This window comes from Anomaloglossus baeobatrachus (genome assembly GCF_048569485.1).
Source record: "Anomaloglossus baeobatrachus isolate aAnoBae1 chromosome 6 unlocalized genomic scaffold, aAnoBae1.hap1 SUPER_6_unloc_1, whole genome shotgun sequence".
Classification (NCBI taxonomy): domain Eukaryota; kingdom Metazoa; phylum Chordata; class Amphibia; order Anura; family Aromobatidae; genus Anomaloglossus; species Anomaloglossus baeobatrachus.
Genome location: NW_027441814.1, coordinates 151,212 through 223,300, shown reverse-complemented (window position 1 = coordinate 223,300; position 72,089 = coordinate 151,212). Strand labels below are relative to the sequence as shown.

General features: G+C 49.3%; 1 protein-coding gene across 2 annotated transcripts; it reads right to left on the bottom strand.

Moving 5' to 3' along the window:
• Positions 1 to 26,582: 26,582 nt before the first annotated feature.
• LOC142259358 (5-beta-cholestane-3-alpha,7-alpha-diol 12-alpha-hydroxylase-like) lies at positions 26,583 to 32,749 on the bottom strand. 2 transcript variants are annotated; one of them, XM_075331819.1, is made up of 2 exons: positions 32,729 to 32,749; positions 26,583 to 28,651 (listed from the first exon to the last, which is right to left on the bottom strand). In XM_075331819.1, the coding sequence occupies exon 2, from the start codon at positions 28,641 to 28,643 to the stop codon at positions 27,108 to 27,110; it is 1,536 nt and encodes a 511-aa protein (XP_075187934.1). In that variant the 5' UTR covers positions 28,644 to 28,651; positions 32,729 to 32,749; the 3' UTR covers positions 26,583 to 27,107. The 2 variants fall into 2 exon arrangements, with proteins under 2 accessions (XP_075187934.1, XP_075187935.1); XM_075331820.1 differs by having other exon boundaries at positions 32,737 to 32,749.
• Between the last annotated feature and the right edge of the window lie 39,340 nt (positions 32,750 to 72,089).

The following is a 72,089-nucleotide window of genomic DNA, read 5'->3' as shown; positions in this document are numbered from 1 at the left end:
CAGTTTGAGTGTGCAATGCAGGCAGACGTGCTGCAAATATCTTTGCACTAGTGGGACAATACAGACGTCCAATAGCCACGTTTAGGATGCCGCTAAGTTCACTCAGTGTTTGCTAGTATAATGGCTTAGTAACAATGAGTTTGAGTGTGCAATGCAGGCAGACGTGCTGCAAATATCTTTGCACTAGTGGGACAATACAGAAGTCCAACAGCCACGTTTAGGATGCCACTAAGTTCACTCAGTGTTTGCTAGTATAATGGCTTAGTAACAATGAGTTTGAGTGTGCAATGCAGGCAGAGGTGCTGCAAATATCTTTGCACTAGTGGGACAATACAGAAGTCTAACAGCCACGTTTAGGATGCCACTAAGTTCACTCAGTGTTTGCTAGTATAATGGCTTAGTAACAATGAGTTGGAGTGTGCAATGCAGGCAGACGTGCTGCAAATATCTTTGCACTAGTGGGACGATACAGAAGTCCAATATTATTATTATTATTATTTATTATTATAGCGCCATTTATTCCATGGCGCTTTACAAGTGAGAGGGTATACGTACAACAATCATTAACAGTACAAAACAGACTGGTATAGGAGGAGAGAGGACCCTGCCCGCGAGGGCTCACAGTCTACAGGGAATGGGTGATGGTAGAATAGGTGAGGACAGAGCTGGTTGCGCAGTGGTCTACTGGACTGAGGGCTATTGTAGGTTGTAGGCTTGTTGGAAGAGGTGGGTCTTGAGGTTCCTCTTGAAGCTTTCCACGGTAGTGGAGAGTCTGATGTGCTGAGGTAGAGTGTTCCAGAGTATGGGGGATGCACGGGAAAAATCTTGTACACGATTGTGGGAAGAGGAGATAAGAGAGGAGCAGAGAAGGAGATCTTGTGAGGATCTGAGGTTGCGTGCAGGTAGGTACCGGGAGACTAGGTCACAGATGTAGGGAGGAGACAGGTTGTGGATGGCTTTGTATGTCATGGTTAATGTTTTGAACTGGAGTCGTTGGGCGATGGGAAGCCAGTGAAGGGATTGGCAGAGTGGCGAGGCTGGGGAGTAGCGGGGGGAGAGGTGGATTAAGCGGGCCGCAGACTTTAGGATAGATTGGAGGGGTGCAAGAGTGTTGGAAGGGAGGCCAGAGAGCAGGAGTTTGCAGTAGTCAAGGCGGGAGATGATGAGGGCATGCACTAATGTTTTTGCAGATTCTTCGTTAAGGAAAGCACGGATCCGGGAGATATTTTTGATTTGTAATCGGCAATAGCCACGTTTAGGATGCCACTAAGTTCACTCAGTGTTTGCTAGTATAATGGCTTAGTAACAATGAGTTGGAGTGTGCAAAGGGCAGGAGGGTACAGTGGCAGGGTTGTGGGTCTGGGTAGAGGAAAGGAAGCCTGCCTTTCTATCCCTCCTAATGGGGAAATGCAGCGAGGAAATCCCTGACCTTAGCTACACAGACGCTGTCATCTTGTGTAGCTGTTAAACTCTGTTTTCAGGACCTGTCACCTATGGCTCTGACCCTGCCGGTATTAGCCCTTAAAAGGACTGATAGAAAGTGCTCTCCCTAAGCTGTACAGCGCTGTGTATGGAGCGTACACAGCAGTATCGGCGATAGGAGCTGCGCCAGCGGTGACTGACACCAAGGACGCAGAAGGCAGATAATGGAGTGCTGGAGGAAAATGTCCGGTTTTATAATGCAGGGACATGTGACATGGACATCCTATCACACATGCCGTTGCTTCTCTGGCTAAAAGTCCACTTAGCTGTGTGTGTGTCTGGGATTGGCTGACATGCTGGCCCTCCCCACTACACGCGCGTGCTTAGGGAAGGAAGACAAGGAAAAAAAAAAAAAATGGCGATCGCCATTATCCATACAGCAGTGATCTGAATGCGCTGTTCCCGCACACTATACACTGAAATGTCATAATAGTGTGAGTCACAGAGTGACTTACACTATTACAGCGGAAAGCCAGCTAGTAATTAGCTGGTCTTTTTGCTGCTAGAACCGTTCTCGAACGTATCTAGAACTATCGAGCTTTAGCAAAAAAGCTCGAGTTCTAGTTCGATCTAGAACAGCCCCCAAAATCACTCGAGCCGCGAACTGGAGAACCTCGAACCGCGAACCGCGCTCAACTCTATCAAGGGGTAGCGAGAAATGGGGCCTACAATGCTGAAGTTGTTGAAGAAGATGGATGTGCCTAGAGATCTGTTGCTCTGGTCATCCAGGATTGCATATATCTTGATCTCTTTGTCCCTATGGCCTGCTGGGTAGACTCGGACAAGACAGATTTTTGAACAGGATCTTCCTCCTACTGGTCCTCCGCAGATCTCGGTACATTGAGAGGTGACCTCAGGGGAGTCCACGTCAGTATTCTTCTGCTTGGCATTGTGCTCCTCTGCTTGTGACAACACTCGTGGGGGTGGTCCAGGGTGTAAGGCTGTATTGTGATCCGTGCTGCTGCATTCTGCACATTTCACGCTTGCTTCAATTCCTGGCGAGGTGTGATGTTGTAGCACAGCATTTGAAGCAGATGTTGTTTTCCTTGAGGAAACCTTTGCGATCCTCTAAAGACTTCTCTTTGAAGGCTCTGCATTTTAGTAGCGGATGCGGTTTCTTGTGTAGCGGACACTGCTTACTGACATCTTGAGGTCTGTTCTCTTCTGGAGGTGACTTACTAGCATGTCGAGAGGGTCCTGTGGAAACAATGTTAGTTTTATGGACTGCCATGGGTGTCCTACCGAGTTTGACACCGGGGACAGTGGGACACGACAGGGTGAAGTCAAAACTGGGGTCATTTCTGACTGTAGCTTGTTGAACAACAAAATTTACAAATACAGTGAAAGGAGGAAAAGGCACATTATGAATTTGTTTGTACCGGGAACCACATGTGACCCACTTTTCTTGTAGGTTGTAAGGAAGTTTCTGCACTATCGGATTAACTCCCCTGACAGTGTCCAGGAAAGCCAATCCGGGCAAATTTCCTTCCTCCTGGGCAACCTGTAACTCTATCAACAAATCACTCAGTTCTCTAAGTTTCTGATAACCTTTAGGCCCTATCTTAGGAAAACCATCAATTCTTTGGTATAAAGCGTTTTCAATGGCTTCTATGGACCCATAGCATTCATCAAGTCTTTCCCACACCTTATGTAGGCCTGTGGCTGGATGCTTTATATTAATGTCTCTTAGTCGTTTGGCGTGCTCAGCCGACTCATTCCCAAGCCACTTTACTAGATCTAACTTCTCGCTACAAGAAAGGTCCAGACCCTGAATGGTGTTCTGGAACAAGGCTCGCCATGGCCTATAGTTCTCAGCTTTGTCAGTGAACTTTACAAGTCCCTTGGTAACCAGTTCTCGGCGAGCAAAGAACTTTGCAAAGTCCATGGTAGCTTGGTTGGTGCTGGTGCGAGCTGGTGTGTTATAGTCATGTCTAATGTGTGGTGTATAAAAAAAAAAACCAAAAAAAACAAAACACACACCTATTGCCAATCCACATCGTATATATAGCCTGGGTCTCAGCTTCCCATACACGGTAAGTTTTTTAACTGCATGAGAGGACACACACAAGCTAGGGACCCCAACGTAGAGAAATACTTTGGCGTAGTGTTGGGGCTCTATTGCATTGATCAATTCAGTAGCTAAATTTCTCTTGATTTATATGTTCATGGCAGTAATGCAGATTCCATTTCTCACATTTTCACTCTTACATATAGCTATTGAATTTTTCATGTCAGTATTCACACAGCAGTTTCTGCTATTACATGTATTCCCCTTGCATAGTCACTGGTGTGCATACCTTATCTCCCCATAGTGATGTGTGGTGTATAACCATAACTTTTAGGAGCTTCAGTCTCTGGGTAGTCTGTATAATACCGTTCTGAAGCAAAGGGTGTCCCTCTAATTCGGGATAGAGGTGATACCTTCTGTTCTGTAGAACTGTAGTTGTAGTCGACGTCGACCTGCTGCATACTTTCTTGCTTACAGTACTGCAGTTCGGGATGGAGTCTCTGGTAGTCAATATATAGGCTGATTGATGTCGTGGATCAGGGTTGTCGTCCGTTCCGGGATGCTGGTGGACATACTCTGAGACACGTTGGGTTGGATCTTGTTGCTCTATGTCTGGTCCAAGTACGTTGCTGCGTTCCTCAGATTCAGAATACTCCACGGCCTCCAGAAACTCTGCTTTGGCTATTGCCGCTGCTGCCTCCTTTTCTGCAATAAGTTTGTCCAGAGAGGCCTGCAGGCGTGCTTTTTCAGCTTCTTGTTCAGCTACCAAGCGTGTTCTGTCTGCTTGCAGGCGTGCACTTTCTGCATCTCGGTCTGCTTGTCTTAGCTTAAGGCTGGGGCCACACAGGGACTACTGCGATCCACTTCCATGACACTCGGCTCGTGCTGGCAGTACAGCAGAGGCGAGTGTCATGCGTGTGTCCTTGCAACTGACGTCCGTTCGTGCGAGCAGACCTCAGCTGCAGGGGGGCGGGCCGGTACTCAGGAGGGGAGGGAGGGATTTAGGGATTTCTCTCCCTCTCTCCTGCGTAGCCGGCTATTGCCATTCTCGCACTGCACTAGCGGTACACCGGTGTACCGCGAGTGCAGTGCGATTTTTCTCTCGCCCCATTCACTTGAATGGGTGCGAGAGAAAGAGTCTCGCAATACAATCGCAGCATGCTGCGATTGTTTTCTCAGTCCGATTAGGGCTGAGAAAATAATCGCTCATGTGCGCTGACACACAGGCTAGAATTGGTCCGAGAGGAATGCGGTTTTATCGCACTCCACTCGCACTGTTTTTCTCGCCGTGTGGCTTAGGCCTTAGTTGCAGCTCTTGTGCAGCGAAGGTGGATTTTACTTTTGCGGCCTCAGCTTCTGCACGAGCGAGAGCAGCGAACTCTTTCACTGAAGATTTGTTAGAGCAGCTTGCTCGGGACCTCGTCCTGACTGAGGGTGCTCGGGATGCAGACATTGTGCACTCAGCTGTAGATTGATGATAACTTGGGTAGAAAAGCTGAGTCTATACGTGAACGGGTTCCGCGTGGCGGGAAAGGTGTCGTGCTTGCTGGGGAGGACTGTGGTCTTGATCCCTGCGGCTGTATGGCGGCTGCTGTAGTACCCGTATGCGGTGCAGTGTGGGTGATAGCGGTCCCATGCCGTCTATTCAACTACCGCCTGCGGTCAGTGTCCGTTTTTACTGTTCTGCCTTCTTTCACGTAGCGCTGTGAATCTCTAGCATACAGCTAAACCCTCATTCACATTTCAAATAAACAGACTGTGGAGTTCAATACCCTTGATTTATTGGCTGGTAACGTGAACTTGATTGCAGTATACGTGGAATATAGAGTGAATATAGGAATATCCAAGATGCAGTTGAATACGGAATACGGTATATCCAAGATACTGTTCTATACGGTGGTAAAAACTATAACAAGAAAATGATTATGGTCAGTACAGTGTTAATACAGAGTTACATAGCATAACAGTATATGAGATGCAGTTCTTATGAGAATCTAGGTGAAAGGTCACTGCAGCTGCAACACATAGAAAATCTTATCTATACAAACAAGGCAGGGACTAAAATGTAGGATTACAATGTACAATGCATTTACTACAGTCTTCCATCTAAGATTCTATCACTAACACATGTAATTTTCTTTGCTCACCGGATTACACTAGGCAGGTGTGAATGTACAGAGAGGTAAGTCAGCAGGTCCTTTCCTAACAAATCCAAGGAGAAAATGGCTGCAGGCTTCTTCTCAGCTCAGGGAGGCGTTCCTTACCCAGAATACATTTAGCTTAAAGGGAAACTCAGCAATTCAAAAGATTAACAACGACCTCTAGGGGTTGTAACAGAAATTGCAATGAATGACTATTAGCAGGCTGCCATGAGGCAGAACAGTCTCTAATGATCTACTTACAGCTAAATCTAATGGTCACTGCTCCCGGCTGATACTCCTGGATCTCTGCTGCATTTGATACTGTGGATCACCAGCTCCTCCTCACTCTGCTCCGCTCACCAGCTCCTCCTCACTCTGCTCCGCTCACCAGCTCCTCCTCACTCTGTTCCGCTCCTGTAAAAACATTAAAATTAATACATCTAGTTATTAAACATTTTATAGTAGGACATATATGTTCACAGTTCTGTTTATGTTGGAGGGCATAGTTTATTAATAAAGTTCTTATAAGGAATAAATATTAAAATATCCATATTGAATATACATAAGTGCTGACATGGAAGGATATTTATATATTCTTCTGGAAGCTTCTAGAAGATTATGTCATATGGAACTATGTTCAACTGAAACACCCTATATGGACTGGACAGCTGTCATAGAACACACGATGGAGGGGGCTACTGGCTGCTCCTGCATGTCGCCTGCTGCCAGAATGATTAGAGGCTGCAAAATGAACACATGCTGACTTGCCATTCACAACCCAAGGAGAGATGGATGAAGATTTCCCATTGATCAGTATGGACTAAATGAACTCTTTTTTCGTAAGCTAACGAAGTATATTATTTTTCCTTTCTGTAACTGAACCCTGGCAACCATTTTTTTAAATAGATAAATACATTTATTTTTTACATTTTTGAAGTCCTTTCTTTCATGCGCTTTTACGTATTTGAAGAAAAATATATTTAAGAGTATATTTTTAACATTTTGGCGAGCTCAGTCATTCGTGTTTTTTTTTTAATTTTTGTGCTTCTTCCTTCACTTTGCATAAGGGGGGACAGAGACATATGCCTCCTGCAAAGTGATAGGGAATCGACAATTTATAAAAATCACGCAGAACCTAGGAAATACGTATAAGTCAAGTTGCATGAATGTTTTTTTAAATGAACTTTAAAGACTTTATAAAGCCACAGAAGATAACTTTTGATGTATTTTTGAGCAAGAAAGATAAAGTCAGTCCATAAGAAGTATTGGACGTGTTGAACAAGGTGAATCAAGTCTTAGAGGATCATCCATCAGATCATCTGATCATTTCAGGTAAGAAAATGGATTTTATCTCTTCATATGTTAAGCAAAGTAAACTTCAGTTCACTTATTCAGATATTTCTAATGTGGAAGAGATTTGGTTACGCTTTTATGGGGAGTGTGAACTTGAGAATTCACGTATAGAATGTGCAAGGTCTTTTAATAGAGAGAAACAGAAAATCAGAAATGTCTGTCATTTAGTCTATGAATTTCACAAGTTAATCGTAGAAAAATGTAAAAATGGTGGAAATAGACAACCTGAATTGTCAGGAAAGTCAGTGATAGAGAAATCCAAAGACTGCTTAGAACCTGAAATGTCAGTCAGTGATATTGTGAATTCTGACTGTAATGTTGAAAATGAAAAATCAGATTTAGACTGTAATTCAAATCAGAATCTTGACAATGGCGACAGACATGTGCTACGTAATCAAGGTGACTTTCAGCATACTGAGAAAGAAGCAGGAAATGACGTAGTGAAGCCAGAAGGGGGAGGAGCCAGAGTGGGACACGTGCAGAGAGAAAATGGCGACGATCAGTTTAAAAAAATAGAACAGACTAAGTTAGGAATTAAACTTAGAAAGAGTCTATTGGACATATGCAAATTAATTCCCGCATATAATACTAAAATACATGTTTGCAGAAATTCAGAGATATTTGAAAGTTCCGTTGAGAAGTTAAATTTAACCAATAGTGAGACGAATCAGTTATTCCGTATGTGGATACCTCAGCATTTCTTTAGACAATTGGCATTAAAAAAGTCTTCTGACAATGAGACATTTGATTGTTCGAATGATAACGATATCATAAGGCTGAAAAATCTCATCTTCTGTGCAAGGAATGAATCTGATCCAAATTATGAAATGTTAAAGGAATTACAAATTGAACAGAATGAGAGTACGTTCTCATTTATGTCCGTTTTTGAACGTCTGTATAGGGCGGTCATTCCAAATGTCAGATTGGATGGAATGATACATTTATTCATCAAGAAATTTAATTTCCTTGATAATGCAGCTTGTGCAGTGGCATTAAGTAAAAAGTCCCTATTCAAATGTACAACATTTATCGATTTTGTTAGAAATCACCAAAGTCAATCAAAACAGAAATTAATTAATTCTGAAAAACCAACACGAAAAAGGGAGAGTTTCTGTGAAAAACCAACAGTGTCTCCAAGATCCAGATATTTCTGTGACAGGATATATGAAATTCGCAGGAAAATGCATACGTGTTACAAACCATACAATCAATCCCAATTATTATCATCTAAAAATCTTTTTCCACAGGAAAAACCTTTGTTTCCCTTGTCTCCAGTGAAGGGATTGGTCACTGGGATTGAGGATCCCAGACAAATGATGAGTAAAAGCTTTGAAAGACAGAAACAGGTGTCTTGGGCAGATCCTCTCCCCGGGTTAGAATTTGATAGCCAGCGACAGCTGGGAGACATTCTTTCTCATTTAAGAACAAAACTTGAGTTACAAAATGAGTTCACAGATTCCTATAAGTTTAAAATGAATCTAATAAATTGAATCTTTGAAGAAAAATTTAGGTTTGGTCTTCAGCTAAATAAAGTGGATTTCTGGGTAAATTAATTTTATTGTTTGATAAATATGATTATTCATATACAGTGAATCTATGCATATATATATATATATATATATATATATATATATATATATATATATTAAAAGGTAGTGATAGTAAATCAAGGTCATATTTTCATTTAGTAAAATGATAGTTTAATGTTATAAATTAATAATTTGATCTCTGTATATGAATAATAATATTTAAAATGAAATAATAAGAGAAAGTAACAGATTCTAAGTGTTTAATTTTTATCATAAATATGATAATAATTTTATTCTTTTATTTCCCTCAGAATTTATCAGTAAAGCAGATTGATGAAGTATTAACTTTTTATTTATACATTTGTTCTTGTCCTCAATCAGGTAACATATATCTTATTGTGTAAGGTTAATCGCGAAAGCATGATTAATAATAATTATTACTTTCTCAGGTACCAATTGCCAGAGAACTATTACTTTAACGTTTCTTTTATGAATATATATATCTTCTTTAGAGTTATTAGAAATGTAATCTGAGCTTTGGAGTGTAGTAAAACTGCTTGCTGTTTTGGAATGGTGTTCTTTGCACGTAACCAGAGCATGTGACTTTTGAATTACTAAAGCTAATAATAAATGTTTGTTCTCTGGTCAAATGTACAGTATGTAATACATTGGAATTTGTATTTTTCAAGACGTACTTCAAATTAGTAACATAATTTTTGAAATGTGCATAGAATAATTGGGAAAAAAAGGGATATGTGTCTGTCAGTTTCTATGTGGATATATGTTAAAGAACCATGGCAGTCTTGTGTGCATAGATGTGTCTATGAATGATTGATTGTCTGAGCAGCTGCCGATGTCAAGTACTTGGATCCAGGAAAAAAAAAAAGGGAATTTTATAATATATATGTATGTATACTATTAGAATAAATAAGTTATAGTACATAAGTATAAATGGAGGAATTTATACCGAATATATCTTATTCTTAGACATATTTCTTTAATATACAGATGTTAGGATCTTTTGTGTTAGTCACTTCTTTTACTGATACATAGATTGGTAATCATTTTTCTTTTCAAATATGGAAGTGATATTTATAATATGGTCTTGAAGATATACAACATAAATTTTAATTTAATTTAATCTTGACATATTAATTTTTATAATATCATATTTCATGATATTGAAAGGGAAAGGTTTGGTCTCAATCACACATTTATATTTGATAAATATATGTGTTTACAGGATACTTTAATAATTAATATTTCAAGTACAAAGGAAGAATTGGGAATAAAAAAATATATTTGAAGTATATCATAATGCATTTATATACTAAGAGAAGAGTATTATTTGCAAGGTTACATGACTTAATTATTTTTATAGGTTACTGATATGATAGGTATGGAAATCCTATAAGATACTGGTAACATTAAGGTTATGTATTATTAAAGACATAGGTGTTATATACATAGAAGGCTTTATTTTTATTTCAATTTTTATTTTTATTCTGATTTTCATTTTTCCTTTTATTCCTATTTTTTATATTAATTATTATTATTTAATATTCACATTTTTAATCAAAATCTTAATTCTACAATTTTTATTTTTTTCTTCAAATGTTTAAATATCTCAATTGAGAAAACACTTCAATATTTAGTTAAGTAATATCTAATATAAGAATATTACTTTATTAAATATGAATCATATTAAAAGGGAAAGTTCCACTTTTTGGAAGAAAAGAATACTTCCTAGTTATACATTATTTTAATATTAGTATGTTAACACAATAAGGATGAAATATTACTTATAGTTACACATTTTCTTATAGTAGGTTATTTAATAAATAATAGACAAATCAAATAAATTAAATTAGAGTAATAAAGATGGAAGATCGAGGTACATCTAGGTTTACCTTCCAATATTTACAAATAATATTTATATTATATTTTTAATCAATAATAATTTATAATGGGTATTATTGTGTTTTGATGGAATCATCCAGTCTTTCCTAAAAGGTTATTTGCTTTAGTTTATAATTTTACAAATTATCTAACTAAATAAGCTACATTGTTGCCTTTCATATTTATAATATGATACATGTTATAGGTACACATTATATTGTTTCATATTTTATATTATATTTTGGTTACATTCAACACATTGCCACCTATGGGTTTGGAAAGGTAATACACCAATGATAAAAAGGTCATTACATGAGAATACTATTGTCTATACCATTATGCAGTATTATTACATCATTCTAAGTATCAATTATATTAATACTTCTACGATAATAATAATGACATGGTATTATAGTATTAGAGTTATGATACGCTGTGACATTTATTAGTGATAGTTATTGCCATATTTGGTATCTAGATTAGGGAATGAAGTCTTCAATCAAGATTACAGAAGATAAAAAGACTTTATAATTTTCCTAAAGTTAAAAGGGATTCTGCAAAAAGGTCCAAAAGGTAACGTCTCAAATAAGACTGTTACATACAAAATACACTTACCGCGTTTGCACCTCAGAAACACAGTGATCCTATGGTTCCAGGATGGACAATGACACATGGTCTGTGCATTAAGACCTCACTAAAGTTACTAAGAAGAGCAATGACGTGTTAAAGTTAACCCCTGTCGTGCTGACCAAAAACGTCTTAACATCTGTTCCAGGATTTGACAACAGGCAGCATGGAGGATAAAGGTGACTAATGTAAATTACACTGCACAGACATCAAAGACTTCTGCTATTCTTCTACACTCATGAACTGTGGTTTATCAACATTGGATATGGACTTGGTAATAAAGAATAAAGTTTATGGACTTGATCTAACGATGATAAACGCAATACGGGACTATATTAAATTGGTAACCATTCATTTTTTTATCAAAGGATTTATTTCTAAGAGACTGTGTTTATGCCAGATTACATCGGAGATAAGAAGACATCAACTCAGAGGACATCATATGGTGACCGGATTTGTTTTTTGCATTTCTTTTTAGGTCTAGCGAAGTATAGTTATATATTTTTATATGATTGATCAGTCACGGCCTATCATAACAGGAATCAACATTATTATATTATTGAACTTACAACATGAATAATGCAGATTAATTATTATTCATCATTATTATTGATATTAATCCATTATCGCCAAATAAGGAAAGAAGATTTGTTATTTTAATGATGTATTAATTAATTTTCGGGGTTACTTCACCCGCTTCAAGGGGGGATTGTAAAACCATTAAAATTAATACATCTAGTTATTAAACATTTTATAGTAGGACATATATGTTACAGTTCTGTTTATGTTGGAGGGCATAGTTTATTAATAAAGTTCTTATAAGGAATAAATATTAAAATATCCATATTGAATATACATAAGTGCTGACATGGAAGGATATTTATATATTCTTCTGGAAGCTTCTAGAAGATTATGTCATATGGAACTATGTTCAACTGAAACACCCTATATGGACTGGACAGTTGTCATATAACACACGATGGAGGGGGCTACTGGCTGCTCCTGCACGTCGCCTGCTGCCAGAATGATTAGAGGCTGCAAAATGAACACATGCTGACTTGCCATTCAGAACCCAAGGAGAGATGGATGAAGATTTCCCATTGATCAGTATGGACTAAATGAACTCTTTTTTTCGTAAGCTAACGAAGTATATTATTTTTCCTTTCTGTAACTGAACCCTGGCAACCATTTTTTTAAATAGATAAATACATTTATTTTTTACATTTTTGAAGTCCTTTCTTTCATGCGCTTTTACGTATTTGAAGAAAAATATATTTAAGAGTATATTTTTAACAGCTCCCCAGCTCCTCACTACGCTCCGCTCACCAACTCCTCCTCACTGTGCTCCGCTCACCAGCTCCTCCTCACTGTGCTCTGCTCACCAGCTCCTCCTCACTACGCTCCGCTCACCAGCTCCTCCTCACTACGCTCCGCTCACCAGCTCCTCCTCACTACGCTCCGCTCACCAGCTCCTCCTCACGGTGCTCCGCTCACCAGCTCCTCCTTACGGTGCTCCGCTCACCAGATCCTCCTCACTGTGCTCCGCTCACCAGCTCCTCCTCACTGTGCTCCGTTCACCAGCTCCTCCTCACTACGCTCCGCTCACCAGCTCCTCACTCTGCTCCGCTCACTAGCTCATCACTCTGCTCCGCTCACCAGCTCCTCCTCACTGTGCTCCGCTCACCAGCTCCTCACTACGCTCCGCTCACCAGCTCCTCCTCACTGTGCTCCGATCACCAGCTCCTCCTCACTGTGCTCTGCTCACCTGCTCCTCCTCACTACGCTCCGCTCACCAGCTCCTCCTCACTATGCTCTGCTCACCAGCTAATCCTCACTATGCTCTGTTCACCAGCTCCTCCTCACTGTGCTCCGCTCACCAGCTCCTCCTCACTGTGCTCCGCTCACCAGCTCCTCCTCACTGTGCTCCGCTCACCAGCTCCTCACTACGCTCCGCTCACCAGCTCCTCCTCACTGTGCTCCGATCACCAGCTCCTCTTCACTATGCTCTGCTCACCAGCTTTTTCTCACTATGCTCCACTCACCAGCTCCTCCTCACTGTGCTCTGTTCACCAGCTCCTCTTCAGTATGCTCTGCTCACAGCTCCTCCTCACTATGCTCCGCTCACCATCTCCTCACTATTCTCTGCTCACCAGCTCCTCACTCTGCTCCGCTCACCAGCTCCTCACTATGCTCTGCTGATTAGCTCCTCCTCACTATGCTCCGCTCACCAGATTATCCTCACTATGCTCTGCTCACCAGCTTCTCATTACTATGCTCTGTTTACCAGCGCCTCCTCACTATTCTCTGCTCACCATCTCCTCACTATTCTCTGCTCACCAGCTCCTCACTCTGCTCTGCTCACTAGCTCCTCCTCACTCTGCTCTGCTCATTAGCTCCTCCTCACTCTGCTCCGCTCACCAGCTCCTCCTCACTCTGCTCCGCTCAACAGCTCCTCCTCACTACGCTCCGCTCACCAGCTCCTCCTCACTGTGCTCCGCTCACCAGCTTTTTCTCACTATGCTCCGCTCACCAGCTCCTCTTCACTATGCTCCGCTCACTAGCTCCTCCTCACTATGCTCTGCTCATTAGCTCCACCTTACTATGCTCTGCTCACCAGCTCCTCACTCTGCTCCGCTCACCAGCTCCTCCTCACTATGCTCTGCTCATTAGCTCCACCTCACTATGCTCCGCTCACCAGCTTTTCCTCACTATGTTCCGCTCACCAGCTCCTTCTCACTATGCTCCGCTCACCAGCTTTTCCTCACTATGTTCCGCTCACCAGCTCCTTCTCACTATGCTCCGCTCACCAGCTCCTCCTCACTATGCTCTGCTCACCAGCTCCTCCTCATTATGCTCTGCTCACCAGCTCCTCCTCACTATGCTCCTCTCACCAGCTCCTCCTCACTGTGCTCCGCTCACCAACTCCTCCTCACTATCCTCTGCTCACCAGCTCCTCACTCTGCTTCGCTCACCAGCTCCTCCTCACTGTGCTCTTGTGGCGCCCTGGACTAGCCAGGTCGTCACAGGTACTGCAACACACACCACCACCCCGAGAGAGGCACATCAGCCAAACACAAAATCCTTGTTGCCTCCCTCCAGGGGCTGATGTCCACACCAGGTGGGGTGGAGCCAGGCGGTTGGCCCCACCCACTGAGGAGTTCACAGTCCTGGAGGCGGGAAAAGGAAGAGAGAGATCAGTTAGGGAAGTGCAGGAGAGAGAAGTGGAGAGTGAAAAGGAGTAAACTGACCGTATCCGGGTGTGTGGCCCGGGCACTAAGAGCAAGGTTGTCAAGGTGGTGGCCGTCTGCAGGAGAGGCGAATCAACGCGGAACCGTAGGACCGGGGTCGGGCGGTGGCCCGCCGATACCAAACCAGGGAGCGAAGTGAAGCCAGCACAAACCGGCAGGGCCTGCGGACCCTGACCAGGCTTGGAGTCGCCGTTAAGAGGTCAAATCCGTCAGTGACCGGAACCCCAGGGGTTTCCTAACAGCCAAGACCCAATAGAAGGCAACCGTCCGACCAGTAGAAGGAAATACAGCTACCGCCACAGCTAGAGTTCCAAGGGCCAGAGCCTGCGGGCAAAAGGGCTCCTCCGGCACATACACACGCTGGGGAGCGGGTTACCGTTGGGAAGCCATCGGGACCGAACATACACAAAGGTGCAGGGAAAGGCAGCCATCACTAACCGTCTGGGAGAAACCGTAGCAGCCGGCTGCGGGACCAGTCCATCCAGGCGTTTGGTTTACCAGAGACTTTGCGTACATTTGTGGCTGAGTGAGTACAACCGTGCCATCCGGCACCGCGCAGTCCAGGCGACCCTGCACCTTGCCAACCCTGCCTCCCCGTCACCTCACCGGGCCCCGGGACCACCAACCCCTACCCACGGAGGGGGAAAACAACATCCCAGCTGCTCCCTACCATCGCTCCCGGGATCCCCGTCACCAGCAGCGGTGGTGCCCAACCTCACCACAACCCGTGGGTGGTGTCACGGACTAAATCCCCCAAACCAACCACCCCTTTCACTCACGGGCAAGGAGCGCCGCTCGAGTCCCCGGATCCAGCCCACCGCTCGAGCCACCGAGCAGCCATCGCAGCAGCGCCGGACCCGAGCATTAGCGAGTGCAGCGCAGTGGCGTCCTCCCCACCCACGACACTCTGCTCACCAGCTTCTCACTCTGCTTCGCTCACCAGCTCCTCCTCACTATGCTCCGCTCACCAGCTCCTCACTCTGCTTCTCTCACCAGCTCCTCCTCACTATGCTCTGCTCACCAGCTCCTCCTCACTATGCTCCGCTCACCAGCTCCTTCTCACTATGCTCTGCTCACCAGTTCCTCACTCTGCTCCGCTCTATCAGGCTCAAGGACACTGTCCTCTCTTGGTTCTACTCCTATCTCTCTCACCGCTCCTTCACTGTATCTTTTGCTGGCTCCCTTTCCCTTTATGGCCGGGGTACCTCAGGGTTCAGTCCTAGACCCCTCCTTTTCTCTCTATACACTGCCCCTATTGGACAAACCATCAGAAGATTAAGTTTCCAGTACCATTTCTATGCTGATGATACCAATTATACACATCATCTCCTGACATCACCCCTGCGTTATTACAAAATACTACCGATTGTCTGTCCGCTGTCTCCAACATCATGTCCTCCCTATATCTAACACTGAACCTGTCAAAAACTGAACTTCTCATGTTCCTCCCTCTCCTAACCTTCCGAAACCCAATATTACCATTTCCCTGTGTAGTTCTGAAGACGGGAGTCAGGTGATGGTCGACGGTTCATTCCCCTGCTCCAGACAATGTGAATGTGTGTATGCGGCTGTGAGATGTTACCTTCGGGATCGTCCCCATTTCTCGTTGCAGGACTTCTCATCTTAGATGGGGAAGAGGTGGCAATGGCCACATAACAGTCTTAATAAAAGTAACTGGAACTTCTTTATTCTGGCACGTTCAGTATCCGAACTTCAGGTCCGTAGAACTGCTCATGCTGCTTCCAACTAACCCCGGGGGAATAACTCTGCTTCAGGTCCACTTGCCTTGGGTACTGTCCTCCAGCAGCTAAGTCATGTATACTTCTTCCCCCTGGAATCCCTTCTCTGTGGCTACCGTGTCTCACTCGTGCCCCCGTCCAGGCGCGCAGCCGCTCCTGGCCACTATGAGGTCCCACTGGGGTCTCTCAGTTCCAACGTCCCACCGGTTCGAGATCTACCTGCCGTCAATTCGTTGGGTGAGGTCTTGACACCTCGGGGAGTACCCCCCTTGCTAAGCAGGTACTGGGCCTTGTCCTGTTCCTTCAGCTCCTGCCGCTTGACTGACTAAATTCTTTCTGCACACATGCTGTAACCCTCTTACTCCTCCCACCTATCTCCGTCTCATTGACAACCTCCTTACGATACTTTCCTGTGTCCCTGTTCTAACCTATTAACTATCTAATTACCATTGTCTTCCTCACTTCTGCAGCTTGGTCCCTAGGTTACCACTTATTCCTATCTTATTACTTCTACACCTATCCTTATGTGGCACCCTGGACAAGCCAGGGGCCACAGAGAACAACACCTACACACCCCACACTCCTGGTCAGGCACACCGAAGTCAGACTAAAACCCTTGTTGCCTTCCTCCAGGGGCTGATGTTCACACCAGGGGGTGGGCCAGGCGGTTGGCCCCGCCGACCGAGGAGTTCACAGTCCTGGAGGCGGGAAAAGTGGACAGTTTAGTTTTGGAGGTGAAAGTGGAAGGGAGGAAAGTAGTAGTGGAGCAACTAACTGACAGCGTCCGAGTGTGTGGCCCGGGCGGTACAGCAAGGTTGGCAGACGGTGGTGACCGTCTGCAGGAGTGGCCTATCGGAGTTTACCGTAAGGACCGTGGACGGGCGGTGGCCTGGCGGTACCGGACCGGTACACAAAGAGAAGTCAGCACCATCTGGCAGGGGCTTACGGACCCCAGCAAGGCTAGGAGTCGCCGTGAATTTGCCAAATCCGTTAGCGAAGGGAACCTCCTGGGTTTCCCAGCAGTCAAGTCCCGACAGAAGGCAACAGTCCAACCGTGAGAGGGAAACACAGCCACCGCCAAGGCTACTATTCCCAGGGCCAGAGCCTGCGGGCAAAAGGGGCTCCTCCAGCCCATATCCAAGCTGGGGAGCGGGTTACCGGTGGGAACCCATTGGAACCATTTACCGTACATAGGTGCAGGGAAAGGCAGTCACCATCAACCTGCCAGGAGAAACAACACCGCAGCCGTCTGTGGGACCCGTCCATCCAGCCGTGTCTTTTACCGAGAACTGTGTCCTCATCATTGGCTGAGTGAGTACCACCGTGCCGTGCGGCACAGCGCTGCCCCCGCGACCCTGCACCTCACCAGGCCCCGTAACCCGCCTGCCATCCATCCCTACCACATCACCGGGCCCCGGGACAACCAACCCCCCTACCCACGGAGGGGAGAACTAACAACAAAGCTGCTCCCTGTCACCGCTCCCGGGATCCCCGTCTAGAGCAGCGGTGGTGTCACCAATATCACCACAACCGTGGGTGGCGTCACGGACAATCACTAAATCCCCCACCATCCAATCAATCTCCCTCTTCACTCACGGGCGAGGAACGCCGCTCGAGTCCCTGGGATCCGGCCCACCGCTCGAGCCACTACCGAGCAGCGGCAGCCGCAGCAGCAGCAGCGGCCGGACCCGAGCAGTGGGAGAGCGCAGCGTCCCCTCCTCCTCTGCCCGCGACACTTACCCTACTTCCTATTCCTGAATCTGCATCTATAACACCTGCCCTGTTCTACATCCCCTGCCTGACACAGCACGATGGGTCAGTATTCTCTATACATGTTAAACGGTATTTACAGTACATTAATATACACATTTTCCTACTACATACCCTATACCAGTGGTGACCGCCAGGTGGCGCCGAATGGTGCGCCCGTTCAGCTCTGTTGCATCCTCCATACACATTACAATAGACAATATACTTTCAGACACATACAATTTACACTAACACTGTGTTTGTCGGTGAGGACACTGTTCGCTCCCCCCCCCCTACAGTTCGACCATTACTCCCCCGCAGCACGCCCGCTGTCTAGTGGTTATATTTGACTCGATCTCTCCTTCACTCCCTACATCCATTCACTCACTGTAAAAACATTAAATAATTCATAGTACATCTGATAACTTCTTATAGAAATTAATATTTTGAGTCTGGATAAATGCTGATATAGCCTTGTCTATATACTGTGTATATATATATATATATATATATATATATTCATCTGGAAACTTCTAGTGGTTACTTCATGCATACAGAAGAACTCCTTAAACAGCCTTTTGAGCTGCATTGGACATGTATACCATGACATAAAGAGAGCGGGCAGAGAGGGGTCATCCCTGCAGAAGGACACATGTTGAAGCTCTTGCAGCCGGATCCATCCATCCATCCGTCCCGGGTAAAATATGGATAATGAAGAAACGTATCTCTACTAAGTTAGCAGAATAGTGGACTCTTATTTACTATAACCCTAAGACAAACTATCACGTTAGCTTTTCCTTTCTGTAACTGATGTAATGAACTCTTCTATTTTTGTCAATCATTTTTCCTCAATATAAAATACATCTATTTATTTTTACATTTTTGTCGTCTGTTTTTCATGCGTCTCATCAATTATATATACAGGACATTTATTTTTTACTCGCTCATGTCACTTCCATCTCAAAAACATCTTTGGAATTCTTCCTTTTCTTACCGTTGCCTCTGCAAAAACTCTTAGGGCGGCTTTGCACGTTGCGACATCGCACGTACGATGTCGATGGGGTCAAATCGAAAGTGACGCACATCCGGCGTCGTAGTCGATATTGCAACGTGTAAAACCTTTTTGATACGATGAACGAGCGCAAAAGCGTCGTTATCGTATCATCGCTGCAGCCTCCGACATTTCCATAATGCCGGTGCAGCGACAGGTGCGATGTTGTTCCTCGCTCCTGCGGCAGCACACATCGCTGTGTGTGAAGCCGCAGGAGCGAGGAACTTCACCTTACCTGCCGCCGGCTGCAATGAGAAGGATGGAGGTGGGCGGGATGTTTACATCCTGCTTATCTCCGCCCCTCCACTTCAATTGGCCGCCTGCCGTGTGACGTCGCTGTGACGCCGCACGACCCGCCCCCTTAGGAAGGAGGCGGGTCGCCGGCCAGAGGGACGTCGCACGGCAGGTGAGTGCGTGTGAAACTGCCGTAGCGATAATAATCGCTACGGCAGCTTTCACTAGATATTGCACGTGCGACGGGGGCGGGACTATCGCTGCAGCATCGGTAACACATTATTACCGATGTCGCAGCGTGCAAAGCCCGCCTTACTGCCGCTCTCATTCATTCTCGCCTGGATTACTGCTATTCTCTACTAATCGGTCTCCCTATTATTAAACTCTCCCCTCTCCAATCCATCCAGAATGCTACAGCCAGGATCCTTTTCCTATCCAACTGATTCACTAATGCCTCCACCCTGTGCCAGTCATTGCACTGGTTGCCTATCCTCTACAGAGTATAATATAAACTTATCACTCTCACCCTAAAAGCTCTCCACAGTTCTGCACCACCCTATATCTCCTCCCTCTTCTTTCTATCACTCTACCTGTCCTCTCCACAGTTTTGCACTACCCTACATCTCCTCCTCATCTCTGTCTATCACCCTATCTGTCCTCACCACAGTTTTTCAACATCCTACATCTTATCCTCATCTCTATCTGTCACCTACCCGTCCTGTCCACAGTTCTGTACCACCCTACATCTCATCTCTGTCTATCATCTACCCATTCTCTCCACAGTTCTGCACCATCTTACATCTCCTCATCTTAGTCTATCCCTTACCCTTCCTCTCCACAATGCTGCACCACGCTACATCTCCTCCTCATCTCAGTCTATTACCTATCCGTCCTCTTCACAGTTGTGTACCTCCCATCATCTCCTCATCTAAGTCTATCACCTACCCGTCCTCTCCACAGTTCTGTACCACCCTACATTTCCTCCTTCATCTCTTTGTATCACCCTACCTGTATTCTCCACAATTCCGGACCTCCTTACATCTCCTCCCTCTTCTCTGTCTATCATCTTACCCGTCTTATCCACAGTACTGCACCACCCTACATCTCCTCATCTTTCTTCACCACCTACCCATCCTTTCCACAATTTTGCACCACCCTACATCTCCTCCTCATCTCTGTCTATCACTTACCTGTCCTCTTCACGGTTCTGCACAGCCCTACATCTCCTCCTCATCTTTCTCCACCACCTACCCATCCTCTCCACAGTTCTGCACCCCCCTACATCTCCTCCTCATCTTTCTCCACCACCTACCCGTCCTCTCCACAGTTCTGCACCCCCCTATATCTCCTCCCTCATCTCTGTCTGTCACTCTACCTGTGCTCTCCATTCCACTAATGACCTAAGACTGAAATTCTCAATATTTCTAACCTTCCACTTCCGTCGCCAAGATTTTTTATGAGCTGCGCCAATTCTCTGGCATGCACTACCCCGGACAATTGCATTAATTCCAATATCCACACTTTTAAGCGGGCCCCAAAACTGCATTTCTTTAGACCGGCCTATCCCCTCACCTCTCTCAGCTATTCCCATTCTTCCCTCTACAAATCTCCTTTCCAGTTCTGGTCCCCTGTCCCGTCTGGTTTCACCCGCCATGTGCTTTTTGGCTCTCTGTGTCTGTATTTGTATAAATTCTGGATGGTGACCGGTCCATGCAGCGATATGTGGATCCCCTATTATTAGATCGATGGCCGGACCATGTATGACAGGCTTTTTCGTTTTTCCATTTACCTTTTGCGCCCCCCATTTCCTCAGGTTGTAGCTTGTGAGCCGGACCCTCACTCCTCCTGGTGTCTGGTGAATTGTGTTACTCTGTAATGTCTGATATTGTCTGTACATTTCTCCTCTGCATTGTACAGCGCTGCTGAATACGTTAGCGCTATAAAACTTATTATCATTCCTGCTGAGGTAAAGTGAAAGCTGTGTTCTGATTGGTTGCTATGGACACCACCACACTCTTATGAACCCTGTATAAAAGAAAATCTGCCTTGCTCCCCATAGCAACCAATCACAGCTCAGCTTTCAGTTCTTGTTCTTGAGGTAAAGTGAAAGCTGTGCTTTGATTGGTTGCTATGGACATCTTCTCTGCTCACAGCAGCCAATCACAGCACAATGTCCATTCATTTCTAAAACCTAATGACACCAAAATCATCCACCAAGGGTCACGCAGAAGGTGAAGTAAGAGCGAGGCGATGGCGTCCGCGCTCCGCGCTGGTGAGGACTGGGCCTGATGGAGGTCAGTGACTGGCCTCTTCTCAATGTTAGGGTATGTGCGCACGTTGCTTTTTACCTGCTTTTTACCTGCTTTTTTGCTGCTTTTTCTTCTGCGCTGTTTAATGCCAAAATGGATGTGTTCTTCTATTCAAGCAAAGTCTATGGGAATTTGGGTTTCTTGTTCACACTATGTTGTTCAAAATGCTGCCTTTTTGTGGCAGAACTTTGGTCAAAAACTCAGCTTTGCAGTGCAAAACCCAAATGGCAAAAACAATTGACATGTTGCTTCTTTGAAAAGCTGAGTTTTTGACCAAAGTTCTGCCTCAAAAAGGCAGCATTTTGAACAACATAGTGTGAACAAGAAACCCAAATTCCCATAGACTTTGCTTGAATAGAAGAACACATCCATTTTGGCATTAAACAGCGCAGAAGAAAAAGCAGCAAAAAAGCAGGTAAAAAGCAGGTAAAAAGCAACGTGCGCACATACCCTTAGGCTGCTTTCACACATCCGGTTTTTCCTGTGCGGCTAAAATCCGGCGCTTTGCAGAAAAACCGCAACCGTTTTTTTTGCCGCCGGTTGCAATTTTTTTGCATAGACTTTTATTAGTGCCGGATTGTGCCACATGGGCTTGCGTTCGGTCCGTTTTTTGCCGCATGCGGCAGATTTAGCCGATGCGGCGGTCGGATGGAATGTTGCCTGGCACTTTTTTTGTCCGGCAAAAAAAAACGCATCGCGCCGCATCCGGCCGATGCGCCGCGATTTGCAATGCATGCCTATGGACGCCACATGCGGCGTCCTGAGGCAAACACCGCATCCGGCCGCCGCATGCGTTTTTTTCCTCTGCGAAGCTCAGTAGCCTGCCGCAAGCGGCAAAAACCGGACGGGCCGCATGTCAAAAACTTATGCAAAGGATGCGGTATTGTCACCGCATCCGTTGCATAGGTTTTAGATCCGGAGGTGTGAAAGCAGCCTTACCCTCCAGCCCAGAGTCATCTATATTTCATCCTGCCATTACTGTACATTCAGTGTTAGGCAGAGGTCGGGCACGCTTTTTATGTGATTGGGGCACCTCCATGCCTCAGCGGCACCTCACATGTCACCCGCCGCCTGTAAACTCGGCATGCCCGACATCGGTAGCCATAGGTCCCCGGGGGACTGAGTCATCGATAACAGAGGTAGCATTAGATCTCCCTCGGTACAGGAGACGTGTGTCATGAGTGTGCTACGTCATGATGACCTGGAGACCTGGGGTCTGGAGGTCTCAGCGTTTAATCGATCGCAGGCCTTCTGATTTATCATGCTGATGTACTTGCACTGCTAGCTGAAGGGGTAAAGGACCCTCTCCATGAGTGCAGAGAACTCTGGTAGCCTTCAGCTGCAGCTTGCTATTATCTTTCCCTTCCGACGTATCTACCCACCTCTGGCTGCACTCCATGCCGGATATCGTTCACACTATAACTAACCACTGTGAAGGAGCTCATCTCTGTAGAGCTGAGGTGTTTGTTCAAATTGCAGCAGTGAAGCTTCCTACTGGAGAAGATCTGGAGTCCTTTTATATTTGTTTCCTCATTTGCTTTGTCTGTATGTTTCATTTGCATCCCTGCCCCCTTTATTCCCTGGGGGGACATTGAGGTGAGTTGTATCCAGGAGTATAGGCATCTCCACCTTCAGGGGTAATCCTGGGGATGGGGGTAACCTAGGGACCGTAGCTTGAGGGAAAGCGCAGGTGCACACTTGTCCCTGCTTCTTACTGGTACTACTCTTACAACATGGTGGAATCTTCTTTTTGTATGTTTACTCTTTGATATCAGTAGCTTCCCCAGGTGCAGCCACATAGGGGACTGTGGCGCCCTGGACAAGCCAGGGGCCGCGGGTAACAACACCACACACCCCACACTCCCGGTCAGGCACACTGAAGTCAGACAAAAACCCTTGTTGCCTTCCTCCAGGGGCTGATGTCCACACCAGGGGGTGGGCCAGGCGGTTGGTCCCGCCCACCGAGGAGTTCACAGTTCTGGAGGCGGGAAAAGTTAGGCAGATCAGTTGAGGAGTGAGAAGAGGAGTGTGGTAAAAGAGCAGCCTGAAGTTGGTCCGGGTGTGTGGCCCGGACGGATCAGCAAGGTTGGCAGACGGTGGTGACCGTCTGCAGGAGTGGCCTATTGGAGCTAACCGCAAGGACCGTGGACGGGCGGTGGCCCGGCGGTACCGGACCGGTACGCAAAGAGAAGCCAGCACCATCCGGCAGGGGCTTACGGACCCCGGCAAGGCTAGGACTCGCCGTGAATTTGCCAAATCCGTTAGCGAAGGGAACCTCCTGGGTTTCCCAGCAGCCAAGTCCCGACAGAAGGCAACCGTCCAACCGAGAGAGGGAAACACAGTCACCGCCAAGGCTAAAGTTCCCAGGGCCAGAGCCTGCGGGCAAAAGGGGCTCCTTCAGCAACCTTCAAGCTGGGGAGCGGGTTACCGGTGGGAACCCATTGGAACCATTACACTACATAGGTGCAGGGAAAGGCAGTCACCATCAACCTGCCGGGAGAAACAACACCGCAGCCGTCTGTGGGACCCGTCCAGCCAGCCGTGTGTTTTACCGAGAACTGTGTCCTCATCATTGGCTGAGTGAGTACCACCGTGCCGTGCGGCACAGCGCTGCCCCCGCGACCCTGCACCTCACCAGGCCCCGTAACCCGCCTGCCATCCATCCCTACCCCATCACCGGGCCCCGGGACAACCAACCCCCTACCCACGGAGGGGAGAACTAACATCCAGGCTGCTCCCTGTCATCGCTCCCGGGATCCCCGTCCAGAGCAGCGGTGGTGTCACCAATATCACCACAACCGTGGGTGGCGTCACGGACAATAACCAAATCCCCACAATCCAATCCCCACCCTTTTCACTCACGGGCGAGGAGCGCCGCTCGAGTCCCCGGGATCCGGCCCACCGCTCGAGCCACCACCGAGCAGCAGCAGCCGCAGCGGCCGGACCCGAGCAGTGGGAGAGCGCAGCGTCCCCTCCTCCGCCCGCGACAGGACCAACATACACGTATACACAGAGGTGCGAGGTATGTGAGTGTGACGCCCTGGACTAGCCAGGTAGTCACAGACATAACACCACACACACCCCCTCCCCCGGATAGTCACACCAGTCAAACAAAAACCCTTGTTGCCTCCCTCCAGGGTCTGATGTCCACACCAAGTGGGGCGGAGCCAAGCGGTTGGCCCCACCCACCGAGGAGTTCACAGGTCTGGAGGCGGGAAAAGAGTCAGATTCGTTTTGGAGGTGAAAGTGTGAGGAGTAGAAACTGCAAGTGTCTGGGTCGGAGCCCAGGCACTGACAGCAAGGTTGGCAGACGGTGGTGGCCGTCTGCAGGAGTTAGTGGATCTCTGCGGAACCGTAAGACCGGGGTCGGGCGGTGGCCCACCGGTACCGAACCGGGGAGTGGAGTGAAGCTAAGCACAAAGGCAGGGCCATCGGACCCCGACTAGGCTTGGAGCCGCCGACAACGGTCAAATCCGAAAGTGACCGGAACCCCAGGGGTTTCCTAACAACCAAGACCCGACAGAAGGCAACCGCTGACACCGTGAGGATATACAGCCACGGCCACAGGCTAGAGATCCAAGGGCCAGAGCCTGCGGGCAAAACGGGCTCCTTCGGTACCTATATGCCGGGGAGCGGACTACCGGTGGGCAACCACAGGAGTCAGAACATTCTAACCAGGTGCAGGGAAAGACAGCCACCACCACCCTGTCCGGGGAGAGCACAACACTGCAGCCGGCTGCGGGACCCGTCCATCCAGCCGTTTGGTTTACCAGAGACTCTGTGCATCTGTTTCTGAGTGAGTACAACAGTGCCATCCGGCACCGCACCGCGCTGCCTCTGCAACCCTGCACCCCAGCCATCCAGCCTCCCCGCTACACCACCGAGCCCCGGGATCACCAACCCCTACCCACGGAGGGGAACCAACATCCTAGCTGCTCCCTACCATCGCTCCCGGGATCCCCGTCACCAGCAGCGGTGGTACCCATTATCACCACGACCCGAACTATCTCTCCAAACAAACCACCCCTTTTCACTCGTGGGCGAGGAGCGCTGCTCGAGTCTCCGAGTCCGGCCCACCGCTCGAGCCACCGAGCAGCAGCAGCCCCAGACCCGATCGTAGCGAGCGCGGCCCCTCCACCCGCGACATGAGCTCTATGAAATCACATGTGAATGGAAGTAAACAGAGGGAAAAATGACTATAGTCTTCTGGAAGTGATGGAGACCAGCCCCTGCCCTCGAGATCACAGAGCAGCAGAAGAGTTACATACAGAAATTTATCTATGTGTCACCCATACACCATCAATCACTGCCAACACTTCTGACATCTCCGAACTACACTGTTCTCCCCCAGACCATTTTTTCCTCCTCTAGACTCCTCTGCCTTTCTCCTCCAGACCTCTCTGTCCTCCTCCAGACCTCGGGTCCTCTTCCAGACTCTTCTATCCCTTCCTCCAGACCTCTCTGTCCTCTTCCAGACACGTCTATCCACTCCTCCAGCTCTCTCTCTCCTCCTCCTCCAAACCCATTGGTGCTCCTATTCCAGACTTTCTCCTCTGTCCTTTTTCTCCAGAACACTCTGTCCTCTTCCTCCAGACCAGACTCCTCTGTCCTCCTCCTCCAGACTCCTCAAGATATCTCTGTACCCTCCAAAAAGCACTTCCATTTCAGACTCTTCTATCTTCCTCCAGACCCCTCTGTCCACCTACAGACTCCAGATTCCTCTATCCTTCTTAAGACCCCTTTGTCCACATCAGATCACTGTCCTCCTCCAAACCCCTCTGTCATCCTCCAGACCCATCTTTAAGCCTCCAGACCACTCTGTCCTCCTATAGACTCAATTGAACTACTGATTCTTCTATCCTTCTCAAGACCCCTCTGTCCTCTTTTACCATACTCCTGTATCCTTCGGGGTCTGCAGGACAATAAAAGAGTTGAGTAGTAGAAAGCAGCGGACTCTCCTCCTCCACACTCCTGTCTTCCAGATTCCTCTATCCTTCTCAAGACCCCCTTATCCTCATCCAAATATATCTGTCATCCTACAGACTTATCTGTCCTCATCCAGACCCCTCTGTCCTCCTGCAGACCCAACTGTCTTTCTCCAGACCCCTCTGTCCTCCTGCAGACCCAACTGTCTTTCTCCAGACCCCTCTGTCTCATCCATATTCCTGTCTCTCTTTAGACACAAAATAGAAAAGAAACTGAAAATGTATCCAAATTAGGTTTATTAGATCTAATAACAAATCACGGTTCATGCAGAGACGAAAGAAGTGAGAGCATACTATAATATATATATAGTGGGGGTTCCACCACAAATAGACTTCTTATAAATTATAGGGTCGGGTGAGAAGATCCCATTAGTGTAGTTTGTGACCTGGAGCCCCACCAAACCCATCTATAGAGGACCAGTGTTCTAGGGATCAATGGTGGTCCAAGTTCACACACTCCACTACCTGGGCAGGGTTCCTCTTTAGACTTGATATTAGACTTGATTATACAAGCATCTCAAATGGCTAGGACCAGTAATATGAGTTGGAGGCTGAGTCATTGGGGGAGGTGCGGGATACTCTTTTAACTGTGGCTGAAAGCTAACACCAAATAAATATTAGAAAACCCCCTTTCCCCTTGGACCCTTCTGTGGACATGGCGCCCCCTGCAGCGTCGTCTGCTGCATGGTGTCTGAGGGATTCAGGAGTCATCGGTAGGTGGTTTCCCTTGCAGCTGGACCGTCTCTTGTGCAACTAGTAACGTAACCGGTATTTGAACGGTACGTCATGGGTGGGCTGCATGGTGCCGAACCCCCACCGGTTTGGATCAATGTCTGGAATCTCTTCATTTGGATTGACCAGCTCAAATTCGAAGTAGCTCAGCATCAGGAAGACAAACTGTTTCAGTTCATTGATAGCAAAAAAGCGACCAGGACATATGGTGGTGCCGGCCCCCCAAGGCATGGTGAAATATTTCAGCCGTTTCCCATTTTTGAAGAACTCAGACTTTTTGGTGCCGTCCTCATTCAGGAATCGGTTGTATTTGAACTTCTCGGGTTCTGGATGAACTTCTGGATCCATCTGAACGGCGGTGTATGGGAAAAGGGCAACACGGTCTCCTTTACGAATGGCGTATTCCTTTCCAGATGACATTTTGAGGTTCATGTTCTCCTTGACGGCTCTGATCAGCACTGGGGCAGCGGTCAGCCTCAAGGTCTCTTCTATAACACTGTCTAGGATGGGCGTCTTCAGCAGCATGTCTCTAGTTAGGTTGATCAGGGCACCTCCTGCTTTTACCTCTTGTCCATTTTCCTTCAGAACTTTATCCACCTCTTTGCTGATGGCCTTCATGGCTTCTGGATGCTTCATTAAGTAGAGCAGGAGCCAGAAGCAGGCAGGTCCAGTGTTACCTTGAGATGCCCACAGAAGCAGGAACATGAACCTGTCCTGCATGTATTCTGGCATCCCATTCTCTGCTCGGTGCTGGAACTGGTCAATAATCCAGCCACTGATATTTTCTTTCTGTAGGGTTCTCTTTATGGACAACATGTTCCAGAAAAGCCTCTTCAGTCTCTCGGCCTCCAGCTTGTCTTTTGGTGGGAGGACGGCATAGGCCAAGCGTGGGAACAGTTTATCATACTTTCTAAACTCACCGAACAACTCCTCTGAGTGGTCTCTGTCATGTTTCTTGGCTTTCTCTGAGTTTCCTTGGCTTTTTGCAGGTTCATTCCCGAATAAGGCAAGATACCCAGCCCGGAAGACTATGTTGTAGCTGTAGTTGAATAGACCATCCTGCTGCCACTGTTTCTCACCATCCACAGAACCAACGCTATGAAGCATCAAGTTCTGAAGGTTGTCCATCATGGCCTGGGTCATGACCACTAGGCCGTCCCCCATAAGATGCTTCGTACTCGCCTTCTCCAGCAACTTGTGGTCATTGGTCCCAGAATGGTAACCGAACACTCTGGCCACCAACTCCAAAGCAAACTGCTCAAAGTCCAGCCTGGACCTGGCCTCCTTCACGATGGGACCAAACGATAAGGGGTCAGTGACAAAGGTGAAGTAATAGCCTCCGATCTGGACGGTGAAGATGTCTCCATGCTTTTTCTGCATCTTCTTTAAAAATCCTGCAGTGTTTTTGCGGAAGTCGAGAGCGTATCCCAGCCACGGGATGGTGCCTTTATCTAGAGGGGGCTCATTGGGTCGTCTCTTCCGGAACATCCCCAACATGTAGAGACCTCCAAGAACCGAAGCCAACACGGCCAGGAGTATCGGGAGCAACAGAGCCATGTCCAGTGCTGCAACGAGAGAGAGAGATCATTATAGAGATGAAGCACAATAAGAAAGATCCAGAAGATCCATCTGCCAACATAAAATGAGACGGGAAGGATCTAACACGCATCTGATACATGTGGCAGCAGGGTAATGCTCAGACTATGAGCTTAGCAAATCCATTCCTACTTCATATGCCCTGCCCTACTCACCTCCAGAGCTGCGATCACTATTCTGCTGTTACATCATGTCTTATCCTCCACTCACCTCCAGAGCTGCAGTCACTATTCTGCTGTTACATCATGTCTTATCCTCCACTCACCTCCAGAGCTGCAGTCACTATTCTGCTGTTATATTGTGTCTTATCCTCCAGTCACCTCCAGAGCTGCGGTCACTATTCTGCTGTTACATTGTGTGTTATCCTCCAGTCACCTCCAGAGCTGCAGTCACTATTCTGCTGTTACATCGTGTCTTATCCTCCACTCACCTCCAGAGCTGCAGTCACTATTCTGCTGTTACATCATGTCTTATCCTCCACTCACCTCCAGAGCTGCAGTCACTATTCTGCTGTTACATCGTGTCTTATCCTCCAGAGCTGCAGTCACTATTCTGCTGTTACATCGTGTCTTATCCTCCAGTCACCTCCAGAGCTGCAGTCACTATTCTGCTGTTACATCATGTCTGATCCTCCACTCACCTCCAGAGCTGCAGTCACTATTCTGCTGTTACATCATGTCTTATCCTCCACTCACCTCCAGAGCTGCAGTCACTATTCTGCTGTTACATCATGTCTTATCCTCCACTCACCTCCAGAGCTGCGGTCACTATTCTGCTGTTACATCGTGTCTTATCCTCCAGAGCTGCAGAGCTGCAGTCACTATTCTGCTGTTACATCATGTCTTATCCTCCAGTCACCTCCACAGCTGCGGTCACTATTCTGCTGTTACATCATGTCTTATCCTCCACTCACCTCCAGAGCTGCACTCACTATTCTGCTGTTACATCATGTCTTATCCTCCAGTCACCTCCAGAGCTGCGGTCACTATTCTGCTGTTATATCATGTCTTAACCTCCACTCACCTCCAGAGCTGCAGTCATTATTCTGCTGTTACATCATGTCTTATCCTCCAGTCACCTCCAGAGCTGCAGTCACTATTCTGCTGTTACATCATGTCTTATCCTCCACTCACCTCCAGAGCTGCAGTCACTATTCTGCTGTTACATCATGTCTTATCCTCCACTCACCTCCAGAGCTGCAGTCACTATTCTGCTGTTACATCATGTCTTATCCTCCACTCACCTCCAGAGCTGCAGTCACTATTCTGCTGTTACATCGTGTCTTATCCTCCAGAGCTGCAGTCACTATTCTGCTGTCGTGTCTTATCCTCCACTCACCTCCAGAGCTGCAGTCACTATTCTGCTGTTACATCTTGTCTTATCCTCCAGTCACCTCCAGAGCTGCAGTCACTATTCTGCTGTTACATCGTGTCTTATCCTCCAGTCACCTCCAGAGCTACGGTCACTATTCTGCTGTTACATCATGTCTTATCCTCCAGTCACCTCCAGAGCTGCGGTCACTATTCTGCTGTTACATCATGTCTTATCCTCCACTCACCTCCAGAGCTGCAGTCACTATTCTGCTGTCGTGTCATCCTCCATTCACCTCCAGAGCTGCAGTCACTATTCTGCTGTTACATCATGTCTTATCCTCCTGTCCCCTCCAGAGCTGCAGTCACTATTCTGCTGTTACATTGTGTCTTATCCTCCAGTCACCTCCAGAGCTGCAGTCACTATTCTGATGTTACATCGTGTCTTATCCTCCGATCACCTCCAGAGCTGCAGTCACGTGCTCTGTTACCTTCAATCTTGCTATACACGTCATTATCTTATGAGTAGAGGACAAGGACTAGACCTCTATGGGCACCTCTATGGGATGTAGCAATCCTAACAGTCTGTATTTAGGACATGGAGACCCCCAGACCCTCGTCTGCGGTTGCCCCTCAGCAGAGCTGAGCAGGAGGTCAGGGGTCGTGAGAGCCATCTCTAGCGCCCTCTGCTGAGGAAGGAATGTGTGTATCTGCCCCTCACCCTCCACATCTGACCCTGGAGTACAGACCTTCCCATACACATCCCAGCATTGCCAGCAAGTAGCACCGCCAAACCGTGCTGACATAGAAAACTGCCCAAATATCAGAGTGAAGAACTCCGTAATCACCAGGTACTAGAACCACAGCTCCATATCCAGCTACATCACCAGACAAGGCATAAATAATACCGCCAGAGTATGCCCATGATAAGCTCTGTACCTTCATAATATGACACGATAGCCATACCACAATGTCTGCATGTGAAAAAAATAACTGCTACAGCAAGCGCAGAACAGCTGAATATACCGCCCCTAATAATACTGCCATAGCGAGCACACGGACCGACATAATACCTGAATATACTGCCCCTAATAATACTGCCATAGCGTGTACACAGACCGACATAATACCTGAATATACTGCCCCTAATAATACTGCCATAGCGAGCACACAGACAGACAAAATACCTGAATACACCAACCCTAATAATACTGCCATAGCGAGCACACAGACATAATACCTGAATACACCAACCCTAATAATACTGCCATAGCGAGCACACAGACATAATACCTGAATATACTGCCCCTAATAATACTGCCATAGCGAGCACACAGATAGACATAATACCTGAATATACCTCCCCTAATAATACTGCCATAGCGAGCACACAGACATAATACCTGAATACACCAACCCTAATAATACTGCCATAGCGAGCACACAGACAGACATAATACCTGAATATACCTCCCCTAATAATACTGCCATAGCGAGCACACAGACATAATACCTGAATACACCAACCCTAATAATACTGCCATAGCGAGCACACAGACAGACAAAATACCTGAATACACCAACCCTAATAATACTGCCATAGCGAGCACACAGACATAATACCTGAATACACCAACCCTAATAATACTGCCATAGCGAGCACACAGACAGACAAAATACCTGAATACACCGCCCCTAATAATACTGCCATAGCGAGCACACAGACAGACAAAATACCTGAATATACCTCCCCTAATAATACTACCATAGCGAGCACACAGACAGACAAAATACCTGAATACACTGCCCCTAATAATACTGCCATAGCGAGCACACAGACAGACAAAATACCTGAATATACCGCCCCTAATAATACTGCCATAGCGAGCACACAGACAGACAAAATACCTGAATACACCGCCCCTAATAATACTGCCATAGCGAGCACACAGACAGACAAAATACCTGAATACACTGCCCCTAATAATACTGCCATAGCGAGCACACAGACAGACAAAATACCTGAATATACCGCCCCTAATAATACTGCCATAGCGAGCACACAGACAGACAAAATACCTGAATACACCGCCCCTAATAATACTGCCATAGCGAGCACACAGACCGACATAATACATGAATACACCGCCCCTAATAATACTGCCATAGCGAGCACACAGACAGACAAAATACCTGAATACACCGCCCCTAATAATACTGCCATAGCGAGCACACAGACAGACAAAATACCTGAATACACTGCCCCTAATAATACTGCCATAGCGAGCACACAGACAGACAAAATACCTGAATATACCGCCCCTAATAATACTGCCATAGCGAGCACACAGACAGACAAAATACCTGAATACACCGCCCCTAATAATACTGCCATAGCGAGCACACAGACCGACATAATACATGAATACACCGCCCCTAATAATACTGCCATAGCGAGCACACAGACAGACAAAATACCTGAATACACCGCCCCTAATAATACTGCCATAGCAAGCCACAAAATGGCCAAATAACACAGCTGTATAGTGGGAATTTCATATCTTACGGTGTCCATGTTATACCGCCATCCAGTGTCACCTGAATGCCCACATAAGCGAGAATAATTGAACAAACCGTATGAAAGCAGCAGTATACAGGGCAGGTGCATATAGTGCTGAAATAATACCGCCAGTAATTGTACCCCAGCTGACCGTGGCCCCTGTGCAGTGCCCGCACCTTCTTACCTCTGCTCCTCTGGACTCTGCTCTGCGCTGATCCTCTGCTGCGGCTCCTGCTTTTCAGCTCCGTCCCTCCTCCTTGTATCGTGCACTGTACGGATTAACCCCTGCACCGCCACACTCTCACTGTTTATTGTAATAGCAACGACCCAGAACTGATCACACTACGGAGCCCCCCCCTACTGTCCCCCCAATACTGACCCCCCACTACTGACCCCCCACTACTGACACCCCACTACTGACCCCCAATACTGACCCCCCACTACTGACCCCACACTATGAACCCCCCACTATGAACCCCCCACTACTGACCCCCCACTACTGACCCCCCACTACTGACCCCCCACTACTGACCCCACACTATGAACCCCCCACTACTGACCCCCCACTACTGACCCCCCACTACTGACCCCACACTATGAACCCCCCACTACTGACCCCCCACTACTGACCCCACACTATGAACCCCCCACTACTGACCCCCCAATACTGGCCCCATACTAAAAAGCTCAGACTACAGACCCCACACTATGGAGTCCCCACTACTGACCCCCCACTACTGACACCCCACTACTGACCCCCAATACTTACCCCCCACTACTGACCCCACACTATGAACCCCCCACTACTGACCCCACACTACTGACCCCACACTATGAACCCCCCACTACTGACCCCCCACTACTGACCCCCAATACTGACCCCCCACTACTGACCCCACACTATGAACCCCCCACTACTGACCCCCCACTACTGACCCCCAATACTGACCCCCCACTACTGACCACCCACTACTGACCCCACACTATCAACCCCCCACTACTGACCCCCCACTACTGACCCCCCACTACTGACCCCCAATACTGACCCCCACTACTGACCACCCACTACTGACCCCCCACTACTGACCCCCCACTACTGACCCCCCAATACTGGCCCCCCACTACTGACCCCACACTACACACCCCACACCCCACACTACACATCCCACACTACATGTTGAGGAGAGCCATAAGATGAAATACTTAATTAACCTCTGGACATAGAGCATTGTGGGAAATATATCGATTTGCCTTACATAATTCAGGTTTCAGATCATATACATGACACAGATATAAAGATGGCCACCATTTCCTGTTATCCACACCTTGCTTGGAATGCAAGGAATGTCCAGATGAAAGAAGACCACCATATAAGGGAAGACAGACCAAACCATCAGCATGGATGCACCAGATGACGTCCCTCCCATCGTCATGGTTTCATCCACTGGAGTCAGACCCGCCCATCAACAGCAACACGGATCTCCCCATTGGCTAGCTCATGGACTGTCCCACTAAATGGGCATATCTGAACTTGTGTACGCCCCTAGCCTATATCAAGAGGACGCATGCTCTTCTCTGTCTGTTTTAGTGCCATTTTCTACTGTGACCAAGAAGAGATTACACATCCGACTGTGTCTGGTGTGGATTCTTTTATGCATGCACTTGGCCCATATCAATTCGGCCAGGCAGTAGGCAACTAGTGATCTCTGGTTAAGAGTTCATCTTAACATTATTGGCGCCCAACGTGGGGCCAATAGACGGAGACACCTGAAATCCTGATGAACCGGCAATTGGAATGGCATGACGTGCTGGACACCCCAGGAAACTGATCACTTCCGAACGAGAGTACGGTAGGTCTGCTGATTTTTCATAATCTGTAGTCTTCCCGTGGTCTCGGTGGGGTGTGTGGCACTGATTGCCTGACTGTGTCCGGTTTGTTGGGGTATCTGTTGACGGGCAGACGGGTCTCACGGCTATTGGCCATATTAATCTCGGAAGAACCGTCACGTATTCAGTTGCCTGCTGTCTGTTGTGTGTATTTGTGAAGAGGGGAAATTAAGAGAGCATGTGGGTTTGTGAGTTCTGTTAGTTGTCGCCTGTGATATGGTTTGTGGTTCTAGTGGAAACTTAAGTAGTTAATACGGTTTGGTACAAGACCTAGAGATATAGCGTAGGTTTTAATTGGTCAGGTTAAGCACGTGTTTTTCACGGGCTCTCAAATTTGTTGATATGGTAAAGGATTTTGTCTGTGGTATAGTATACGGTTGTCGCCTGTGGTACAGTTTATGGCTCTGTGAGGAAATACGTGGGACTGCTGGTACGTGGTAATCTTGGGGCCTAGCGCAGTTTAGCGTGGAATGGCTGGTACGGATACCATTGGGGCATAGCGTTTAAGTTGCGCATTGTGGCTGGTACGTGGTAGTCTTGGGGCCTAACGCTGGACGTGAAATGGCTGGTACGGATACCATTGGGGCTTAGCGCAAGCTTGGGTGATATAATTGGTATGAGGTGTCTTGGGGTCTAGAAAAAGCGCTGGACGTGAATCGGCTGGTACGGGCACCTTGTAGCCAGGGGTGACACCATTTGTGTCTTTATGAATTACGGACCATGTAGAAACTGGGCAGGGACACCGTGACGAGGCGCCTGCTGCAGACTTAACAAAACTTTACTTAGTGTTCAAGTTGTGTGTCAGTTGTGAGTCATCTACTCCTGTGTTTGTTTGTTGGTTTTGTTGGTGTTGTTTATCTTGAAAGAAAGATGGAGAAATTGATGAAGTTGTGTGTAGTTGTGGTCGGAAAGATCCGGATGAGTGGACTGTTTTGAGATGTGAGGACTCTAGGCCGCAATCCTGTGATAAACCATGTGCTAGTCATGGAGGCAGACATTTTAGGTAAGATTTTAAAATGGTGGACAAAGCACATGGCTACAGCATGATTGAGACAAAGAAAACTAAGTGAGTCAGGGGATGTGTGAAGAAGACCATGTGCTCTGTAAATGTTTGAGCAATGGATTGGATGGAGTACTATATACTTAGACCGAAAAATAAGTGTTGTTATCTATAATTAGACTTAGATCTAGGACATATGTGTGTGTGTATAAATATATATATGTATAAGTACAGACTATAGAAAATGGGGAGATAGAGTTTGAGCAGATGTGAGGTCAGTTTTCCCTTTTCTCTGCCACATGTTCCTACAGATTTTAAAATGGTGGATGAAGCACATGGCTGAGGCATGATTGAGACAAAGACAGAGAGTGAGTGGGGGATGTGCAATGGTGTGTATGTATAAAATCCAGACTATAGAATATAGGGGGAAATAGTTGAAAAGAAAAAAAAAAAAAAAAAGTTTACCTTCCCCTCCCCCACATGATTACAATCCCAACAAAGAGGTTGTGTCACGTGCTGTGGGGCCATTTTCTATAGGCCTCAGTGGAGCTGACAAAACTGCAGCCACTGAATAACATGAAGTGTTAGTAAATGTTTATAGCACTAAAAGATGGAACATTGAATGATTGGGTGGTTGTGGAAAACACTAAATATAAATCCAGTGTGCAGGTTGGATTGAGTCTGGACAGTCACAAGGAGCAATATCTTATTAATTAGTAAGCAATAAAATTAGGAAAAAAACCTTTAAATAACGTACCTTTGCAGTAGAGGTCATGATAAAGAAGTAAATAATAAATATTTCCGCTATGGATCTGATAGATTTATCCTGAGAGTTGCATGTTTTAAAAAAATAAAAATAAACAGATAAATAACAGAAGAAGGGAAATGTGACTTGTCTCCTGCAGCTGAGGAGGCCTCTTTCCATCTGGTTTTGGGGGGGGAGGAGCAATCTTAAAAACTTGTGGAACAGGGTTTTTTTGTCTCCCCTTGGAACCTATTGTGAGAGCAGCCCAAAAGAAAAAAAAAAAAGGGGGAATTCATTGCAAATTATATTGGAAAAAGGTCATTGACAATAGTTTTATTTTACTAATTTTATCCCAAAGAAATAAAAGTTAACAGTGGACATGGTTACATTCATTGATAGCTTTTCAAGCATAGAAGTCTGTTAGATAATTTTTCTATGGCAAATCAACATTTTGTTTTCCCACATGGCCAGTTTATTTGTTCTAGATTCTTTTATCCCTTCAGGTTATAGGACAGTATCACAGAGATGCTGATAATCTCCTCAATGTTTCAAATATGAACGCCCCTACCTCCAATATCCAGAGGTTGTGTCACGTTATTATTATAGTTATTAATAATAATAATGATAAAATAATAATTTTTATTAATAATAATGTATTCATAATTACAATAATTTGGTTTAAAAGTATGTGGATGATTTATGGAATTCTGTGTTTTATATTTAATGTATTGAATAATCTGCTTTCTTTTTATAGAAAGAATGATTGCAATGCAGATTTCTGTGGTTCAAGCAAAGGTTATAAAAGCCATTGAAAGGGTTTTCCATTATTAAGTTACAGATAAACACAATATTTCTGCTGTTCCCGATTAGGTACAATCTATACAATGTGACTTTTATGCCTAAATGTAAAGCTCCGGGGCCACACACTTTTTGAGTCTAATTATGTTTTGGATAATAGATTCAAAAAGGGGGGAAAGATGATGTGGAAAGTCACACATATTATTTAAGGTTTTAATTTGTTCATCGATTGAGTTTTTCTATTAAGTTGTCTTTATATTTTTATGTGTAAGGAGGATACAGCAGACAGACATATATCTCATGATTGCTCTGATGTAACAATTGTCAGGTTTTGAACATGTCTCAGATGAGGCCATTGCTAATGCAGATTTTGAGTTTTTCCGTAGATGGATCCAGGTACCACGATGCTGGTTGATTCTGCACTGGATATGCTGAGGTTACACAAGACGAGGTATTAAAAATCAAACCACTCCTCTCATCGAAATAGGAGAATGAGATGAAGATTTGCGATCACTGTGGTTTGTAGAGCGGAGGGGGGTAAGATAGGAAAATGTGGAGTGTGACGTCATAAATCTATAAAGACCGTAGAGAGTGTATATGAGCCCAGGTGGAGGCGCTCTCCTGTTATCAAAAGAGCCGGTGACTGATGGAGCAGGCAACAAAGAAGCAGTGAATGGGCCTAGAGTTGAGAGTCCTTATACAAAGCAGACCAGTACCAGTACCTCGGTGGCTCCTGTCACGTCGTCCGTGACATTGGTCACTCCTTGTGTTCTTAAATCCTTACAGGAACAAGCGATTCAGCAAGGAACGGCGTGTGAGACGCAGGGAGCCAGCTGACTGAGGAAGGTCTGTGGATAAAGGGCGGTAAGCTTTCTCTGCCGTGAGCGTTCTACTCAATAATGGCCCAGGTAACCCATGTGACAAAGGTGTTGGGATGGACAAGATATGGGCGGCACCACTGCTCAGTACCCAGGTGGCCAGACACCTCCAGTCTTGTAAGACGTGTGCCTATTAAGGTAGAAAAACTGTAAAGACCTCGTAGCAACACCCCCCTCATCCGCTCTACTGCTCCGGTGATTGCAGATTAGTCATATACATCTACCATGAGTAGGTTTATATGAGTTTTGTGCGTGTTGAGTGAATTTCTTTTCAGGCCTGCTCTGAAACATATCCAGTGTGGAAAACGTTACTGCTGAAAAACTCATGGTGCTGGTGGTATGTAAAGATGGAGTTCCTAAAAGTGGTAAAAGTACATATTCTATAGCAGAGGTCATTATAGAGGTCAGTACCTGGGGATGCCCCTGATGAACCCATCTGCCACTGCGAAGAGGGGAGACATGCGTTGCGCTTCTTTCATGCTGAGTGTCTGATAAATATGCGTTTATTTTATTAGCCTGAGTGTGAATTGTACAGGGAGGGTCTGTGATTGGACGAGATCTCCTCATGACTTTACCTGGCCTTATTATTATATTTATACAGTGGGTACATGTTATACATGTGAGATATTTAATTTATTTTAGGGTTTGGGCCTTGAATTTGCTGTATCATATTGATTTAAGCTACAAACAGCTATATAAATACAGAGTGTGAATATTTAATCTTTGGGAATGAATTGGATATATGTAATTGCATATTGACGCCTCTTTATCCCCTGTATCTCACGGTTTCTATATTCCCTCACTGACATTAGCAGCACGTATTAGCTTAGCAGTGTAGGGATAGGGAGGGTGAGCCGTCGGTGAGCGGGGGCGCCAATTCTGCTTATAGGGTGCCGACCTCCGCTGCGAGGTAGGGAGAGTTTAGGGCTATTGCCCCAATCCCTGCCCCTGCTTTATTGGAATATTTAATTGTGTCTATAGTCACATGGGTGTATGTTGTTTGGAATTTTAATGATTATAACATAAACATGTAACGATCCACAAGATAATGGTGGACGCTGCAAATCATGTAACAAATGTTCGTTTTCCTTAATAATTCGATCTTTATATAAGGTATTTTTGGTTTAGTACCTAGAACGTGATTATATTTCTCACACATACTGCAGATACAGTGTGATATCCTGACCAGTGATGTATGAGCCGTATACAACTGCCTATATAGTGTGTTATATATGTGTATCCTCCAGTTCCAGATCCTAAATCAGTGTGTCAGGAGCACGTGGTCTCCAGCCAGGAGACCGGGTGATCCTAAAAAGACAAGTCAGAATGAGCCATGAGTCAGAATCAGGTGGACCGATCCAGCTTATCCCAACCACAGCGACTTCCATGAAGCTTGAGGGAAAACCCATCTGGAGACAACAACCACTGTAAAGAGTCCATCGTACCAGCAGAATGAGGGTCACAACACACATAGTGCTGGATTATCTCACATAGAACCTTATGGAGAATTTCTACATTGGGGATGATACATGGGAAATAACCATAAGGGAACAATGGGTACAGGAACATTACACAAATAAGGGCTCATGGTGGGAAAAACATTATCTGACCTGAACCAATTAATTATTTTAAGGGTTTAAGTGACTTTTTAAGGATAACATACACTTGCAGGTAACTGGTATTGTTTTATTTGTTGGTATTTGAAGCCGTAAAAGTGCTACTCTGTGTTACTGAAGGTAATCGGATCCATGTGTAAGGGAAATCTTGTTAAAGGCCTCCTGGTGGTAGATTATAGACCCCAGACAAGAAGAGATCCATTAGTGTTGTGATACAATCAGGTGTATTCGGGAAGAAAAGTCTCGAAAACGCGGACAGCACTCGGATATTGACTGAGAATCAGCCTTTCAGAAACAGTAATGCAAAAAGCTGCAGCATAACGGTAAGAAGCTTATTCTTACAATTGCCTTACTCTTTCTAATCGATTAATCTCGAAATCTGAGTGAGCTCGTCAGCATTAAATAGTCTGTTCTAGTTACCTGTGCCTCTGTGAATTGTGTGTGCGGGATGTGATCAACTCTCTGATCAGCAGTCTGTATCAGTGGGGGCAAAAGCTTAGTATTGCTTGTATAGTGGATAGCAAAACGAAAAAAAAGTTGCAGTTAAAGCATTAGAGCTGATGTGTTAGAGGACCACGGTAGGGTCAGAAGGTTAATAAAGTATTTAGGGGGGACTGTTGAGGAGAGCCATAAAATGAAATACTTAATTAACCTCTGGACATAGAGCATTGTGGGAAATATATCGATTTGCCTTACATAATTCAGGTTTCAGATCATATACATGACACAGATATAAAGATGGCCGCTATTTCCTGTTATCCACACCTTGCTTGGAATGCAAGGAATGTCCAGATGAAAGAAGACCACCATATAAGGGAAGACAGACCAAACCATCAGCATGGATGCACCAGATGACGTCCCTCCCATCGTCATGGTTTCATCCACTGGAGTCAGACCCGCCCATCAACAGCAACACGGATCTCCCCATTGGCTAGCTCATGGACTGTCCCACTAAATGGGCATATCTGAACTTGTGTACGCCCCTAGCCTATATCAAAAGGACGCATGCTCTTCTCTGTCTGTTTGGTGCCATTTTCTACTGTGACCAAGAAGAGATTACACATCCGACTGTGTCTGGTGTGGATTCTTTTATGCATGCACTTGGCCCATATCAATTCGGCCAGGCAGTAGGCAACTAGTGATCTCTGGTTAAGAGTTCATCTTAACATACACACCCCACACTACACACCCCACACTACTGACCCCACACTACTGACCCCACACTACACATCCCACACTACTGACCCCACACTCACACTACTGACCCTACAACAAAGGACCCCACACTACACACCCCACACTACGCATCCCACACTACTCATCCCACACTACTGACCCCACACTCACACTACTGACCCCACACTACACACCTCACACTACACACCCCACACTACACATCCCACACTACTGACCCCACACTACACACCCCACGCTACACAAACCACAATACTGACCCCACACACACTATTGACCCCACACTACACATCCCACACTACTGACCCCACACTACACACCCCACACTACACACCCCATACTACACATCCCACAATACTGACCCCACACTCACACCCAACACTACTGACCCCACACTACACACCCCACACTACTGACCCCACACTCAAACTACTGATCCCACAGTACTGACCCCGCACTACACACCCCACACTACTGACCCCACACTACACACCCCACACTACACATCCCACACTACACACCCCACACTACACATCCCACACTACACACCCCCCACTACCCATCCCACACTACAGATCCCACACTACACACCCCACACTACACATCCCACACTACTGACCCCACACTACACACCCCACACTACACATCCCACACTACTGACCCCACACTACACACCCCACGCTACACAAACCACAATACTGACCCCACACACACTACTGACCCCACACTATACACCCCACACTACACATCCCACAATACTGACCCCACACTCAAACCCAACACTACTGACCCCACACTACACACCCCACACTACACACCCCACACTACACATCCCACACATCCCACACAACTGACCCCACACTCACACTACTGACCCCACACTACTGACCCCACACTACACTACTAACCCCACACTACACATCACATACTACTGACCCCACACTACACACCCCACACTACACACACCACACTACGCACCCCACACTACACATCCCACACTACTGACCCCACACTCAAACTACTGATCCCACAGTACTGCCCCCACACTACACACCCCACACTACTGACCCCACACTACTGAACTCACACTACACACCGCACACTACACATCCCACACTACACACCCCACACTACACATCCCACACTACTGACCCCACACTACATACCCCACACTACACACCCCACATCCAACACTACACACACCACACTACACATCCCACACTACTGACCCCACACTCACACTACTGACCCCACACTACTGACCCCATACTACACACCCCACACTACACACCCCACACTACTGACCCCACACACACTACTGACCCCACACTACACATCCCATACTACTGAACTCACACTACACACCCCACACTACACATCCCACACTACTGACCCCACACTCAAACTACTGATCCCACAGTACTGCCCCCACACTACACATCCCACACTAATGACCTCACACTACACACATCACACTACACACCCCACACTACACATCCCACACTACTGAACCCACACTTCTGACCCCACACTACACACCCCACACTACACACCCCACACTACACACCCCACACCACACACCCCACACTACACACCCCACACTACACATCCCGCACTACACATCCCACACTACTGACCCCACACTACACACCCCACACTACACACCCCACACTACACACCCCACACTACACATCCCACACTACACACCCCACACTACACATCCCACACTACACACCCCACACTACACATCCCACACTACTGACCCCACACTACACACCCCACACTACACATCCCACACTACTGACCTCACACTCACACTACTGAACCCACACTACTGACCCCATACTACACACCCCATACTACACACCCCACACTACACACCCCACACTACACACCCCACACTACTGACCCCACACACACTACTGACCCCACACTATACACCCCACGCTACACATCCCACACTACTGACCCCACACTCACACCCAACACTACTGACCCCACACTACACACCCCACACTACACACCCCACACTACACATCCCACACTACTGACCCCACACTACTGACCCCACACTACACACCCCACACTACTGACCCTACACTACACACCCCACACTACTGAACTCACACTACACACCCCACACTACACATCCCACACTACTGACCCCACACTCAAACTACTGATCCCACAGTACTGCCCCCACACTACACACCCCACACTACACATGCCACACTACTGACCCCACACTACACACCCCACACTACACACCCCACACTACACACCCCACACTACTGACCCCACACTACACATCCCATACTACTGAACTCACACTACACACCCCACACTACACACCCCACACTACACACCCCACACTACTGACCCTACACTACACACCCCACACTACTGAACTCACACTACACACCCCACACTACACATCCCACACTACTGACCCCACACTCAAACTACTGATCCCACAGTACTGCCCCCACACTACACACCCCACACTACACACCCCACACTACTGACCCCACACTACACACCCCACACTACACACCCCACACTACACACCCCACACTACTGACCCCACACTACACATCCCATACTACTGACCCCACACTACACACCCCACACTACTGAACTCACACTACACATCCCACACTACACATCCCACACTACTGACCCCACACTACACACCCCACACTACACACCCCACACTACACACCCCACACTACTGACCCCACACTACACATCCCATACTACTGACCCCACACTACACACCCCACACTACTGAACTCACACTACACATCCCACACTACACATCCCACACTACTGATCCCACACTCAAACTACTAATCCCACAGTACTGCCCCCACACTACACACCCCACACTACTGACCCCACACTACACACCCCACACTAGACACCCCACACTACACATCCCACACTACTGACCCCTCACTCACACTACTGACCCTACACTACCCACCCCACACTACACATCCCACACTACACACCCCACACTACACACCCCACATCCCACACTACACACCCCACGCTACACATCCCACACTACTGACCCCACACTCACACTACTGACCCCACACTACACACCCGACACTACACATCCCACACTACACACCCCACACTACACATCCCACACTACACACCCCACACTACCCATCCCACACTACAGATCCCACACTACACATCCCACACTACTGACCCCACACTACACACCCCACACTACACATCCCACACTACTGACCCCACACTCACACTACTGACCCCATACTACACACCCCACGCTACACAAACCACAATACTGACCCCACACACACTATTGACCCCACACTACACATCCCACACTACACACCCCACACTACACATCCCACACTACACACCCCACACTACACATCCCACAATACTGACCCCACACTCACACCCAACACTACTGACCCCACACTACACACCCCACACTACACACCCCACACTACACATCCCACACTACTGACCCCACACTCAAACTACTGATCCCACAGTACTGCCCCCATACTACACACCCCATACTACACACCCCACACTACACACCCCACACTACACACCCCACACTACTGACCCCACACACACAACTGACCCCACACTATACACCCCACGCTACACATCCCACACTACTGACCCCACATTCACACCCAACACTACTGACCCCACACTACACACCCCACACTACACACCCCACACTACACATCCCACACTACTGACCCCACACTCAAACTACTGATCCCACAGTACTGCCCCCATACTACACACCCCATACTACACACCCCACACTACACACCCCACACTACACACCCCACACTACTGACCCCACACACACTACTGACCCCACACTATACACCCCACGCTACACATCCCACACTACTGACCCCACATTCACACCCAACACTACTGACCCCACACTACACACCCCACACTACACACCCCACACTACACATCCCACATTACTGACCCCACACTACTGACCCCACACTACACACCCCACACTACTGACCCTACACTACACACCCCACACTACTGAACTCACACTACACACCCCACACTACACATCCCACACTACTGACCCCACACTCAAACTACTGATTCCACAGTACTGCCCCCACACTACACACCCCAAACTACACATGCCACACTACTGACCCCACACTACACACCCCACACTACACACCCCACACTACACACCCCACACTACTGACCCCACACTACTGACCCCACACTACACACCCCACACTACACATCGCATACTACTGAACTCACACTACACACCCCACACTACACACCCCACACTACACACCCCACACTACTGACCCTACACTACACACCCCACACTACTGAACTCACACTACACACCCCACACTACACATCCCACACTACTGACCCCACACTCAAACTACTGATCCCACAGTACTGCCCCCACACTACACACCCCACACTACTGACCCCACACTACACACCCCACACTACACACCCCACACTACACACCCCACACTACACACCCCACACTACTGACCCCACACTACACATCCCATACTACTGACCCCACACTACACACCCCACACTACTGAACTCACACTACACATCCCACACTACACATCCCACACTACTGACCCCACACTACACACCCCACACTACACACCCCACACTACACATCCCATACTACTGACCCCACACTACACACCCCACACTACTGAACTCACACTACACATCCCACACTACACATCCCACACTACTGATCCCACAGTACTGCCCCCACACTACACACCCCACACTACTGACCCCACACTACACACCCCACACTAGACACCCCACACTACACATCCCACACTACTGACCCCTCACTCACACTACTGACCCTACACTACCCACCCCACACTACACATCCCACACTACACACCCCACACTACACACCCCACATCCCACACTACACACCCCACACTACCCATCCCACACTACAGATCCCACACTACACATCCCACACTACTGACCCCACACTACACACCCCACACTACACATCCCACACTACTGACCCCACACTCACACTACTGACCCCATACTACACACCCCACGCTACACAAACCACAATACTGACCCCACACACACTATTGACCCCACACTACACATCCCACACTACTGACCCCACACTACACACCCCACACTACACACCCCATACTACACATCCCACAATACTGACCCCACACTCACACCCAACACTACTGACCCCACACTACACACTCCACACTACTGACCCCACAATACACACCCCACACTACACATCCCACACTACACACCCCACACTACACATCCCACACTACACACCCCACACTACACACCCCACAATACTGACCCCACACTCACACCCAACACTACTGACCCCACACTACACACCCCACACTACACACCCCACACTACACATCCCACACTACTGACCCCACACTCAAACTACTGATCCCAAAGTACTGCCCCAACACTACACACCCCACACTACTGACCCCACACTACACACCCCACACTACACACCCCACACTACACATCCCACACTACACACCCCACACTACACATCCCACACTACACACCCCACACTACACATCCCACACTACACACCCCACACTACCCATCCCACACTACAGATCCCACACTACACACCCCACACTACACATCCCACACTACACATCCCACACTACTGACCCCATACTACACACCCCACGCTACACAAACCACAATACTGACCCCACACACACTACTGACCCCACACTATACACCCCACACTACACATCCCACAATACTGACCCCACACTCACACCCAACACTACTGACCCCACACTACACACCCCACACTACACACCCCACACTACACATCCCACACATCCCACACAACTGACCCCACACTCACACTACTGACCCCACACTACTGACCCCACACTACACTACTAACCCCACACTACACATCACATACTACTGACCCCACACTACACACCCCACACTACACACACCACACTAAGCACCCCACACTACACATCCCACACTACTGACCCCACACTCAAACTACTGATCCCACAGTACTGCCCCCCCACTACACACCCCACACTACACATCCCACACTACTGACCCCACACTACACACCCCACACTACACACCCCACACTACACACCCACACTACACACCCCACACTACACATCCCATACTACACACCCCACACTACACACCCCACACTACTCACCCCACACTACACATCCCACACTACTGACCCCACACTACACACCCCACACTACACACCCCACACTACACATCCCACACTACACACCCCACACTACACATCCCACACTACTGACCCCACACTACACACCCCACACTACACACCCCACACTACTCACCCTACACTACACATCCCACACTACTGACCCCACACTACACACCCCACACTACACATCCCACACTACTGACCCCACACTACACATGCCACACTACACACCCCACATCCAACACTACACACACCACACTACACATCCCACACTACACACCCCACACTACTGACCCCACACTACACATCCCATACTACTGACCCCACACTACACACCCCACACTACTGAACTCACACTACACACCCCACACTACACACCCCACACTACTGACCCCACACTACTGAACTCACACTACACATCCCACACTACTGACCGCACACTACACACCCCACACTACACATCCCACACTACACATCCCACACTACTGACCCCACACTACACACCCCACACTACACATCCCACACTACTGACCCCACACTCACACCCAACACTACTGACCCCACACTACACACCCCACACTACACACCCCACACTACACTACACATCCCACACTACACATCCCACACTACTCACCCCACACTACACATCCCACACTACTCACGCCGCACTACTCACCCCACACTACACACCCCACACTACACACCCCACACTACACATCCCACACTACTGACCCCACACTACACACCCCACACTACACACCCCACACTACACACCCCACACTACTCACCCCACACTACACATCCCACACTACTGACCCCACACTACACACCCCACACTACACACCCCACACTACACATCCCACACTACACACCCCACACTACTGACCCCACACTACACATCCCACACTACACACCCCACACTACTGACCCCACACTACACACCCCACACTACACATCCCACACTACTGACCCCACACTCACACCCAACACTACTGACCCCACACTACACACCCCACACTACACACCCCACACTACACTACACATCCCACACTACACATCCCACACTACTCACCCCACACTACACATCCCACACTACTCACCCCGCACTACTCACCCCACACTACACACCCCACACTACACACCCCACACTACACATCCCACACTACTGACCCCACACTACACACCCCACACTACACACCCCACACTACACACCCCACACTACTCACCCCACACTACACATCCCACACTACTGACCCCACACTACACACCCCACACTACACACCCCACACTACACATCCCACACTACACACCCCACACTACTGACCCCACACTACACATCCCACACTACACACCCCACACTACTGACCCCACACTACACACCCCACACTACACATCCCACACTACTGACCCCACACTACACACCCCACACTACACACCCCACACAACACATCCCACACTACTGACCCCACACTACACACCCCACACTACACACCCCACACTACACACCCCACACTACACATCCCATACTACACACCCCACACTACTCACCCCACACTACACATCCCACACTACTGACCCCACACTACACACCCCACACTACACACCCCACACTACACACCCCACACTACACACCCCACACTACACATCCCACACTACTGACCCCACACTACACACCCCACACTACACACCCCACACTACACATCCCACACTACTGACCCCACACTACACACCCCACACTACACACCCCACACTACACATCCCACACTACTGACCCCAAACTACACACCCCACACTACACACCCCACACTACACATCCCATACTACACACCCCACACTACACACCCCACACTACACACCCCACACTACACACCCCACACTACACACCCCACACTACACATCCCACACCCCACACTACACACCCCACACTACACACCCCACACTACACACCCCACACTACACATCCCATACTACACACCCCACACTACACACCCCACACTACTCACCCCACACTACACATCCCACACTACTGACCCCACACTACACACCCCACACTACACACCCCACACTACACACCCCACACTACACATCCCACACTACTGACCCCACAGTACTTCCCCCACACTACACACGCCACACTACTGACCTCACACTACACACCCCACAGTACTGACCCCACAATCACACCACTGACCCCACACTACTTACCCCACACCCCACACTACTGACCTCACACTCATATTACTGACCCCACACTACACACCCCACACTACTGTCCTCACACTACACACCCCACATTACACATCCCACACTACTGACCCCACACTCACACTACTGACCTACACTACACACCCCACACTACACACCCCACACTACACATCCCACACTACTCACCCCACACTACACATCCCACACTACTGACCCCACACTACACACCCCACACTACACACCCCACACTACACATCCCATACTACACATCCCACACTACTGACCCCACAGTACTTCCCCCACACTACACACGCCACACTACTGACCTCACACTACACACCCCACAGTACTGACCCCACAATCACACCACTGACCCCACACTACTTACCCCACACCCCACACTACTGACCTCACACTCATATTACTGACCCCACACTACTGTCCTCACACTACACACCCCACATTACACATCCCACACTACTGACCCCACACTCACACTACTGACCTCACACTCATAATACTGACCTCACACTACACACCCCATACTACACACCTCACATTACACACTATACACTACACACCTCACACTACATACCCCATACTCACACTACTGACCTCACACTCATATTACTGACATCACAATACGCACCCCACACTCACACTACGGACCCCACATTATGGACCCCACACTACTAACCCAACACTACAAACATAACTCTTTGACCTCACAATACAGAGCTCACAATATGGACCCCACAATACGGACCCCACACTATTGACCTTATACTACTAACCTCACACTACGAACCCCACAATACGGACCCAACACTACTGATCTCACAATACAGACCCCACAATATGGACCTCATACTACTGACCTCACAATACAGACCTTACAATACAGACCCCACAATATGGACCTCATACTACTGACCTCACACTACTGACCTCACAATACAGACCCCACAATATGGACCTCATACTACTGACCTCACAATACTGACCTCACAATACAGACCGCACACTATGGACCTCACACTACTGACCTCACAGTATGGGTCACACACTATGGACCTCGCACCACAGCCCATTTGAGTTTTCTCTCCTCCCACGGCCCATATGGGATTTTTATTTTGCTCACAGTCCTTATGGTTTTTTTTTCTCTGCTCACAGTCCACATGGGGTTTCCTTGCCGCTCATAGCCTATATGGGTTTTTTTCTCTGCTTATAACACATGTGGGGTTTTCTCTGCTCACGGCCCGTATGGGGTTATATATCAGATAACAGCCCATGCGGGGTTTTATCTCTGTTCACAGCCCATATGGGTTTTTTCTCAGGTTATGGCTCATATGGGATTTCCTCTCAACAAATGGCCCATATGGGGTTTTCTCTCTACTCACATGATCGCAGCCCATTTGGGATTTTGTCTCTGTTCAGAGCCCATACAGGGTTTTCTCTCAGCTCATAGCCCATATGAGGTTTTCTCTTTGCTCGTGGTCCATATGGGGTTTTAGCTAAGGTCACAGCCCATCTGGGGTTTTATCTCTGCTCGTAGCTCATATGGGGTTTTCTCCCTGGATGCGGCCCATCTGGGGTTTTCTCCCTGGATGCGGCCCATCTGGGGTTTTCTCCCTGGATGCGGCCCATCTGGGGTTTTCTCCCTGGATGCGGCCCATCTGGGGTTTTCTCCCTGTATGCGGCCCATCTGGGGTTTTCTCCCTGTATGCGGCCCATCTGAGGTTTTCTCCCTGGATGCGGCCCATCTGGGGTTTTCTCCCTGGATGCGGCCCATCTGGGGTTTTCTCCCTGGATGCGGCCCATCTGGGGTTTTCTCCCTGGATGCGGCCCATCTGGGGTTTTCTCCCTGGATGCGGCCCATCTGGGGTTTTCTCCCTGGATGCGGCCCATCTGGGGTTTTCTCCCTGGATGCGGCCCATCTGGGGTTTTCTCCCTGGATGCGGCCCATCTGGGGTTTTCTCCCTGGATGCGGCCCATCTGGGGTTTTCTCCCTGAATGCGGCCCATCTGGGGTTTTTTCCCTGGATGCGGCCCATATGGGGTTTTCTCCCTGGATGCGGCCCATCTGGGGTTTTCTCCCTGGATGCAGCCCATATGGGGTTTTCTCCCTGGATGCGGCCCATATGGGGTTTTCTCCCTGGATGCGGCCCATATGGGGTTTTCTCCCTGGATGCGGCCCATCTGGGGTTTTCTCCCTGGATGCGGCCCATCTGGGGTTTTCTCCCTGGATGCGGCCCATCTGGGGTTTTCTCCCTGGATGCGGCCCATCTGGGGTTTTGTCCCTGGATGCGGCCCATCTGGGGTTTTCTCCCTGGATGCGGCCCATATGGGGTTTTCTCCCTGGATGCAGCCCATATGGGGTTTTCTCCCTGGATGCAGCCCATATGGGGTTTTCTCCCTGGATGTGGCCCATATGGGGTTTTCTCTCTGCTCTCGGCCCATACAGTGTTTTCTCTCCACTCGCAGCCCATATAGGGCTTTCTCACTTGTCACGGCCCATATGAGGTTTTCTCTTTGCTCACGGCCCATATGGGGTTTTCTCTCAGGTCATGGCCCATATGGGGTTTTCTCTCAGGTCATGGCCCATATGGGGTTTTCTCTCTGCTAATAGCCCATATGGGGTTTTGTCTCAGCTTACGGCCCATTTGGGATATTCTCTCTACTCACATGGTCACAGCCCATATGGGATTTTTGCTCCATTCACAGCTGATATAGGGTTTTCTCTCCGCTCTTGTTCCACATGGGGTATTCTCTATGCTCATGGCCCATATGTGGTTTTCTTTCTGATCACAGCCCAGGTTTTCTCTTGGATCAAGGCCCATAGGGGTTTTTCTCTCTTCTCAAAGCCTATATTGGGTTTTCTCTCTAGCCACAGCCCACATGGGATTTTCTCTTGGGTCAAGGCCCATATGGGGTTTTATTTTAGGTCAAGGCCCATATGGGTTTTTTCCCTGCTCAGAGTCATGTCCCGTGTGAGCTTTCCTCTCTGCTCACGGTATGGGGGTTTTCTCTGTTTTTGGGTAAATAAGTTGCCATTGATGTTGCTTCATCCTGTTATTTGTCAGGTTGTTCAGAATCTGTCATCCCACATCTGAGCATGTCGGTCCCGGGTCTGCCTTTCAGCGCTCTCATTGTGCTCTACGGTGTATAGGGCGGTCTTATAGCCTCAGATTTAATACCGCTGTCACATCTCTTACTATTGTTACATTGTCAGGATCCCTTTTTCCAGTTCTGTCCACAATTTTGACACCGCCTCCTAATGCTGTAACCTCCTATAATATATAACAAACTTTATGCTCCCCTAACGCTCTGCTCCAGCGATATCAGATTTATATCTCCTGGCACCTTCATGATATTGTTATGCCATGTGAACACTGCAGACAATCAATGGCTGCTTCACTCGCTCATCTATTTGATGTCCGAGTTGTGAATGAGCGACGTGTAAGTAATGTAGACAATTAGCAGTTGTGGTGCTCGTGTGGCATGAAAATGTGGCCTAAAACACAACCCCATTACGGTTCCACAAGTTTTGTTATTGCTATTAGTTTTTATTTTCCTAAAATAAGAGTGTGATTATAGAATTTATGAAGGACGTCAGGATTGTGAAACCTTGGGATAACGTAAAGCAATCAAAATAATCAGCAACGTGGCCCCCTGAGAGCAGAGAGGCGCCTAGATGAGAGTACAGCACAACACATTGACCTACAGTAACCCAGGAACACAGGACCCCCCCATACACAGATGGATGCACAGGGATGATTGCTGTATCTCTCCAGCAGATAAAACAATTGTATAAGGTGCAAGGACCCTGAACCCTGGACCTGCAATTATGGAGGCAGGAAATCTCTCCTTGCATTGAACTTTAAGATAAGAAGCTTTCAGGTTCATATCATGACCCATATCAGGGTCCATAGCCCGGTCACTGGAAGAGCCTGAGCCGTACGGTCTGCAGAGGAACTCAAGGACAAAGGTCACTAATGAGCTAGATGTATTACCTGCCTCTGAAAAGTGGACCTGCTGCACCCCATAATCTCTGATCAAATAGACCTGCTACATTCTGTAAATCCTGATCAAATAGACCTACTGCACCTCATAAACTGTGATCAACTAGATTTATTGCACCCCATAATCCCTGATCAAATAGAACTGATGCACCCTGTAATTCTTGATTAAATAGACCTGCTGCACCTTGATGTTGCTGTTGGCCTGTGGCCTTTTCCGTGGCACGTTCTCACTAATTGGACCCTCAAGCTTGAAACTTTTCGGGTCCCGCTCACCCGTATGGCTAACGGAGTGAGCTTGCTCTCAGGGTTCACGCGTAGGATTTCTTTGGACTGTAATTGGAAAAGTCCAAACCCATCGGTGCGCTAGTACCCCAATTTTGGAGCAGGTTGGGGATGAATCTTGAAGTCTTCACCCCCGTCAGGTAAATTACCAGGACGCGTGAAGCTACTTCCCAGCCTTGAGTCCACGTACCCCGTCGTGCCCTGGTCCCTGCCCGGAGATGGCTCAAGGCCGCCGGTTGCCCTCCTCGGCAATCCGTGCCCCTTGACACGATCCCCTGCGACCGAGGTTCCAGATCCTACCAGGCCCAGACCAACGTCTGCCACCTAGTAACTACAGGAGCCCTGCTCCGGACCAGTGACCTCCCTCTCCCAGAGAGTCACTTCCACCTCCTACTCCTTTCACTCCTATTTCACTTCTCTGTCACTTTCCAACTTCTCCCTACCACCCCCCCAATGGTGTGTCTGGTGGGTACAGTGCAAAGTGTTCCCAGGGTTTTGATTGGCTAAGCTGTTGGCAACACCAAAGGACCGGGATCTGTAACCAAGGAGGGTGGATACTGTGCAGAAGGGCAAATAGCACAATACTCTGTGACCACCTGATAGGCCAGGGCGTCACACAGCACTAGAGCTTTGTCATGTGAAGAGATTGGCACAGGGCAGATGTGGTGCAGTGATGGGCACAGTGTACGGGTGGTGCAGTGATGGGCACAGGGTACGGGCGGTGCAGTGATGGGCACAGTGTATGGGTGGTGCAGTGATGGGAACAGGGTACGGGTGGTGCAGTGATGGGCACAGTGTACGGGCGGTGCAGTGATGGGCACAGTGTACGGGCGGTGCAGTGATGGGCACAGTGTATGGGTGGTGCAGTGATGGGCACAGTGTATGGGTGGTGCAGTGATGGGCACAGTGTATGGGTGGTGCAGTGATGGGCACAGTGTACGGGCGGTGCAGTGATGGACACAGTGTACGGGTGGTGCAGTGGTTGGCACAGTGTACGGGTGGTGCAGTGATGGGCACAGTGTACGAGTGGTGCAGTTGTCGCGGGCGGGGAGGACGCCGTCGCTGCTGCGCTCTCGCTAATGCTCGGGTCCGGCGCTGCTGTGATGGCTGCTCGGTGGCTCGAGCGGTGGGCCGGATCCGGGGACTCGAGCGGCGCTCCTCTCCCGTGAGTTAAAGGGGTGGTTGGTTTGGGGGATTTAGTCCGTGATGCCACCCACGGGTCGTGGTGAAGATGGGCACCACCGCTGCTGGTGACGGGGATCCCGGGAGCGATGGTAGGGAGCAGCTGGGATGTTGTTTTCCCCCTCCGTGGGTAGGGGTCGGTGGTCCCGGGGCCCGATGATGCGACGGGGAGGCAGGGTTGGTGAGGTGCAGGGTTGCAGGGATAGCGCGGCTCGGTGCCGGATGGCACGGGTGTACTCACTCAGCAAGAAAGGTACAAAGTCCTTGGTAAACCAAATGGCTGGATGGACGGGTCCCGCAGCCGGCTGCAGTGTCTCTCCCCGGACAGGTGATGGCAGCTGTCTTTCCCTGAACCTTGATGTTCTCCTTCTGACTACTATGGATTCCCAACGGTAGTCCGCTCCCCGGTGTATGGGTACCGGAGGAGCCCGTTTGCCCGCAGGCGCTGGCCCTTGGGTCTCTAGCCTTAGGTGGTTGCTCTATACCCTCACAGTGTGGGCGGTTGCCTTCAATCGGGACTTTTGCTGTTGTGAAACCCCTGGGGTTCCGGTCACATTCGGATCTGACTATTGTCGGCGGCTCCAAGCCTGGTCGGGGTCCAATGGCCCTGCCTGTGTGTGCTGGCTTCACTTCGCTCCTCGGTCGGTACCGGCGGGCCAACGCCCGGCCCCGGTCCTACGGTTCCGTGTTGCTTCACCACTCCTGCAGACGGCCACCACCGTCTGCCAACCTTGCTGTCAGTGCCTGGGCCACCAACCCAGACACCCAAGTGCTTGCTCCTCTCACTTCAAACTCCAACACTCAACTACTGTCACTTTTCCCGCCTCCAGGCCTGTGAACTCCTCGGTCAGTGGGGCCAACCGCTTGGCTCCGCCCCACCTAGTGTGGACATCAGACACTGGAGGGAGGCAACAAGGATTTTTGTTTGGCTGGTGTCCCTGTCTGATGGGGGTGGGGGTGTTTGTATGTTATCTGTGATGACCTGGCTAGGCCAGGGCGCCACATTCCCCCTTGGTGAAATGCAGACCGTCCGCGGGCTGCCCGTCCATCACCGGTTTTATTTTTCTTTTGTAAAACTTTAAAAAGATATAAATAACATGGAAACATTTCAAACATAACCATTTTTGTTAGGACACTTAAACGTTGCACATATATAAAACATTTTTAATAATAACAGACGGACGGACGGATGTCTTCCGCTCTCCCAGCCAAGCAACCTAGCCCTGATGATGCCCCTAAGAAGTGGGCAGCACCCCTTGACCCCAGTCCAGGTTCAGGCTGCCCGAGTGGGAACGGGTACGGTTACTCGCACCCGGCTGTCACTTCAGGGGACCCCACGTCCTTGGGGGACCCCTGACCCCCGAGGATGGCCACCGGTCCTGGTGGTGGCCGGGCCCCAGCCTCCTCTGCTGCGGGCCCTTCCTCCAATCTGTCTCTCCGGAGGCGGCTCCGACAGAATATCACCCCTCAACTTATTTACAAGCCCACTAGTTCGTGGGTGGCCTGCCAGTTCTCGGCCATGTCCATGAGTAGTCTCTCATGCAGGTTGTAAAACACACAGGGTCCCTCTGGGGACAACTTGCTGGCAACGGCCGGAATAATCAGGTAGTCAATCAGGTGAAGGTCCACGGTTCATTAGAGTCATTCACTCAAACTGCTGAGGGTCCCAACGGGGGACAACTACTTGCAACGGCGGACCGCTGCCATTACTGCTCACTTTCGTACTCCTCACCCGGCTCCAGGTGCAGAAGCACGGGTTCCAGCCCCTCCAGCGCACGGCAGGCGCGACGAGAAAGAGCTGCTCGGTATCCATTATTTCCGCTCCGAGGGATGTAAGTGGCCTCCATGTCATACAGGCTGAAGACTCCCTCCTCCTCCGAGACAGGCTCCGTGTCAGCCCCCGAGCCGCTGTCCTCTGACTCCAGGGAACCACTGGTGGGACTTGGCAGGCCAGTAACGGTTTCCAGCTGAGCCCAGACTCGTGGCTCCTCAGTGGCAAGTGACCCGTCATCGGCTGGGGTGGGGAGGTCTGCTACCCGTTCGTCTACGTTACCCGCTCTTGCGGTTGATGGGCTGGCTTCCTCTTGGGCCTCCGGGCCCTGGCGGGGCAACACGGACTTTGCCACCTCCATCGGGGACGGTGATCTGGGTGGGGTTGTATGGGCGGTCAGCACAGGCGATGGGTCGGGCCCTGCTGGGGCCAGGGGTAGACCGGATCCTTCAGCCGCAGCGGCCGGTCCTCTAGGGACACAAGGGTGTGGGTCTCTCCCCAGTTCCTCTAGCATGGTCTCTATTTCATGCGGCCGCACGACTGCAGCCAGCAAATCCATCTCAGCGGTCCAGCGATCTAATAGGTTCCGTACTTGGACCCGGTTACAGCAGCACAACAGCATTACTTGGGTGTTCAGCCAGGCCGCCGTCCCGGGGGCAGGCTCCGGAGATTCAGGCCTCTCTGATGGTGCGGACATGTTGCAAGCTGCTTCAAGGAACCGATTATGTTTGCAGAGTCCTGGCGTCCCCGCTTTTATAGCCTCGGCTACATCAGGCAGACACACTCTCGCTCCCCCTTGGTACTCTTCAGCACTTCCGTTTGTTGGGGGCGGGTCTACCCTCAAAACAATTCCTAAGCACTTTAAGCTGTTTCATGGATCAGATCCTAAAAAATTCATGATCCGTGGAATTGACATGCTTGATATAGACATACGTGGTGGACGGGTTAGTCAGCGATTAGGACAACTTGAGACACAATGGATCTGGCGTCTGCATACCGTTCAGCCCCATGGTCTTAATGAGAACATGAGTTTTATTCCCTTTCTTTAAAGTATGGGCTTTCTGTTTTTAATTAATTTTTATCTTTTTTCAGGCCTTGTTTTCTTCTTTGGGTTTGCACGTATGCGACTATGTATTTGGAGAACGGATATTGGATATTTTTCCTGTCTTCTATGTAATGATGAATTATACCTGAACTGGATATCTTCAGACTTGGCGAATGATATATACTGTCTATTCTATATATTGGTAGATTTATATATATTTATTTATACTATTATTTTTCCTATTATACTGTGATCAGCTGCTGTATGTGCCCACATCACCTATTTATGTGATATTAGTGTGCTTTTCGACCACTTATTGTCAGTAATTTTCCTTTTTTATGTTTGACATAGGTGGTTGAAGTACTTACCACTTTTTGATATTGTTTTAATCGTGGGATTATGTGTGGTTTTATACAGCAATTTTTCCACATTATATATATATATATATTTTTTGATATTTTTTGTTCTTCCTTCTTTTTTCTTTTTTGTTATATTACCAGTCTGTGATATGTTCATTATTACTGCAATTCTCTGGATGTTTTGCTCTAAATCATTTATCCATATTGGTATGTATGTATTATCCAATTGTATTGCTGTATATATACCTACGGTCTCCTATATCCATTCCACCCCACTTTATTTGTTTTCATACATGCATTCACACTCCTATTTCCATCTCTCACCCTGTTGTTGCAGTGTACGCATGCGTCGCCTGTCAGGATCTCTCGCTACTCCCAGGCGCGTCTCTATGGTTACCTGGACGCCGGGTTCTCTTTACCCGGCGTCCTTGTGGCCATGATGCGTCTGCGAGGCGGGACTTCCGGCCGGCCGGCCTCGTGTGCGTCACAACTCTGCCCAATCGGCTAAGAGATGTGGCCTATATTAATCTCACTTCCTCCGGTTTCGTTCACGCCCCTGACGAAGGTTTAATACCGAAATACGCATTGGGCGCAGTCCACTGCAGTTGCTCATATCCAGGTAATATGTAAGTCCTGTCTTACCTTGCACTATTCTGCCCAAACTTGATCTGGCCTTCCGGTCTCTGGATATTCTCCGTACCTCTCATGTCTGTCTCAGTGCACTATAGGAGGGATTGGGGGCGCTCTTCTGACTGGGTTATGACTCACATGTGTGTCTCTTGACCAGTGTCAGTGCGCTATATGTGACATTAACTCTTCTTTACTATAAACATTACTCCAATCCCTTTATTATAGTTTGAACACTGTATAGTACATCTTGCACTGAAGACATTTACGCTGCCTATATTAGATGCCTCTTAGTTGCTCCTTGTTCATTATCTTATCAGCAGCATTTAATCCATTATATGTATGAGATACACCTTATGTTAAGGGTTGTTTATGTCCTCTCTGAGTATGCCTGTATTAGTAATTTTCTTTGTGGGCACATTCTGCAATGTTTGACTTTATATATTCTTATGACTATGTATTGTTCAGCATGTCAATATTTGCATTTGCTAACTGCAGTGATGTACACCGTTCTCTGACCCCCTTCACTTATCTGCACTAAATATTAATAAAAATGCATTTGGACCTACTTGATCGCCTCTTTGTGTGTTTACTGTAGTACTTTTTTGCGATTTGGTCCTTATATTGTAGTCTTGTATTCTGCCTATTATATAATATTGTTATATTGTTATCTATACTATTTGATATGCAGAAATTTTCTATGCCATTACTTACTAGGTTGTAAAACACACAGGGTCCCTCTGGGGACAACTTGCCGGCAACGGCCGGAATAATCAGGTAGTCAATCAGGTGAAGGTCCACGGTTCATTAGAGTCATTCACTCAAACTGCTGAGGGTCCCAACGGGGGACAACTACTTGCAACGGCGGACCGCTGCCATTACTGCTCACTTTCGTACTCCTCACCCGGCTCCAGGTGCAGAAGCACGGGTTCCAGCCCCTCCAGCGCACGGCAGGCGCGACGAGGAAGAGCTGCTCGGTATCCATTATTTTCGCTCCGAGGGATGTAAGTGGCCTCCATGTCATACAGGCCGAAGACTCCCTCGTCTTCCGAGACAGGCTCCGTGTCAGCCCCCGAGCCGCTGTCCTCTGACTCCAGGGAACCACTGGTGGGACTTGGCAGGCCAGTAACGGTTTCCAGCTGAGCCCAGACTCGTGGCTCCTCAGTGGCAAGTGACCCGTCATCGGCTGGGGTGGGGAGGTCTGCTACCCGTTCGTCTACGTTACCCGATCCCGCGGTTGATGGGCTGGCTTCCTCTTGGGCCTCCGGGCCCTGGCAGGGCAGCACGGACTTTGCCACCTCCATCGGGGACGGTGATCTGGGTGGGGTTGTATGGGCGGTCAGCACAGGCGATGGGTCGGGCCCTGCTGGGGCCAGGGGTAGACCGGATCCTTCAGCCGCAGCGGCCGGTCCTCTAGGGACACAAGGGTGTGGGTCTCTCCCCAGTTCCTCTAGCATGGTCTCTATTTCATGCGGCCGCACGACCGCAGCCAGCAAATCCATCTCAGCGGTCCAGCGATCTAACAGGTTCCGTACTTGGACCCGGTTACAGCAGCACAACAGCATCACTTGGGTGTTCAGCCAGGCCGCCGTCCCGGGGGCAGGCTCCGGAGATTCAGGCCTCTCTGATGGTGCGGACATGTTGCAAGCTGCTTCCAGGAACCGATTATGTTTGCAGAGTCCTGGCGTCCCCGCTTTTATAGCCTCGGCTACATCAGGCAGACACACTCTCGCTCCCCCTTGGTACTCTTCAGCACTTCCGTTTGTTGGGGGCGGGGCTTCGCTTTTGCGCCTTCCCTGCTCGGAGAAGATGCTCGAGCGGGAGATTTTCGCGCCAAGACGGCGGCGCTTCAAAATTTTCGGCCGGACACCGCCGGCGGAGATCACAAGGCGCACTTCTACTGGTAAGTAGATGGGTTCAATCCTGTTCGTGACGCCACGTTGTCGCGGGCGGGGAGGACGCCGTCGCTGCTGCGCTCTCGCTAACGCTCGGGTCCGGCGCTGCTGCGATGGCTGCTCGGTGGCTCGAGCGGTGGGCCAGATCCGGGGACTCGAGCGGCGCTCCTCTCCCGTGAGTGAAAGGGGTGGTTGGTTTGGGGAATTTAGTCCGTGACGCCACCCACGGGTCGTGGTGAAGATGGGCACCACCACTGCTGATGATGGGGATCCTGGGAGCGATGGTAGGGAGCAGCTGGGATGTTGTTTTCCCCCTCCGTGGGTAGGGGTCGGTGGTCCCGGGGCCTGATGATGTGACGGGGAGGCAGGGTTGGTGAGGTGCAGGGTTGCAGGGACAGCGCGGCGCGGTGCCGGATGGCACGGGTGTACTCACTCAGCAAGAAAGGTACAAAGTCCTCGGTAAACCAAACGGCTGGATGGACGGGTCCCGCAGCCGGCTGCAGTGTCTCTCCCCGGACAGGTGATGGCGGCTGTCTTTCCCTGCACCTCGATGTTCTCCTTCTGACTACTATGGATTCCCAACGGTAGTCCGCTCCCCGGTGGATGGATGCCGGAGGAACCCGTTTGCCCGCAGGCGCTGGCCCTTGGGTCTCTAGCCTTGGGCGGTAGCTGTATACCCTCACGGTGTGGGCGGTTGCCTTCAATCGGGACTTTTTCTGTTATGAAACCCCTGGGGTTCCGGTCACATTCGGATCTGACTATTGTCGGCGGCTCCAAGCCTGGTCGGGGTCCGATGGCCCTGCCTGTGTGTGCTGGCTTCACTTCACTCCCCGGTCGGTACCGGCGGGCCGTCACCCGACCCCGGTCCTATGGTTCCGCGTTGCTCCACCACTCCTGCAGACGGCCACCACCGTCTGCCAACCTTGCTGTCAGTGCCTGGGCCACAAACCCAGACACCCAAGTGCTTGCTCCTCTCACTTCAAACTCCAACACTCAACTACTGTCACTTTTCCCGCCTCCAGGCCTGTGAACTCCTCGGTGGGCGGGGCCAACCGCTTGGCTCCGCCCCACCTGGTGTGGACATCAGACACTGGAGGGAGGCAACAAGGGTTTTTGTTTGGCTGGTGTCCCTGTCTAATGGGGGTGGGGGTGTTTGTATGTTATCTGTGATGACCTGGCTAGGTCAGGGCGCAACACAGTGATGGGCACAGTGTACGGGTGGTGAAGTGATGGGCACAGTGTACGGGCGGTGCAGTGATTGACACAGTGTACGGGTGGTGCAGTCATGCGCACAGTGTATGGGCGGTGCAGTGATGGGCACAGTGTATGGGTGGTGCAGTCATGGGCACAGTGTACGGGCGGTGCAGTGATGGGCACAGTGTACGGGTGGTGCGGTGATGGGCACAGTGTACGGGCGGTGCAGTGATGGGCACAGTGTACGGGCGGTGCAGTGATGGGCACAGTGTACGGGCGGTGCAGTCATGCGCACAGTGTACGGGTGGTGCAGTGATGGGCACAGTGTACGGGCGGTGCAGTGATGGGCACAGGGTACGGGTGGTGCAGTGATGGGCACAGTGTACGGGCGGTGCAGTGATGGGCACAGTGTACGGGCGGTGCAGTGATGGGCACAGTGTACGGGCGGTGCAGTGATGGGCACAGGGTACGGGTGGTGCAGTGATGGGCACAGTGTACGGGTGGTGCAGTGATGGGCACAGTGTACGGGTGGTGCAGTCATGGGCACAGTGTACGGGTGGTGCAGTGATGGGCACAGTGTACGGGTGGTGCAGTGATGGGCACAGTGTACAGGCGGTGCAGTGATGGGCACAGTATATGGGTGGTGCAGTCATGGGCACAGTGTACGGGCGGTGCAGTGATGGGCACAGTGTACGGGTGGTGCAGTGATGGGCACAGGGTACGGGTGGTGCAGTGATGGGCACAGTGTACGGGCGGTGCAGTGATGGGCACAGTGTACGGGCGGTGCAGTGATGGGCACAGGGTACGGGCAGTGCAGTGATGGGCACAGTGTACGGGCGGTGCAGTGATGGGCACAGTGTACGGGCGGTGCAGTGATGGGCACAGGGTACGGGTGGTGCAGTGATGGGCACAGTGTACGGGCGGTGCAGTGATGGGCACAGTGTACGGGTGGTGCAGTGATGGGCACAGGGTACGGGTGGTGCAGTGATTGGCACAGTGTACGAGTGGTGCAGTCATGCGCACAGTGTACGGGTGGTGCAGTGATGGGCACAGTGTACGGGTGGTGCAGTGATGGGCACAGGGTACGGGTGGTGCAGTGATGGGCACAGTGTACGGGTGGTGCAGTGATGGGCACAGGGTACGGGCGGTGCAGTGATTGACAGTGTACGGGTGGTGCAGTGATGGGCACAGTGTACAGGCGGTGCAGTGATGGGCACAGTGTATGGGTGGTGCAGTGATGGGCACAGTGTACGAGCGGTGCAGTGATTGACAGTGTACGGGTGGTGCAGTGATAGGCACAGTGTACGGGTGGTGCAGTGATGGGCACAGTGTACGGGCGGTGCAGTGATGGGCACAGTGTACGGGTGGTGCAGTGATGGGCACAGTGTACGGGTGGTGCAGTGATGGGCACAGGGTACGGGCGGTGCAGTGATGGGCACAGGGTACGGGTGGTGCAGTGATTGGCACAGTGTACGAGTGGTGCAGTCATGCGCACAGTGTACGGGTGGTGCAGTGATGGGCACAGTGTACGGGTGGTGCAGTGATGGACACAGGGTACGGGCGGTGCAGTGATGGGCACAGTGTACGGGCGGTGCAGTGATTGACAGTGTACGGGTGGTGCAGTGATGGGCACAGTGTACGGGCGGTGCAGTGATGGGCACAATGTACGGGCGGTGCAGTGATTGGCACAATGTACGGGTGGTGCAGTGATGGGCACAGTGTACGGGCGGTGCAGTGATTGGCACAATGTACGGGTGGTGCAGTGATGGGCACAGTGTACGGGCGGTGCAGGGATGGGCACAGTGTACGGGTGGTGCAGTGATGGGCACAGTGTACGGGTGGTGCAGTGATGGGCACAGGGTACGGGTGGTGCAGTGATGGGCACAGTGTACGGGCGGTGCAGTGATGGGCACAGTGTATGGGCGGTGCAGTGATGGGCACAGTGTACGGGCGGTGCAGTGATGGGCACAGTGTACGGGCGGTGCAGTGATGGGCACAGTGTACGGGCGGTGCAGTGATGGGCACAGGGTATGGGCGGTGCAGTGATGGGCACAGTGTACGGGCAGTGCAGTGATGGGCACAGTGTACAGGCGGTGCAGTGATGGGCACAGTGTACGGGCGGTGCAGTGATGGGCACAGTGTACGGGCGGTGCAGTGATGGGCACAGTGTACGGGTGGTGCAGTGATGGGCACAGTGTACGGGCTGTGCAGTGATGGGCACAGTGTACGGGTGGTGCAGTGATGGGCACAGTGTACGGGCGGTGCAGTGATGGGCACAGTGTACGGGTGTTGCAGTGGTTGGCACAGTGTACGGGTGGTGCAGTGATGGGCACAGTGTACGGGTGGTGCAGTGATGGGCACAGTGTACGTGTGGTGCGGTGGTTGGCACAGTGTACGGGCGGTGCAGTGATGGGCACAGTGTACGGGCGGTGCAGTGATGGGCACAGTGTACGGGCGGTGCAGTGATGGGCACAGTGTACGGGCGGTGCAGTGATGGGCACAGTGTACGGGTGGTGCAGTGGTTGGCACAGTGTACGGGTGGTGCAGTGATGGGCACAGTGTACGGGCGGTGCAGTGGTTGGCACATTGTACGGGCGGTGCAGTGATGGGCACAGTGCACGGGTGTTGCAGTGGTTGGCACAGTGTACGGGCGGTGCAGTGGTTGGCACAGTGTACGGGTGGTGCAGTGATGGGCACAGTGTACGGGTGTTGCAGTGATGGGCACAGGGTACGGGTGTTGCAGTGGTTGGCACAGTGTACGGGCGGTGCAGTGATGGGCACAGGGTACGGGTGTTGCAGTGGTTGGCACAGGGTACGGGCGGTGGAGTGATGGGCACAGTGTACGGGTGGTGCAGTGATGGGCACAGTGTACGGGCGGTGCAGTGGTTGGCACATTGTACGGGCGGTGCAGTGATGGGCACAGTGCACGGGTGTTGCAGTGCTTGGCACAGTGTACGGGCGGTGCAGTGGTTGGCACAGTGTACGGGTGGTGCAGTGATGGGCACAGTGTACGGGTGTTGCAGTGATGGGCACAGGGTACGGGTGTTGCAGTGGTTGGCACAGTGTACGGGCGGTGCAGTGATGGGCACAGGGTACGGGTGTTGCAGTGGTTGGCACAGGGTACGGGCGGTGCAGTGATGGGCACAGTGTACGGGTGGTGCAGTGGTTGGCACAGTGTACGGGTGGTGCAGTGATGGGCACAGTGTACGGGTGTTGCAGTGATGGGCACAGGGTACGGGCGGTGCAGTGGTTGGCACAGTGTACGGGCGGTGCAGTGATGGGCACACGGTGGATGCACAGGCGTTGGTGTAGCGGTTGGCAGTTGAGGCCTATGACCCCGGCTGCCGCCTTTCCTGTGGATTGCAGATGGTGGCCGCTTTCTTCGCCTCTTCTGCGCTCATTTTATCCCCTAATATCGGCTCCTCGTTCAGACGTCTCCAGCCGCCATTAATCATTCACTCGCTCTGCGCTTTACAAGGCTGCGGCCTTGAGTGTGAGTCAATAGTGAGGGACCCTTGATCTCGGTGAAGGACGCGCTCATCTGCTAATCCCAGATCAGTGGAGATTGACCACGGCGGCACATCCATAATCCTGGGAATTATTACAGAATACAGCCTTGTAAATCACTGCGCCCTCTCCCACAGTGCCGCCCTGCGGAGCACACACCGAATAATGCCGTCACACACCACCAAATAATGCCGCTACACACCGACAAATATCACCAAACATCGCCGAAAAATACTGCCACACACCACCGAATAATGCCGCCACACACCGCCGAATATCACCAAACATCGCCGAAAAATACTGCCACACACCACCGAATAATGCCGCCACACACCGACAAATATCACCAAACATCACCGAAAAAAATACTGCCACACACCACCGAATAATGCCGCCACACACCGACAAATATCACCAAACATCGCCGAAAAATACTGCCACACACCACCGAATAATGCCACCACACACCGCCGAATATCACCAAACATCGCCGAAAAATACTGCCACACACCACCGAATAATGCCACCACACACCGCCGAATATCACCAAACATCGCCGAAAAGTACTGCCACACACCACCGAATAATGCCGCCACACACCGACAAATATCACCAAACATCACCGAAAAAAATACTGCCACACACCACCGAATAATGCCGCCACACACCGACAAATATCACCAAACATCGCCGAAAAATACTGCCACACACCACCGAATAATGCCACCACACACCGCCGAATATCACCAAACATCGCCGAAAAATACTGCCACACACCACCGAATAATGCCACCACACACCGCCGAATATCACCAAACATCGCCGAAAAGTACTGCCACACACCACCGAATAATGCCGCCACACACCGACAAATATCACCAAACATCGCCGAAAAATACTGCCACACACCACCGAATAATGCCGCCACACACCGCCGAATATCACCAAACATCGCCGAAAAGTACTGCCACACACCACCGAATAATGCCGCCACACACCGACAAATATCACCAAACATCGCCGAAAAATACTGCCACACACCACCGAATAATGCCGCCACACACCGCCGAATATCACCAAACATCGCCGAAAAATACTGCCACACACCACCGAATAATGCCGCCACACACCGACAAATATCACCAAACATCACCGAAAAAAATACTGCCACACACCACCGAATAATGCCGCCACACACCGACAAATATCACCAAACATCGCCGAAAAATACTGCCACACACCACCGAATAATGCCACCACACACCGCCGAATATCACCAAACATCGCCGAAAAGTACTGCCACACACCACCGAATAATGCCGCCACACACCACCGAATAATGCCGCCACACACCGACAAATATCACCAAACATCGCCGAAAAAAATACTGCCACACACCACCGAATAATGCCACCACACACCGCCGAATATCACCAAACATCGCCGAAAAGTACTGCCACACACCACCGAATAATGCCGCCACAAACCACCGAATAATGCCGCCACACACCGACAAATAATATCGTCACACAGCAACATATAATACCGCCACACACTGACAAATAATGCCACCACACACCGCCGAATATCACCAAACATCGACAAAAAATACTGCCACACACCACCGAATAATGCCACCACACACCGACAAATAATATCGTCACACACCAACATATAATGCCGCCACACACTGACAAATAATGCCGCCACACACCGCCGAATATCACCAAACATCGCCGAAAAATGCTGCCACACACCGACAAATATCACCAAACATCGCCGAAAAATACTGCCACACACCACTGAATAATGCCACCACACACCGCCGAATATCACCAAACATCGCCGAAAAATACTGCCACACACCACCGAATAATGCCACCACACACCACCGAATAATGCCGCCACACACCGACAAATAATATCGTCACACACCAACATATAATGCCGCCACACACTGACAAATAATGCCGCCACACACCGCCGAATATCACCAAACATCGCCGAAAAATGCTGCCACACACCACCGAATAATGCCGCCACACACCGACAAATATCACCAAACATCGCCGAAAAATACTGCCACACACCACTGAATAATGCCACCACACACCGCCGAATATCACCAAACATCGCCCAAAAGTACTGCCACACACCACCGAATAATGCCGCCACACACCACCGAATAATGCCGCCACACACCGACAAATAATATCGTCACACACCAACATATAATGCCGCCACACACTGACAAATAATGCCGCCACACACCGCCGAATATCACCAAACATCGCCGAAAAATGCTGCCACACACCACCGAATAATGCCGCCACACACCGACAAATATCACCAAACATCGCCGAAAAATACTGCCACACACCACTGAATAATGCCACCACACACCGCCGAATATCACCAAACATCGCCCAAAAGTACTGCCACACACCACCGAATAATGCCGCCACACACCACCGAATAATGCCGCCACACACCGACAAATAATATCGTCACACACCAACATATAATGCCGCCACACACTGACAAATAATGCCGCCACACACCGCCGAATATCACCAAACATCGCCGAAAAATGCTGCCACACACCACCGAATAATGCCGCCACACACCGACAAATATCACCAAACATCGCCGAAAAATACTGCCACACACCACTGAATAATGCCACCACACACCGACAAATAATATCGTCACACACCAACATATAATACCGCCACACACTGACAAATAATGCCACCACACACCAACATATAATACCGCCACACAAAACCAAATAATACCGCCACATCCCCGAATTATACCGCTACACCCCACCAAATAATATCGCCAAACACCAAATAATACTACCTCACACTGCTGAATATTACCAAACATCGCTGAATAATACCGCCACTCACCACCAAATAATACCACCACACACCACAGAATAACACAACCACACACTGCTGAATTACACTGCCTCACACCAACAAATATTGCTAAAAAATACTACCATACACAGCTGAATAATACCGCCACATACCGCCGAATTATACCGCCACACACTAACAAATAATACCGCCACACACCATTGAGTAAGACCACCATACACCGCTAAATTATACTGCCGCACACCACCAAATAATTCCACCACATACCACCAAATGATGCTACACTAATTTTGTGTATGACACTAAAGACATCTCCAAGTCTCCAGTCTCCAAGGAAGAGCAGTGCATGCAAGACGAGCCAGGGAACTCACAGAACTGGAAGATGTCTCCAAGGAAGAGCAGTGCATGGAAGACGAGCCAGGAATCTCACAGAACTGGAAGATGTCTCCAAGGAAGAGCAGTGCATGGAAGATGAGCCAGGAATCTCACAGAACTGGAAGATGTCTCCAAGGAAGAGCAGTGCATGCAAGACGTGCCAGGAATCTCACAGAACTGGAAGATGTCTCCAAGGAAGAGCAGTGCATGCAAGACGAGCCAGAAATCTCACAGAACTGGAAGATGTCTCCAAGGAAGAGTAGAAAATGCAAGACGAGCCAGGGAACTCACAGAACTGGAAGACATCTCCAAGAAAGAGCAGAGCATGCAAGACGAGCCAGGAAACTCACAGAACTGGAAGACATCTCCAAGGAAGAGCAGTGCATGCAAGACAAGCCAGGAATCTCACAGAACTGGAAGACCTCTCCAAGGAAGAGCAGTGCATGCAAGACGAGCCAGGAATCTCACAGAACTGGAAGACCTCTCCAAGGAAGAGCAGTGCATGTAAGACGAGCCAGGAATCTCACAGAACTGGAAGACCTCTCCAAGGAAGAGCAGAGCATGCAAGACGAGCCAGAAATCTCACAGAACTGGAAGACATCTCCAAGGAAGAGCAGTGCATGCAAGACGAGCCAGAAATCTCACAGAACTGGAAGACCTCTCCAAGGAAGAGCAGAGCATGCAAGACGAGCCAGAAATTTCACAGAACTGGAAGATGTCTCCAAGGAAGAGCAGTGCATGCAAGACGAGCCAGGAATCTCACAAAACAGGAAGATGTCTCAGAGGAAGAGCAGTGCATGCAAGACGAGCCAGGAATCTCACAAAACTGGAAGACGTCTCCAAGGAAGAGCAGTGCATGCAAGACGAGCCAGGAATCTCACAGAACTGAAAGACGTCTCCAAGGAAGAGCAGTGCATGCAAGACGAGCCAGGAATCTCACAGAACTGGAAGACGTCTCCAAGGAAGAGCAGTGCATGTAAGACGAGCCAGAAATCTCACAGAACTGGAAGACATCTCCAAGGAAGAGCAGTGCATGCAAGACGAGCCAGAAATCTCACAGAACTGGAAGATGTCTCCAAGGAAGAGCAGTGCATGCAAGACGAGCCAGGAATCTCCCAGAACTGCAAGATGTCTTCAAGGAAGAGCAGAACATGCAAGACGAGCCAGGAAACTCACAGAAATGGAAGATATCTCCAAGGAAGAGCAGAACATGCAAGATGAGCCAGGAAACTCACAGAACTGGAAGACATCTCCAAGGAAGAGCAGAACATGCAAGACGAGCCAGGAATCTCACAGAACTAGAAGACATCTCCAAGGAAGAGCAGTGCATGCAAGACGAGCCATGAATCTCACAGAACTGGAAGATGTCTCCAAGGAAGAGCAGTGCATGGAAGACGAGCCAGGAATCTCACAGAACTGGAAGACATCTCCAAGGAAGAGCAGAGCATGCAAGACGAGCCAGGAATCTCACAGAACTGGAAGATGTCTCCAAGGAAGAGCAGTGCATGGAAGACGAGCCAGGAAACTCACAGAACTGGAAGACATCTCCAAGGAAGAGAAGTGCATGCAAGACGAGCCAGGAATCTCACAGAACTGGAAGATGTCTCCAAGGAAGAGCAGTGCATGGAAGACGAGCCAGGAATCTCACAGAACTGGAAGATGTCTCCAAGGAAGAGTAGTGCATGGAAGACGAGCCAGGAAACTCACAGAACTGGAAGACATCTCCAAGGAAGAGAAGTGCATGCAAGACGAGCCAGGAATCTCACAGAACTGGAAGATGTCTCCAAGGAAGAGCAGTGCATGGAAGACGAGCCAGGAATCTCACAGAACTGGAAGATGTCTCCAAGGAAGAGCAGTGCATGGAAGACGAGCCAGGAATCTCACAGAACTGGAAGATGTCTCCAAGGAAGAGCAGTGCATGGAAGACGAGCCAGGAATCTCACAGAACTGGAAGATGTCTCCAAGGAAGAGCAGAGGAATATCTTTTAAACAATAATTGAAAGACTCTAGGCTGGTATAAAAAGCATTTACAAGCTGTGATACTTGCCAAAGGGGGCGCTACTAGGTACTAACCATGCAGGGCGCCCAAACTTTTGTATTGGTCCATTTTCCTTTTCATAATTTTTAAAATGCAAAGGATGACATTTTTTTGTTTAAGAGGAAATGCGTCATCTGTAACTTTATCCCTGTTAGAAATCATTGCATTTTCAGCTTGCTTAACTGTTCACTATAACTGTAATTTTGACCAGGGGTTCCCAAACTTTTGCATGGCGCTGTGTATATATTGTTATGCGATCAGGGGATTTAGCGGACCCACTGGGCCACAGCAAACAGAAAACCCAGAGGGGTTTGACTGTGGAACCACACCTGGGTTTCCCCAGAGCCTCTGGTGGTGCGGGTGTTACGCTGCAGGGCCGAGACCGCGTGCCACTCGGGAAGATTGTTGCTGTGACGGCCCCAGGGGTATGGGAGCGACAGTCTCTGGAGATGGGTAACAGCGGCAGTAGGTGTCAAGGTTTTGGTAGGGATGGATGGATGCGGCAGTAGCAGCTGTTAAGGATACTTTGCGGCAGCGGGTATCATGGATGGCGGCCGGCGTGGCAGCTTGTAGCAGCAGTGGCAGACTTGGGATAAAAGCAGCAGTGTAATAACAGGACACTAATACACAAACATAAATCAGCAGCAACATATAACACAGTACAGCAGCAGTGGAGACAGCAGCAGCAGTGCTAAGGACCTGAGAACTAGCAACTTATGAGGCTCATTGCCCAGGCACCTCCCTTAAGAGGACGGTGCCTTAAACACCTGCAACCTCTCAGCTGACCTGAGTGGCACTCCTGGATCAAGGTACGCTGGCCCTTTAAAATAAAGGGGGTGGCCGCATGCACACACGTCAGGCAAAGCCAGGAAGCCTGTGAAGTGTACACAGGCTCTGAGAGACAGCAGCATGGACCGGGGATAGGAAAGCCACCGAAGGACATCCAGACAAGTGAGAGAAGAACCAACGTTCCTGCTGTGGGAAAGAGGCAGGACAGAGCGGGATGCCGGTATGGGCGATACAGTACCCCCCTACGCCCCCCTTCCAGGAATCTCTTAAGGAGCTGAGGGGCATTAATACTCTCCCTTGGTTTCCACAACTTCTTCTCAGGACCAAACCCCTTCCAGTCCACCAGGTAGTAGGCCTTACCTCTGACCTTTTTACAGCAAGGATGGCTTTTACCTCAAAGGTGTCTTCATAAGTGATTGGAGGAGGCAGGGTACCAGGATCCCAATAATAATGGCTCAAGATGATAGGTCTGAGGACGGACACATGGAATGAGTTGGGGATGCGTAAGGAGGTCGGGAGCTTCAATTTGTATGACACTTCCTTAATAAGCCGGAGAACCTCGAACAGACGAATAAGGCGGGGACCCAACTTGTAGGACGGCATATTGAGACGGACGTATCTGGAAGAGAGCCCTAGCTTGTCTCTGGGCCGTAAAGGAGGATCCAGGCGTCTTGTCTGCGTGCCTCTTCATATGGTTGAAGGACTGCTCCAGGGAGGACTTAAGTGGGCTTTACACGCTACGATATCGTTAATGAATTATCGTCGGGGTCACGGTGTTTGTGATGCACATCCGGCATCATTAACGACATTGCAGTGTGTGACACTTGTGTGCGACCTAAAATGATCGCAAAAGCAACCAAAATAGTTTACCGCGGAGAGGTCGCCCTGAAACAAAAAATCATTTTCTGCTTATTATCGATGTTGTTCGTCGTTCCTGCGGCAGCACAGA

Bases quoted from the DNA above. Each gene is read 5' to 3' on its own strand.
- LOC142259358 (XM_075331819.1), bottom strand. From the start codon at position 28,643: ATGGCTCTGTTGCTCCCGATACTCCTGGCCGTGTTGGCTTCGGTTCTT.